Source organism: Phyllostomus discolor, chromosome 7 (genome assembly GCF_004126475.2).
Source record: "Phyllostomus discolor isolate MPI-MPIP mPhyDis1 chromosome 7, mPhyDis1.pri.v3, whole genome shotgun sequence".
Taxonomy (NCBI): Eukaryota; Metazoa; Chordata; class Mammalia; order Chiroptera; family Phyllostomidae; genus Phyllostomus; species Phyllostomus discolor.
This window is the reverse complement of record NC_040909.2, coordinates 66147418-66219506: the sequence shown is the minus strand read 5'-3', so window position 1 is coordinate 66219506 and position 72089 is coordinate 66147418. Positions and strand designations below refer to the sequence as shown.

The window sequence follows — 72089 nt, the reverse complement described above, 5'->3', positions numbered from 1 at the left end:
CCATTTTTCCATTGTTCCTTGATGTGGACCCTGGCTGGTGGGGTCCACCACATTGTGGATGAGACACAAGACATTCACACAGACTACCAAGTCCTGTGGAAGAAAAGGGACAGCATGGCTTTTCTCTCAAGAGGAGCAAAAGCCACGGCCTCCACCATGACAGGCCTTTATTTCTTTTTTTCCGCACATTACATGATGGTCCTCATTTACTATGCATAGGTTCACTTTAGGTGGTTACCTTTTACTGAAAACAAAGGAGCTGATGCAGCTAACCACATCACAGAAGAAGGATATTTGCAAATGAAAAGGGAAAAGTAGTTGAACCTGGTTACACTAGTCTTTGGAAGGTTTAGCATGGATTTTAGGAAGTTACAGTAAGCACTTGCTGTCTCAATTCAGGGTGAGGGAGTTTTAGCAAAAGCAAGTCTCAAAGTGGCCTAGGTACACTGCAGGCCTGATTCCCCACAGGAGAACCTATCTGTGGGCGTGGGTCCTGTGCATCTCCAAGTGGGAGCTGGGCCCACACCACGCAGAACGGTCTCCTACAGTTCCTCTCCTTCTGCCATGACAGAAGCAATGTCTTAGGAAGGTTTTTCTGTAGCTTAGGTCACACAGTGATGAGCTAGAATCAAATGTGATCATTGCTGTCTTTTGATGAAAGAGTTTATCCTCATATTCATTATAATTATCTATAGCCATTACAGGTATAGTTAATATTTATTGTAATTATCAATATGATTTCATTTAGGTTACATCAAGAGCACAGTGCTTTTCTGCTGTTGGGCTTTCTCTCATTTCATTTTTTTTCTGTTTTCCCCTCTGCCTTTCCCTCCCCTATTTCCCCTTTCCTGCTTTCTTTCTGTTTAAGTTGTAGAAAGCTTTGACTCTGTTATATTCTTACAAAGAATGTGAATAGATTTGTTTTAGCAGGCAACAAACTTAGACATACTCACAGAGTGAACCGCACTGTTCAGGAACCAGAAACCTAGGCAAAGTTTATGCACAGAATTGGAAACTCTTCTGCTCTGGCTCTATCTTTTCTTGGATTCCCTCCTCACTTTCCAGGAGCAGTGGCTGCCCCAGTGCCTTTGGTTATTCAGATCAGAAAGACAGCAGACTTTTCTGGTGGAACTTTAACTCATCCATGCTCTTACTGCTACCTGGTCACGGACTGAAACCATAAAAATGGGAAATTCATGGCCCTGACTGGTGTGGCTCAGTTGGTTGGGTATCATCCCACGGGGCGAAAGGTCTCTGGTTAGATTCTGGGTCAGGGCACATCCCTGGGTTATACATTCAGTACCCAGTTGGGGTGCATGTGGAAGGCAACCAACTGATGTTTCTCTCACATCGGTGTTTCTCCCCCTCTCTCCTTCCTTTCCTCACTCTCTAAAAATAAAAATAAATAAATAAATAAATAAATAAATAAATAAATAAATAAATAAAATTTTAAAAATTTAAAAAATTAAAAATGAGAAATGCATACTTGGATGATCCCTCTTCCATTTTGACTCCCTTCCAAAACCTGTTTGTTTTTCCTAATTCTTCAGAGCCTTTGGTTTTTTAAATGTATTTTGTTCAGGGTTCAGAGTTGCAATTTGTAGGAAAAGCAGTCAATTAGGAACCTTCTCTGCTATACCAGAGGCAGAACTTTCTACAGCCAGTTCTGAGATATGTGTAAAATGAGAATTAGAAATAAGCTTTTCTGATAGAAAGTCATGGAGATTTGAGGGTATATTCATTTCTGTAGCCTCACTTATCCCAAACTGACTAATTAGCCAGCTAGGACCAACTCAAATATTAACCATTTCACACCCATACTTGTAAAATCTATTCAAGGGAAAATGAATTTCTCAATATAATTCTTATTTTATGAGTTTTCCTCTCTGCACACACTGTTAAGATACTTGAAGTAGTACTCTTCTTTCTTAATTTCCATTGCATACATGAAGAATAATGTTGCTTAAATTTGAAAGACATTCTTTACTTCACATCTCCACATGTAACCCATCCAACTGAAATCACAATGTTTGGAGATCAGGATTTGTAGAGCTGAATTGAAGGCACATCCTTCATACTGAGTTACTGACAGAATTGTGACTGGTAAAATTATGGGACATTTTTTAAAAAAACATATAGTTAATGGATTTCTGCTAAAACATGCTGACATAAAGAAGCTACATACAGTAGAGATAAAAGCAGATTAGGAAAATGAGTATTTTTCTTGGGATTTCAGTGTTGTCTTCCCTAAAAATCACTCAGTAAAAAATGTCTTTTTTCCTATGATATAGCCAAAAGATCTTTGACATAGTGTTGTATGTTATGTATGACATTGTCTTTAATGAAAATGTAAGATTCTAAATATGCAAGCTTCAGTATTAGAGTGCATACTCTCTCTTAGTGGATTCAAATCATGATTTAAATCAGGAAATATATACACACACACATATCTACACACACACACACACATACATAGTGGGGGCTCTGCCCACAGGCCCCCACCCCCCCGACCACCACTAATGAGAATAAGTCTACCAAGTCATGATCTGCTTGGGGAGGAAAGGTGGCCAATCTCTCAAAGGAGAAGGGCCAGAAGTCTTTCCTCAATGGGCTTTTATTGGGCTTATTTGCATAGGAATACAGGGCATATACATAAAGCTCATCAATCATTGTCAGGCAGTAATGGTCAAACAACAGATAATATTCAAAGAGGGCTTATTTTGAGTCAGAGTCAGATAGTTAAAGGTCCATAAAACTTTGGGGAAATAAACTCACTTCCTCCTTGGACCCTTATCATTTAAATTGAGGGTATTAGAAAAATAGGTTCCACAGGATTTTATGCATTCTTTCTTAGGCCTCATTGCCCTGGGGAACCTGCCCTTTCCAGTTCAGGGCCGCACCCACCTCTGGCATTGTTTCAGGCTTAAGTCAGGCAGGGGAAGTTAGGCAGCCAAAAGATTAGGAGACTTCTTGCAGACAGAATGAAGACTCAGGCTATGTCAAAGCTGAGGGGTGAGGCCCCTTTCTTCATAGCCCCCCAAGTTCTTCCCTGAGGGCCCCTTCTCGACCACGCCTGTCTTAAGTTGTCCCTCACTTGAGGAATCTTACCCATCATTGGCTAACCAATCAGGCACTGGGGTCCAGGTAGGGTGAAGTAAAGTGGACAGAGGTGGTGCTCCTGCCAGAAGATAAGCTTTGTCTCCTTAGTGGCTTAGTCTCCTTAGTGGCTCTGAGGTCTCTCACTCGGCCTTAGCCATGAGGGGTTACAGTTTTGGAAACCAGGCATGGCAGTCCCCAACACACACGAACACACATATATTTATATTTTTCCCCTAAGCTGATTCCTTTGTAGTTTAGGATCTAACTGGTAACAAAATTTCTTCATTAAAATCTATAGGATAGTTGTGGTTTAGAAAAGTCTTTTAAAAATGCATCACAGTCTTTAAGTATTGCTGATTTCCACTTAAATGACAAATAAGGTTGGGAGGCTAACCACAAGAGATGTCTTATAGTCATTCTCACAACTTGCTCTTTCTTATTTGAACACTCATCTATAATTATTTTGTAAATATCCGGTACATATGTTTATATAGTTCACTTATTGTTTCTATTTTATTTTTTCTTTTCTTTACATATTTTATTAGATTTTTCCAATCCTTTATTCAACAAATGTTTATTGAATGACAACTTTGTGCCAAGCACTGAGGATGAAGGAGTGAACAAGGCAAAATTGCAGCCTCTGTGGTGCTTAAATGCTAGAGGGGAGACAGACAACACACAGCACATAAATCACATCATTTAAAGTTGTAGAAGATGCCAGAAGAAATACAAAGCAGCATAAGAGGGCAAAACCTACTGGAACTCTCTTTTGCTGTATAATTTCTCTACCTTTGTGTGATCAATAGTTATAGAGACTATAATGAAATGTAAATGCTGCACAAGAAATCAATGGTTTATCTATAATTTGTTTCTACACACCTGATAACATAAAAATAAAAGGCCAAAGTGAGAGGCGACAAATATTTATTTGAGATTAAAAACAAAGAATAGCTACTTGGGAAGCACTGATTGAGGCAGAAACCCAAATAATGCTCCCATTAAGAGACAAAGGCAAGAGGGATTTTTGAGAAAGGGAAGGGAGTAATTACATCATTATTTGCTTTCTTGTTTTCCTTGCAAACAGTTCTTTGAGACTCAATGTTGCTTTAGACAGTCCAGTGGTTATTTAGCCCTGTTTTAATATTTCAAAGGTTTGAGGCACAAGACATGCAAGACAGTTCTTCTGGGTGGTGTTTATATTATTTTTTACACACCCCAAATCCAACCCATTCCACTGATGCTGCTTTCAACGAGGAAACCAACAACATTGATTTTAAATCCATTGCACATTTCTTACTCTTTTTCTGAGTTGACTCCTCTGTATCATCTAAAATTGCTCCTTTTATTTCCTTGGAAAGTTCTCCTGTGCTGGGATACATCTCTACTCATGCTTTCTCAGCTTTCTCTGGAGTTCCTCTTCACTTGGCTGTCCAGTTGCCATGTCCAGTCATTAGACATTTGCCCTGTGGGCCTGCAAGGGCTGGGTCCTCAACTTTCTTTTATTGTTCTCTTCCGTGTTCTCCTGGATCTATCTCTTGCACCCCACAACTGTTTCATTGTTCACATACTCACCAATGGCTCAAAAATCTGTGTCTCTAGCTGAGATATTGCTCCTAAACTCCAGGCTAGTGTCGTCAACTGCCTTAGGACATTTCTATACATGTCAGGCTTCTCAAATTCAGTATTTTCAAAACTGAATTCACCATCTCTGCTCCCTCCCCACTCAAATCTACCTCCAACCTGCTCCTATCTATCTATTCCCCATCTCAGGAAATGATATCACCATCTCATCCTCAGCTGCCCAAACCAGAAAGGTGGGTTCCATCTTCTTTCTCACCTGACTCTTCACATCTACTTAATTACAAAGTACCATCAAATTGACTGCTTTGTATTACTCAAACTCATGCACCTGGCTTCCTGCTCACTCCCACCTACCAGGCTGCAGTGTGGTCTGCACATTCTCAGACTCACCCTTTCCAGACCACTTGTCACTTTGCACCTGGATGGACTTTCTAAATTCTAATCTGATTGTGGCTGTCCTAGACTTGAAGTTCTTTGTACCTTCTCTCAGGAGAAAACTGTATTAGACACAAACCTATGCAACTTCATGGAGCTGAGTTTGTTACCAGACTGAAGGGGTTCACTTGCTCTCATGCATCAAAGCCCAATAAGACACAAATAGGGTTCACAGCCAAGAATGTAAGGATTTATTAAGGTGATGGCACCATGCCCAGACTCACAGCTAGCTCATGCTCAAAGACCTCCCTCTCCAATGGCTTCCAGGGGATGAATATATGGGGAAAAAATCATTAATCACAGTGACTAATAGAGTTAGGGCTGTGGTCTTTGATAATTGGTTGAGTAGTTGATCATTGCATCTGGTCTTAATGTCAACTATGGAGTTGCTCTGTCCATTCTCACAAGAATTTGTTCTGTGGGATCACTCTGCTTTCTTCAGTCTGCAGCTAAAACACAACTGAGACAAAGACTTTTAAAGATTAGTTTTATTGAAAACTCTGGTTTCTGTAGTCAACAGACTCAGGCCCTTGTTCCTAAAACTATGGAATACTGACCAGAATCTCATTGTCCTGAGTGCTTAATGATTAAGCAAGGGAGATGGAAGTGCATGAGTCAAGGTGCTAGGTGTGGCTAGGTTGAATCAAGGGGAAAAAATCAAAACAAAAGGCCAGATTAAAGAAAATAAAATTCCTATGCAATTACCAGTTCTGCTGTCTAGGGGCCAGGTTGAAATGTTGGGACTACATGGCCTTCAAGTCTCACCATCAACCTCTGTTTTGAGCCATTTTTTACTTCCAGAATTGCATGAAATGACACATGATGGGCATGAGGTCTAGCTTCCTGGAGACCATGAGGGCCAGATGGTGCAACCAGGAACGTGGAGAAGTTAACTCCCAAGGGATGTTCTTCAAATAATGAGAAACAGGAGATGGAAGGGAGCTGCACAGCTCAATTTCCCCTTTTTTATATCTTTGTGGACAACTGAAAGAAAGGGTTTCTAACTATAGCCTTTCTGTATAAGTCCCTGTCCCAAGCAGTTTTGTCAGCTGATGTCGCGACCACCGACTGGCAGTGACTGTGGAACACTGCGGATGGCTTGTCAAAACATGAGAAAAACATACACAGACACGACCAAGTCCTGTGGGGAAGTAGGGACAGAATGGCCACTCTCTCTAGTGGGGAGTGCCATGGCCACCCTCCCTAGGGGAAAGCGCCCCTAAGGGAGAGCACCTTGTTCTCCCACCCGAGCAGGCTTTTATTGGGTTCGTTTATATAAGAATTCAGGTAAAGCTCATTACTCATTGCCAAGAAGTAAGGATCAAACAATAGATAACAAGGAAGCCTGAGGGCCTATTTTGAATCAGGGTCAAAGAGCTATAAAACTTTAAGGAACAAACTCATTTCTTTCCTGGACCCTTATCATTCAACTGAGAGCATTCTAAACAAAGCAGGTTTCACAGGATTTTATATATTCTTTCTTAGGCCTGATCACCTGGGGAACCTGCCCTTTCCAGCACAGGGCAGCACCACCCTGTCATTGTTTCAGGCTTAGGTGGAGCAAGGGAAGTAAGGCAGCCAAGAGATAAGGAGATTTTCTCCCAGACAATGAGGACTCAGGCTATGTCAAAGCTGAGGGGCGAGGCTCCATCACGCCCTTTTGCTGTAGCCCCCAAAGTCCTTCCTTGGGGGCTTCCCATGTGATCGTGCCTGTCTTAGATCATTCTCCCCTTGGGGAATCTTACCAGTGATTGGCTAACCGACCAAGCATTGGGGGCCAGTTATGGATGAAGTAGCAGAAGCAGCGCTCCTGCCAGGGAGATAAGCTTGTCTCCTTGGTGGTTTATGGTTCCAAGGTCATTCCCTCAGCCTTAGCGGGGGTTACAGCTTCTGATACCAGGCAGGGCAGTTCCCAACAAGCTGAATCACTCAAGGTATCTCTTTCTAGCTTATTGTAACATGGGGGTCACCAAGGCGATGTGCTATGGTTTCCTCACACTACTTTCTCTCTTTATTTGCTTCACTTCCCTTTTGAACTCTCCCACACTACTCTGGAATTGCATCTCCCAAACTAAGTGTCAACACTTCAGAACTTGCCTGAGACAACCTGGGCTTAAACAGAGACCAAACTTTCTGGCCATGGCCTCCCTCCAGAACTTCATCTTGTTCCTCATCTATCTGAACATTTTCTAGGTATCGCACACTTTGCAGTTCCATGAACACGCATGTTCTCTCTCTGGCTGGTAGCCTTTTTAGGCCCTCTCATCTCCCTGAGAAGGCTTAGGTCCCATCTTGGAAGCATTTTTTTGTCACCACACTTGTACCAAACTGCTTTATGTCCCACATTTAGAGGTTTCCATGGCACAAGCACCGTTTTGCCCTATGAGTGGGCTTCTCATTTCGCATGAGGATTGCCATTTGCTTGTCTGTCTTTCCCACCAGATGGGAAGTTACTCACTATTTTACCTCTAGCACCTGACACAATGGCTGATGTAAAGTTCCAATCTGTTGAATGACTGAATAAATGAATACTTTTTTTTTCCAAAGGAGACAAATTCCATGAAAAAGAGTATACCAGCAATAAAATTGTGCTAGTGTTGGTATAACAGTAGAAAAAATAGTAAAATCAACCACCAATACTTCTCACCCAGCTAACAGTGATCAATCATGGCTAATTTTGTCTCACCCATATTCTTATTTACTTCTTTTTCATATTTTGAAGAAAATTTTATAAATCATATCACTTTATCTGTAAATATTTCGGTGTCAATTATTTCCTTAAAAAGATTTAGTATACTCAAAAATTTCTGGGGTTTTTTTCCCATTGTGGAACTTCATAGCAATAAATATCATATAGTTTAATAGTTAGGTTTTATGGCTAGGTGTTAATTGTGGCTCCAGAGCCAGACTGCCTATGTTTAAATCCCAGCTTTTCCACTGACATGTTTTTGGGTGTGTGAGTGTATACACACACCCCAAACCCTGGCATACACCTGGACATAAATTTCCTCATCTGAAAAATGAGTTTAATAAAAGTCTCTACCTTATCAGATTGTTTAGAAAAGTAAATGTAAAAAGTAGCTACATTTCACATTTGACGCCTAGTGATGATTAAGTGTTAGATATATTTACTATTATTATTTGAAGAAGACACTTTTAGAATTACATCCGAAATAATTTTTAAGCCTATTAGGTTGGATATTTCTGTCTGAAAGGTACTGAAAATTCCGTCTTATATGACTTAAAAGGAAATGGATTATCTGACATCACTGGAGGAAGTGGGTCCATCAATAGCTCAAAGAGGCCATCAAACACCTGGTTCCATCCATCTTTTGGCTGCATCTTTCTCATAATGTTTTAAGACACTCTGGAGAATCTCATGATTGCAAGAGGGGCTTCAATTACAGCTGTATGTTTCACTGTTCTCAAGTACCTGTAGAGAGAGGGGAAAACCACACCCTCAAGCAAGGAATGTAAATCTTTCCTTCATTCTCTTTAGACCATTTTTGTGAGCAATTGAAACCTTGGGGTAGAGTGAAGAGGAGGAATGGCATGTGATTGGCTCAGACTACTCAGGTCCACTCCTAACACCTAGTGTTGGGTTACATGCCCCTGAGTTGTGGGCTATGTGAAACAGTGACGACTTCAACAGAATTTGGGTTGTGTTAGGAAAAAAACAGGAATGAATGGAGGCTTACTAGACAAGCTGCAGTGTTCATCACATGTACTGTTATTGTCAGAAAATGTTGAGATGTCTCTATTCATAAAAAGGAGGAATTCTAACATGTTTCATTATGTTAAACTATGTTACCAGAAGTAAAATATAAAATGAAATTTTATATGTATATGATTACTTTATGTTTTTATAGCTAATATTCACTTAGAGATTGCTTTGTGCCAGACACTATGTTAAGTCCTCTACATTCACTATTTCCTTCAACCTTCATACCCACCCTCATTCACCTGATCAGCAAATACTTATTGAGCAGCTACCATATTTCAGACACTATTTCCTCCCTAGGAATACAGTAATAGCCGAAAAAAATACTAAAACCTTGCATTTTCATGGGTCTTATATTTTATAAATAGGATGCTGAGGCCAAGAGTGATTAAATGCCTGAGGTCACAGAACTTCAATGTCACAGAGTTGGGAGTTAAACTCAGGGAGTTCATCCCCAAGAGTAGGATGTGACAGGAAATGTTTATTTGGCTCTAAAGGAAATAATGTAGGTGTGAGGTAAGACATTAATTGAAATTCAGTCACAGTACTCAGCTAATTTCAAGTTCCCTTCTTACAAGCTTCTATTTTTTCCAGGTAAGGCTCTTTGTGGCTTTGAGGATGTACTGATACAGGAGTCCAGAACCATCACCTGCAGTGGAGAGCTACTTGGGAGCGCTCAGGAAGATGAAAGGCAGACAGCAGGCCAGGAGTGTCTACTTGAACCAGGGGTGTCATAAGAAAACTCTATGAGCCCTGAGGTCCCAGAAGAACCCTGCATAAGGCACAGAGGCTCCTGGTAGGAATGCGTCCTCCCTGTGTACCTCCAGCTCTCATTTGTAGTAATTTCAGGTAACACTACCCGTATCATTGCTTCTAAGACACCAGTGTAGTCACCTACTTGCAAAAAGAGGATTTTATAGTGTTTAGTGGGGAGACTCCCAGACTTCTGAGTGGAAACCTAAGCTAACTGAAGAATGATACACATTTTTAAAATCTAGTCCCTCCCATACAGAGTGTGGCAAAAGTAGGTGTACAGTTGTGATTACATAAAGCAGTTCAGTCTTACATTATTATTTATTAATTACTATATTATTTTTCATATGAACAACTGTAAACCCACTTTCACCACACCCTGTTTTGATACATAACCTCAAATTTTAGTAAAAATTTAATATCCAACTTTGGCCAGCTGATTTTGAAATTGGGTTTCACGAGACTGAATCAGACTTATAAGGAGAATTAGTTACTGAAGTTTTAGTAAATTTCAAGTAACTAATAAACTTCAAGTTTAGTAAACTTCAAGTTTATATAAACTTGACTAAATTTACCGTATTTTACCATGTATAATGTGCATCCACATTTTTGGCCCAACTCTCAGGAAAAAAAAATCTTTTGTTGTAATTTTTAAATTCAATTTTGTATTTATTTATATTTAGATACTTGTTTTGTTGTATTATAAAGGAATTTCAGCATTTAGTTTTGAACATATTATGGTATAAAAATTTTCTGTAACAAATAATTACAAAGCACAAGAAAAGATACAAGGTATTTCAGGTACTACCCATGTATAATGCACACCTTTATTTTTCCCTCAAAAATCTGGGTAAAAAATGTGCATTATGCACAACAAAATATAGCAAATCTCTCTTTTCATTAAAACTGGTTATTTAGCCCTGGCTGGTATGGCTAAGTTGGTTTGGACATCGTCCTTGAAACCAAAAATTTGTGGGTTCAATTCCTGGTCAGGGTTCATACTTAGGTTGTGGGTTCTGTCACAGGTCTGGACATGTATGATCCCTGGTCTAGGTGCATATGGGAGGCAGCACATCAATGCTTCTTGCTCCCATTGATGTTTCTCTCTCTCCATTCTTCTCTACCATCCTCTTTCCTTGTCTCTCTCTCTAAAAGTGACAGGGAAACTCAAGAGTTGAAAAATTTTAGTTTTAGGTGATAGTTAATAAGCTTAGTAATGAATGCATGTAAAAAGCTATTGGTTCAGGAACTGAAGGTGCAGCCCACCCTGGCTCCAGGAGACCACAAGCAATTCTACAATCGTACCCCACGGGGACTGCAAGCAATCAAGATGGTATGTGAGCCATTGTGTTTCAGGGAGAAACATTCCACTGTCCCAGACACAGATAAAGAATAGCCCAGGACACAGATAAAGAATCACTGGTTAATGTTCAAAAGGATGAAAGGATAATAGGGAAATCACCAGATTGTAGCTTTTATCTGATTAACCTTTTTCCTGAGCTACAAAATAACCTTTATGCCATGTTCCAAATCTCTTCCCTACACTTTTTTTTCTGAATTCCAAACCACTTACTTATACTTTTTCCTCCTTATAAAAAAGGCTGGCTTAGAATGAAATGTAAGATGGTCTTTTAGGGTACATAACCCACCATCTTCTCAGATCTCCAGCCATCTGAATAAAGCACTAAGAAGGATTCAATCCCTGTCTCTATTTATTGGTTCTGGTGCTGACAGGCAAAATGAATGCCAGCTTTTCCGTTTTCAAAAGAAGTGATGAAAAAATGTCCCTGGGTAAAGATTAAAAAAAATTTTAAACCTGGTTATTTGATCAAGTTTAACATTGTATTTTTTAAACCAATTTTGCAGAGGTTTTCAAGCCCCACTGTGTGTCAGGCAGACACTATACTAAGCCCTGAGTGAATAAAAACAACATAGTTTGTATGAACTATGAAACAGACTGTGAAACAAAAATTCTCATGCAAATAATTTCTTAATGCAGGTTTGCAGGAGACTCTGGTATGTAGGTGGGGGTTTCAGGTAAATGAGGGAAGAAGGCAAGCCAGGTGGTGCTCTCAGGAAATGCCCTGGCCTTAGCCTTCCTCTTCAGGGAAATTTGAGTTATAAACTACACCTGTGGGTGTTTTCCTGACTCAAGATAAGGATGATGGGCTTTCCTACTTCTGGGTTAGCAGGTTGCTGGCCACAGGCCATGCCATGGGGATGGAAACTCATGCATGCCTCATCCCCTAAACAAACAAAGCAAAGACCCTGTAGAGGCCTGTGAGCAGTCCCACCACAGGTTCCACTGTTGGCAGTGACAGAGCAGGCAGCTACAGGAGGAGAGCACAGAGGCAGTGAGAAGGTGCCAGTGCAGGTGGGCAGAGCACCCACAGATCTTCCAACTCCTCTTAACAAACTTTACAATCTAGAGCGTAGTGGAGAGGGACTATTAGCAGACCAGTTCCCAGCCAGAGGCTGGCCCTGCCAGGCACAGTCTTAGACCTGCAGGCTCTTAACTCACTCTGGAAAGGATTCAAGAGCAAGTCAGAGTGAGGACAAAAGCAAGTTTTCCTCAGGTAGAGAGAAGAAAGAGGCCAGGACATTGGTTCCAAGAGACAGGATCAGAAGTTGAGCTGCAGGTCTCATAGGCACTGCTGTTGAAGAAGTAAAAGCGCACATCCAAGTGGACCCAGTAAACTCACCAGGAACTCATTGGTGTTGACTTCTGTGACCTCTACAGGGATTTCCTGCCATTAACTGTTTCACTTCGATCATTGGTGGAGGTAGGGGCTCTGGTAAGAGCCTATCAGCCTATGATATCCACTTCTTCCTCATCCCATTTGTTGGGATTTTGCCCTAATGTATTTTTACCCTGCCTAAAGTGCAGTAGCCAGGAAACAGATGATTATGTCATTATGAACTATGATAAGTGAACACAGGCAAAGAACGGAGTGTGATTTTAGAGACTAACAGGCGAATATCTAGTGGGAATGGTCACCAGAAGCAGGCATTCTCAGCCTGCCTCCCCCCGCCTTAACTCCACACTGCCAATGGAGCAACCATCATGCCACCAGGAGGCAACATACATGAGGGTGAAAGTTTAAGGATGACTGGATTGAAAGGTGAAAGAAGTCCCCATCTCTGATGGCATCATTGAGCCAGTGCACCAGCCCTGGTCAGCCACTTCTGGACTCCCTCTACACAAGGAAAACAAAATCCTGGTTGGTAAAGTCAGAGGAAGTTGGGTTTTTTGTTACATGCAACTGAATTTCGTCCTAAGTAGCTCCCAAGCCTTAGAAGAGAGTTGAACTTAGAAGAGAAGTTCAGGTTGATAGGAAAGAGGGAGCAGAGGGTAAGTGCAAAAGTAAATAGGAAAGCTTCTCAAACTAGCTTCTTAATAGAGGTACAGGGTTATCACGACACTTTAATATAGCAGTACTCAACAGAATACCTAAAAGAACAGGATGTCTTATCTTTTTGAGAGTCTTCACCAGAGTAACAGGTTCATTTAACCCAGGGTTCCTCAATGTTGGCACTACTGCCATATGCATTTTGATGGTTCTTTTGTTGGGCACTGTAGGATGTTTACCCCAACAGGAACCCCCTGCCCCTAACTATGACATTCAAAAATATCTTCAGACATTGCCAAATGTCCTAGGGACATGGGGCAAAATCTGCCCCAGTTGCAAACCACTGGTTTAACCTGTGACCTTTGTCTTTCAGAAGACTATTTTAAACTTGTAAGTTTCATTTTATCTAAAAACTTTACAATTAATGATAAATCACATTCAAACTGCAAGAGAGCTGTGAAGAAAGTAATCTTCTTTTGGTTCTATAGGCCTGACTTCTTTGAAGTAAACATTAAAAACACAATCTGCAATTTTTTGGAAAAAGGTATTAATACAAACCATAAAAGAAACTCACTGGAAGTGTACTTAGGGTGAATTATTTCTCACTATGATTTCAGTCCCCATATCTATAAATGGTGAAACTTACATAAGATAGCTCCAAAGTATTTTTCTCCTTTAAAATTATTTTATGATTCACTGAAAAAATGTTTTAGTTACCTTGGACTTTAAATGATGGTTCAGTTTACAAAAAGAATAGGTCTGTAGAATGAGGCATACTGTTTTTCCTTCCAAAACTCTTGTTGAGAAATATAATTATTTTAAGGTAGAACAATTGTCATCACTATATATGAAGTCTGTCTGGAAAGTATACAGCCATGTAATATGAAAAAGAGGCATTTATTGAAGAAAATACAAAATACAAGAAATATTGTACATAGGACAATGATGCCTCAGTCCCCTTCAAAGTAGACACCTTGGGACCTCACACATTTCTCCCAACCAGCATCAGCTGCCCCATTGTATTTTCCAGAATCTCATCAACAGTTTGAAATCTTTTTCCTTTCAAAGGTGATTTTAGTTTTGGGAAAAGGCAGAAGTTGCAGGGCACCAAATCTGGGCTGTAGTATAGCTGAATCACCTGGGTGATTTGATGTTTCACCGAAACAAAAACTGCACGAGACATGATGCATGAGCAGGCACCTTGTCATGATGATCTGCCAATCACCAGTTGCCCATAGCAGCAGCCTTCTGAATCATCTGAATGGTTTCTGTGGAGGAGTGTTCAAGCTTAACACAAAGTTTGATGGAGATTTGTTGGTCTGCCTGCTCAGTCATTTTGAATGTCACAGCCATACAGTACACATGCTCGCTCAACAGCATCTACTGCCCCCACTGACTAGTACAGTGAAGTCATCATTGTTCATACATGCAAATTCTAGTCCATTCTCTTTGGCTGCCAGGCTACATAGATACTGCACAAATTGTTCTTGTTATATTAACAGTGGCTGGACTCTTTCCGGACAGGCTATATTGCGTGTGTGTGTGTGTGTGTGTGTGTGTGTGCGCATGTGTGTGTATTCTACAAAGTAATTGTAACATTGATTAAAGGTCAGATTTTCACATTGTTATCTTCAGAAAGCATTCATTATTGGGTTCTTTGCATTCTTTTACAACTCACATGGCTACAGTCAAAAGGAATATGCCATAAAAACATCAATAAATGCTGAGGTAAATCAATTTGCACAGGAAAAAGGGGAGGAAGCTGTTTCCATGGCTGCTGATAGAAGCAAGGAGAGAAATGTGAAGAATGGAAACTAGTTGGCAGAAAAAAACAAAATGAACTGGTCTATAAATACTTCATAATTTTAGCTCCATAAAGCCTCATTGTTTGGTGGTTATCTTTAATATGAGTAATCATAGGTTGCTTTTTTGTTTGTTTCTGACTTTTTATGCTTATCTCTGTGCTACACATGTCTGAAATAGAACCCACTAATTTCTTTTTCATTTACCTCATTCTGGTTTAGAGAAAAATATATGTAGTCATCGAGTAGGAAATTCGAGCCATAATGATCCAATTTAAACATATAAAGTACATTTTTAGAATCAAAGAGTATGGTGTATGAAGATAAAAACCCAAAGGTAAAGTCCTCAGTAGTGTTTTCCTTGTGAAGTAAAATAGATAATTTTTGAAATGTCCTCTGTTTTCCTAAGAGATTAGAAAGGTCCTCGTAGGTGTTCTGTTCCTCTTTGCATGCAGGGAGCATGTATGCTGCTCATCATGGCTGAGATGTGATCAGTGTCAGAGGGGAACACACCTCTTGCCTCTGTGCTATCCTTCCCCTCTTCCTTTCTTAAAAGATCCTCAGTTCTCTTAAGAGAATCATCCCCTTCATCCTCAGTTCCAGTGGCCTGGGTAGGATGACCCCCATATGTATCTCCTTGTCACAGCCCCAAATCACAAGCCTGTCCAACAACACAGTCCATCCCCGTGGCCATAGGGACTGGTTCAGAGATGAACACCTACCCCACAATGGTTCACTAAGATTAGTCCTGCAGTATCTGCTGGAATTATGGAGGAGATGAAAGGAAGCTCCCTTTAGTGAATGAGAAGTAGAATGTGAACCTGGAGCTCCTGAAGCCACCTCACTCAGAGGGCCTAGCAGAAGGAGGCCAGCCAACCCAAAATGCAATTGAGACCACCCTGCACTTAATGCCAGCCTCTCAGTTTCTAGAGACAAGAATTCTTTCTTTGTTTAAGTCAATTTCAATTAGATTTCACCACTTGGCAACTCAAAGATTCCTGAGGACTTTGGCTCAGATTTCTGCTTGTGGAATGGAGTAGAAGTTTGTGTGGGAATGTTTGCGTAGAATCTATGCATAGCTGCTAAAACTACAAAACACAGTTGGAAAATGCTTAACCAACGAAACAATCAGGATATCACTTGGGAAGGGACAGTCAGAGTTTCAAAACTACTGGATGTTTAGAAGCTGCATTGGCCACACAGGCACTTATTTTATTATTTTTTAAGTTTACACATATATATTTTTAAAGATATTATTTATTTATTTTTAGAGAGAGAGGGGGAGAGAAATATCAATGTGTGGTTGCCTCTCATGAGCCTCCTGCTGGGGATCTGGCCTGCAACCCAGGCATGTGCCCTGACTAGGAATTGAACCAGCGACCCTTTGGTTTGCAGCCTATGCTCAATTCACTGAGCTACACCAGCTAGGCCCGTTGTGAAATATTCTATCACACACTTGATGCCTATTGCTGTTACTCATATTACATTTTTCTTATTTAAGAATACTTCATTCGGTATAAAGGCATTCAGTGTTTTTGTTATCCTCACCTCCTCACAAAGCATTATCATTACAGACTTCAAAAAGTAATTGTTTTTCTAAATATTTTGTATTGCTGTTCAAATACAGTGGTCTCCATCTTCTCACCACCATTACCCCCACCACAGCCATCCCCACTCCCCACCCTTGGTCCTACCCCTCTTTGTTTTGCCCACGTGTCCTTTATACACGTTCCTGAAAATCCTTCCCTTTTTTCCCCCAATATACCCCTCCCAACCTCTGCTCTGGTTACTGTCAGTTTGTTCTTTATTTCAATGTCCCTAGTTATATTTTGCTTGCTTGTTTGTTTTATTGATTAGGTTCCACTTATAAGTAAAATCATATGGTATTTGTCTCTCACCACCTGGCTTATTTCACTTAGCATAATGCTCTCCAGATCCATCCATGCTGTCACAAAGGGTAGGAGCTCCTTCTTTCTGCTACATAGAATTTCATCGTGTAAATGTACCATAGTTTTTTGATCATTCATTTAATGATGGGCACTTAGGTTTTTTAAAAGATTGTATTTCAATATTTCTGTCTAAACACACAAAATCTGAATATTACACATTACCATAGAAAGCTTTACAAAATGCCTATTTTAATCAAGTTGGATTATTCATAAACATTCTGTTATTTTAAGGGTGAAAAGTGGGAGATGATTTTAATATCCAACAAATGGGGCTTGGTTATTTTAAATCATAATAATTTTATATGACAGAATGCCATGCATTAAGTACCATTATTGGCTAGCTATAAACAGTGTAGATCTATATTTGTTGACATAGAGATAAGTTATACGATATTCCTAAGGGGAAAAAGAAGCAGATTATTAAAACTATATGTATAGTATAACTCAAACTTTATAATAACAAAGCCAAATATATTATGTAGACATGCACATAAGAAAAAATAAAATTTAACACAGTGGAATATTAGACATATTTAGAGTATTTCTGGGTAATGAAATAAAAAAAGAAATTGATGGTACTTTTTATTCTTTATTCTTTCCTGTATTTTTCAAAGTGTCACATACAGTATGTATAGCTTTTATAACCTGAATAAAATTATAAACGTCATATGAATGATGAGTTTTTTAAAGAAAGCTGCTAAAGGCCTTGAAGACAAAACATTAAGAAAGGCAATACTTTGGGATCTTGGGAGCCTGTATCATTCTTTGCCAAACTTGCCTCTGTTCTTAGTTGTAATAAATTTTTGATAACGTAGGAAAGAAAGGAAAAGAAAAGAAACTGTTGCTGTGAAAATAACCACTTGGTAGCCACCTGCAGTGTAGACAGCACTTTTCAACTAGTACCTACAGGCATACAGAGCACTCTAGAGTACCTAGAGTCTCTGGTGTTCTTTCTTCATAGCATTCCCTGTCCTACCTTTATATTAAAGAATCGGGGGTGGGGGTGCGGGGAAGAAAAGAAAATCAGGCAAAATTTTATCTGATAAGATTATCAAACTTGGGTAATCCACTGGGGGGAAAAACCATTTGAAATCTATTGGTTTACACAAACTGAATGTATGAGATATCAACTTATACATTAAACTGGCAATTATTTAATTTTAAAATAACTGAATGCTGAAATCATTTGGATAGGATTTGAGGGGTTTTATCAACTTTAGGGAAGACCATGAGCTCCTTAGTCAAGATAGGATTCTGGAGTCCCATCCACTAAGTAAGGAAAACACTTGTGCTCTAAGCACCCCAGTAAACTCATGTCCTGACCCTCCTCGCTTTCCTTAACTCTCCATCTCTAGCTATTGGGATGGAGATTGATTATTAAACAGACAACCATAAGAGAAAATGGAGGAGAGAATGCTATAAAAGATTAAAAAAAAACACAATTACTATGGATTGCATCATTGGCTAGGGCTTAGAAATATTTGCTTACATTTGAATTACATTTATCAGCTTGAAAATATTTTAGAAGTAACAAACCAATTGTTAGCAATTACCAATTAGTCTCAAAAGTGAGAGTTTATCCCACCAAAAGTAATTTTCCAACCCCTTCCCCTCAAGCCTATGCTATCCTTTTTGCTACTCTATGGGCCAAAGTTTGATAATACTCCTATATACATTTAACAAACCCAAATTCTGCCAAACTACGTGAAGGGCAAATGACACCATAGTACTTTAACATCAAAAGCACAAGTTGGTGGCCATCTCTCACCACAGTAGCAGCAGAACCAGCAATTGCAATGACTCAACCTATAGGGCAGGATCCCCATGAACTACTCTCCTGTTTTTGGAAAATGTATTTATAACTGTTTTGTAAATAGTAACTATACCTGAAAGAGGTACACATATGGGGGGTAAAAAAACCTTAACCTAGGCGGCAAAGAGACCCATGACTTTCTCCCAGCTCTGTCTCCTACTACCTATTGAAATAAAATCTTTTGAATTCTCAATTTCCTCATCTGTAAAGCAAGTTTGATAAATTAGAATGTCTCAGTGTTCCCTGTATTAATTGATGAGCTCATCCAAGTCTGCCTACTACATATTCAAATATAATCTAAATTTAGTGGAATTTTTGTTCAGGCTTGCATGCAGTCTAGACAAGGGATTTTGATTTGCCTAAAATTTTATCCCTGACACATGCAAAAAGAGCTCTGTGACCAAATATTTCAGAAAATCTCAGTTGCACCAAGTTGGCTGGTTTCTTCTTGCAGCACTTCTCAGGGCCTTCACTGTGTTGATACAAATTATGATTCCTTAAATGGTCTTCAAAATTATTTGGTCATAAATTCAATATTTTCTAAGGAGAAACACTCTTTAGCAGCTGTTGTGCTGGAGTCATCAACCTCCTGCTGACCCTTCTGCCTAAATGGGCAAGCGGGGTGCCTTTGAGAGGCTACTTATCAGTCAGTCTTCTCTTAGAACTCTGACAAACTAACCTGCAGAACAGTAATGTTCATTGCCTATTTCCTTTACAAAAAATATAATAGCCCCTCTGAACCTGTTATTCAGGGAATCTCTCTAGAAAAAAAATATCTTCCCAAACAAAAAGGCACATGGGTAGAATTGTACATATTTGCCATTTTAAGTCTTGATCTCTGCATTAGTAAGATGGAGATAGGTAGATATATGAGAGAGAAAGAGAGAGAGGAGGTTTTAAGATGAGTTTGAGGAAAATCTGCATCATAGTCATTGTTTTTTGCTTCTGGTTATTGACTACCTAAATTTCTTATAGCAATATTTAAGTAAAGCATATAAATAAGAAAGAAATTGTACACTTAAGTATTTGGCATCAGACTGACCCAGGGTGAAACCCAGCTCTGCTACATAGAAGTTATTATGATCCATAGTTACATAATTCATATTGTGTAACATAGTTAATCTCTCAAAATATCATTTTCCTCATCTGTAAAATGAGGATTGTGATAGTCGCTACCCTCTAGGGTAACTGGGGGTATTATACAAGAAATATTGAGTTCCAGCCAAGATGGAGGCATAGGTAGAAACCCTTCACTTCCTTGCACAACCAAAAAGAGGATAATGACCAATCTAAAATCAATAAACAACCAAAGTGCCAAAAAATCAAACTGCATGGAATTCTGACAACCAAGGAATTAAAATAAAAATCAACCAGAACAACCAGATCGGTAAGGCTGCAGACTGTGTAAGCCGACTCAGAAAAACCCTGGGGCGGTGGCAGACCAGGCAAGCAGGGCCTGGTGCTGCGAGGCAGCAGGCTGCACAGGCAGGGTTGACTGAAGGCAAAACTGAGACTCAGAGGTGGCTGTGGACTATGACAGTTGCTACAGTGAGAGAAACACCCAATCTCACAGGAGTCCCTTGGAAAGTGTGCTAGAGATGAGCAGGCAGGCTGTACTGTTCCTCTCTGATCCCTCCCCCAAGAGGCGGTGCCACAGTGCAGCAAAGAGGGTTGCCCTGGCCAGGTGAATACCTAAGGCCCCACCCCCTTACAACTTATCATCTGTGCCAAGACAAAGGAATATTCGCCAAAATGGAAGAACAGAGCAAAACCGCAGAAATAGAACTAAGGGAGGAGGAGATTGCTAACATATCTGATGAAGAATTTAAAGCCCTGGTAATCAAAATGCTCACAGATCCAATTGAGCTTGGTCAAAAAATGAAAAAAATGAATGAAGGATACGCAAAGTGAAATAAAGCAAAATATCAGGGAACTAACAAGAACAGGAAGGAAACCAGGATTCAAATAAACAATTTGGAACAAAAGGAAAAAAATAAACATCTATCCAGAACAAAATGAAGAAACAAGATTTCAAAAAAGTGAAGAGAATCTTACAAATCTCTGGGACAACCAGAAACATTCCAATATCCAAATTATAGGGGTGCCAGAAGGAGTAGAACAACAGCAAGAAATTGAAAACTTCTTTGAACAAATAATGAAGGAAAATTTCCCCAATCTGGCAAAGGAAATAGACTTCCGTGAAGTCCAGGAAGCCCAGAGAGTCCCAAAGAAGTTGGACCCAAAGAGAAACACACCAAGGCACATCATCTTTAAGTTACCCAAGATTAAATATAAGGAGATAACCCTGAAAGAAGTCAGAGAAAGGGAGACAGTTACCTAAAAGGAGTTCCCATAAGCTATCAGCTGATTTCTCAAAAGAAATCTTGCAGGCAAGAAGGGGCTGGAAAGAAGTATTCCAAGTCATGAAAGGCAAGAACCTACATCCAAGATTACTCTATTCAACAAAGCTTTCATTTAGAATGGAAGGGCAGATAAAGTGCTTCCCAGATAAGGTCAAGTTAAAGAAGTTTGTCATCACCAAGCCCTTATTATGTGAAATGTTAAAGGGACTTATCTAAGAAAAATATAAAAAATACAAACAGTAAAATGACAACAAACTCACAGCTATCAACAATGAACCTAAAAGAAAAGAAAAACAATGAAAACAAAAACTAAGCAAACAACCAGAACAGAATCAGAGAGATGGACATCACATGGAGGGATTCGGTGGGGAGGGGGAAGGGAGGAATAGGGGGAAAAAGATACAGGGAAAAAGAAGCATAATTAGTAGGCATAAAACAGGCAGGGAGAGATAAAAATGGTATAGGAAACAGGACTCAAAGCACTTATATGTACAACCTATGGCCATGAACTAAGGGAGGAGGGAATGCTGGAGGGTTGAGGGTGCAGGTTGGAGGGGGGACAAAGGGGGGAAAATTAGAAAAACTGTAATAGCGTAATCAATAAAAATACTTAAAAAGGATTCAGTGTCTCTAAGGGATACCAGAGTTGTAAACATATACTAATAATCACTCTATAGCTATAAACAAGTTTGTACACTCTACTGGGTATGTTATAATTTAATAAATAACTATGAACCTCTCAAAAAAGAAAGAAAAGAAAAACAAAAACTAAGCCAACAACTAGAAAAGGAACAGAATCAGAAGAATGGACATCACATGAAGGGATTTCAGTGGGCGGGGGGAGGAATGTGGGGGAAGGTACAGGGAAGAAGAAGCATACGTAGCAGGCATAAAATAAACAGGGAGAGATAAAAAAATTGTATAGGAAAGAGAAGGCTCAAAGAACTTATATGCACAACCCATGGACGTGAACTAAGGGGGTTGGAATGCTGGAGGGTTGTGGGGGCAGGGTGGAGGGGGGATAAAGGAGGAAAATTGGAAAAACTGCATAATCAATAAAAAATACTTAAAAAGAATATTTAAAAATGAAACATTGAGATTTATTCAGCACTTCCCATGTACAAGGCACACACAGAACCAGCCTTTCCATTTAGAAATTGAGGCTCTGTTAAGTGATTTGTGCCTATAAATTCTATGCCCAGATGCCTTATTATTTCAAGTCCTTTCCCTTTGTAGAAAAACAAATATGACCCAAATTTAGGAGCTAAAAACAAATTGCTAAATGAAATTTACTTGTAGGGGATAGCTAATAAATGTTGACCTAAAAGAATAAAACAACATACCCCTGGTTTTTAGTTTAAGAAAATTCTTTATTAGACTTTCTCTCTAGAAAGTTACCAAATATCCTACAGATTTGCATAAAGTTTTTTTCTTTTTGTGAAGTACACGATATACTAAGCCTTAGCTGTAAGGCCCATTTGCAATGCCAAAAATAAATATAAATACATTCAGCATTACAATCAATAAAACCTAAATCTTTTAGAACCCAGTGTTCATCCCAACCCCTCATATTATTTCAAATGCATTTTATACTGTTTTAAGAAATTCTTTTTCCTGGATTAATGTTTCAACTATTAAAAATAGGTAAACTTTATTGTGCATTATCACTTGAATAGACCAAATAATTTTAGTGCTTTTATAGATAATTGGCTTTCAAATTGAAGCATGATGATTTATTTTTAAAAAGAAAGAGAAATCATCAGCATTGAAATAGATTAAAATAGATGTCTTATTTAGAGTTACAAAAGCAATTTCACTTTTTATATGTCACATTTAAAGCATGATTATTTTAAAAATGTATTTCAAACTGATATTATGGGTTCGGTAAGAAGAAAAGCCACCATGTAATAGTACAGTGATAAAAATGAAAGGTAAAAAAAATCAAAGAGTATCTATTTTACTTTTTTTGAACCCATCTAAATGAAAATCATTTACACAAAGACAAATGGGACCCAGGTATAAGATTACCAGGCCCAGCTATTATGCAATAATAGTTAGAAGTCCTATGAAGATACACACATAAAAAAAGTAATCCCAAGCAAGGTAGAATCACTTTTAAAACTAGACAAGAACAATACAACATTAATATAAGACAAGACAATACAAGAACAATACAATACTAATACAAGAAAAATAAAAGTTCTCTTCATTTATATAGTTTATAGAGAAAATGTTTTAGGCTTCCAGCAAAGGTGACAGATCAAACATGCAGGTATTGCCCTTCTTCCTCAAATTCCACTGACATATATTTGTTGAGCCATTACTATGTAACAAGCAATTGAAAAGAAAGCAGGTATAACAAAGTGAACATGCTAGGGGTCCATCAGATAGCAGGTGAGTTACATTGGTAAACAAGAGAGGACATCAAAAGTACATCCCATAATATATTTGGTGGTAACAAATTTGACCTGAAGAGCAGTAGAGAAACTCTAGACTCCTCTTCTTTATCAGAAGTCCTATAATTATATAATTGTATGATTAATTGACTCATGCCCACTTCCAGGAGACTGGCTTCATGTCTGTTTGCTCACCATTGTACCCCCCTCCAGTACCTCCTACATTTGGTCATAGGAAGTACTTAGTTAAATGAATGAATGAATGAATGAATGATGGTTTACTACTCACCTAAAAAATATATATCAGTTTAAACATTTACTGTATTTCAGAGTCTTTGGATAATGCTAATAGAAGGAATACTAAACTAAAAAAAAACACAAAGGAAATACTACATTATTATTTATAATAATTACTAATATCATACAAAGTTCATTATGCTCATTAGGGAGTCTAATCCATGGCTGATCACTTTCCTATAAAATGTGGCACTGTTCACGTCTCTTGTTCTCAGAAATCAGAGTGTACTGCAGACTTGCAAAGTCCATCCCCTTAAAGATAGATTAGCCATGTGCTTCTTTGGCCACTACAGTGTGAGCAGGAGTGATGTGCATCAGTTCCAGGCAGAGGCCTTTGAAGGCTGGTGTGCAACCCTCCAGCTCCACCCTGTGTTATTGTCCTGTGGCTGCCATAAAAAATTACCACAATGTAATTTTGTGGTTTAAAACAACAGACATGCACTCTCCCATGGTTCTAGAGGGTAGAAGTTTGAGATCAAGGTGTCAACAAGGCTGTGTTTCCATTGAAGGCTCTAGAGAAGGATCTTCCTTGCCTCTTCCAACTCTGGTGGTTGCTGGCAGTCCTTGGCATTCCTTGGCTCATAGACACATTACTCTAATCTCTGCCTCCATCTGCACGTGGTGCTCTCCTGTGTGTGTATCTCCTTTGTGTCTCTGTGTCCAAATCTCCCTCTCCTTTCTTTTATAACTATGCCAGTCATTATAATTAGGGCCCATCCTAATCTGGTACGCATCATCTAAAACTGATTATATCTTCAAAGATGCTTCTACCAAATAAGGTCACATTTACATGTACTTGGGGTTGGGACTTAAAAATAACTTTTGGGGGGATACAATTTAATCCACTACACCACCCTATGCAGGCAACCACAAAGCACATGTTGAGATGGATCCTTCACCAACCTGGGTCCCAGCATGTCTCATTGCAGTGGCAATAAGACAGGTTTGTGTCTCCCAATTCATGTTATTTCAGTCCCATGTCCATTGAGTACAATGACAGGCTAAATCACCTGCACCAGATAAAGAATCTATCCCTCTAGCTTTTTGATGACTACATTTAATCAATTCACATAAATTAAATGTGTCTACGTGGTATGTCATTTGCTTGTGACCTGTCCCTTGACTGTCCTCTAAAGGATATCTTCCTGCTGATCATCGTTTACTGAGTGCCTGCTAATATGCCTATCATTGTGCTATGTGCCAAGAGGGATGTGTGGGAAGCTAAACACAGAGATTCTAAGGAGTATATCATCAGATTAAGTGGGGAAGACAAAAATAACTATATCAGTATTGGCTGAACTTATAGAGGACACCAAATAATTAGGCTGGATAAGAGGTCACCCTATTAGGTCTCCCAGTCTGTCCTAGGCACTATACTGACTATTTTACAGGTATTGCACTCTTTAAAGCCCATGGAAGTTGTAACCCATGAGGTTGGACTTTATGTTCATGTTATAGGTGAGAAAACAGAGGCTTAACAAGGTTAAGTAATTAGTCCAATGGCCACTCAGAATTCCAATTCAGGTTAGTCAGATTCACAAATGTGGGATCCTATGGACTTTTCTTGTCCTGCCCCTTCCATTCAGCTGAACCCTGATGGTCTGCTAGGAAATAGGTGTCTGGTCTGAACTAAATAAAGAAAGATGGGTTCTCCTCACACAGTCATCCTGGGCTGAATTGATCATGTGGCCATATGAACAGGCTGCAGTAAGGAATAGAACAGGACAGGAAAGTTACTCTTTAATTTTTTGTCAATGTTGGTAGGCTGATCTTCAGACATCACTTATTTTTGTGAACTAATCCAAATTCAACCCTTCATGTTTCCTTTATAAAATGGAACTAACTTTTAGACTTCATTTTCTAACTTGGCCATGGATGCAAAGATTTGTCATATCAGGGGCCTTCATTTCTCCTCTAGAGCATTAAAACAATTAAAAGAAACAATATGATCAAAAAGAAACATGAAACCAAACCAACCCTGTTTTTAAGTGTTTCCAACCTTGTTTCAAAACAGCCTTCAGAGGATTATTTTACAAGCTGCTACGTATGAAGCCATCCACTTATGAAATCTGATTTTCCTATGTAGACATATCCTGTTTTCTATGCTTAGAGAAGCAAGGAATACCCAGGATGGCATTCCATAGTAGCAAATATGAAATAGACCAATTTTTTAAAAAGTTGTAGGAATGTTAAAATCCATATTGACTGGTTTCCACATTTACCCAGCAGCATTCCCATGCTAGCGTTGGCATGGAGATTGGAAAAGAAAATTTTCCACCAATCTGTCACTTGCTACTGTTTCCACTTATTTTACTGACTCCAATTCTAACCATTTTTTAAACTTAAGTTTGATTCTTTTGTTTCAGATTCTTGTGTTTCATTCAGAATGAGCACATTCTGAAACATAAAAACAGGGGTGAAAAGGTTTTAAAAATCAGTCAAAGATTTAGTTTTCCAAATAGCCATTTAACATTCAGATAATTGCCTGCTTCCCCCCACACACGCACCACCCCCCTCCCCACACACACACATTTAGTCTAAATGCTTTGGCATAAGAGAGCCCCACAGTCTGAAAGTAACTGCCCTGACTCTCCTCACTGTATTTATTAAAGAGGCTGAAAGACACATCTGCTTTTCAATAGTTTGTGGTCCTTAAGGGACCAGGGAAAGCCTGTGGTTCTGAAGATTTAGGAAGAAAATTGGGTTTCCCAAAATTTCGGCGCAAGCAAGTTTGGTGTGGTCACACATTCTTAAAGTCATATTCCTTGAGGGAAAACAGACTGGGATTCTTAGCTGGGCTTGGGTCGAAGATGGAGGGCAAATTTGTCACTCTTCCTGCAATGGGTGGCCTAAAGCCCAGGAAGCCCGAATGAAGGAATGACAGACAGCAACGCTGGGTGGCATCTTGTAAGGCTGTAGGATGGTTTTCCTGGGCTGGAAAGTAACAGAAGACAGAGCTGCCTCACTGGGCTCCAGGGGCTGGCACACCAAGCCAGGAGCACTCATTTCCTTTTGGCAGTATCCAGAACTGCTCTGCCCGACTCTGGAAAGATCTAAAGAGAGAGGAAATGCCCGTGAGAAAAGTCGGAGAGAGAAGGTCTGAACAGATGTGAACATAAAGGGAAAGCATTTGAAATGAAAGAAATACACTGGACTCGCACAGCTGGAAGGACAAACCCCTAATGGCATCAAGGCTGTGGTATTAGGGGTGATTTTGCTCTCCCTTTGTTCTTTCCCGGTCTCCCAAGTTTCCCGTTTTGTTTTTGTTTGTTTGTTTGTTTGTTTGATGTTGGCCTTTTCTGTAGTTGGACCACGAGGAAAGACCCGGGTAGTACCTGGCACACAATGTGAGCTATATACAGACCTGCTGAAGCAAATTTAGAGGTTCCTGTCCCCTTACACCCAACTCCATCCCCTAATTTGTCCACAGCGCCTGGCACGTAGCAGGCGCTCCGTAAACATCTGTAGAACAAACGAGCTGCAAGAAGTTGGTGCTGAGCAGTGTCACTTTAGAAACGAGGACTCCAGAGAGTCTCAGCCCACAACAGCGATTCGGGTGCGTGCGAAAGACCACGGCAGGGAGTCTCACGCGGAGACAGCCGCCCAGCCTAGGGGCACCACAGTGGGAGGGGGGGCCTGCCTGCGTGGCGTCCTAGGCGGGGCGCAGGGCGCCTGCACGTGTCGTCGCGGGCACATGCTGGTGGGTGCGTGTGTGAGCTGGGGCGGGGTGGGCCCCAGGAGCGCCCGCGGGCTGCCGGGCGGGCGCAGGCTGAGTCACGGCCGCGCTAGCCTTTTATAAACGCTGGGCGACTCACGGAAACCGCTGGGCAGCCCGCTAGCCCGCAGCTCCACGCTCCAACAAGAGCCGCCGGCCCCTCGCTCCCAAAGGCCGCCAAACGCCTCCAGTCCCGAGGGCGCCATGAGGAACGGATGCTGCGTCCCGCTGCTGCTCCTGCTGCTGCTGTCGCCGCTGCTGTTCACGCCCCCTGCGGGGGATGCCGCCGTCATCACCGGGGTAAGCAGCCCAGTGCACCTGTCTGCCGGGGGCGCCCAAGGGGGCTGGGGAAGGGGACAGATAAGAGGAGGCGAGGGGCACAGGGAAGGTCTCCCGAGACTGAACACCTGCCCCGGACGCCCCGTGGCGCACTTAGAAAAGTGCCCAGCTCAGGAAGCAGCTGACGGCGCGGGACATTGGGTGCGCCCTGGAAAAAAAAGTCACCAAAGTACCACTCTCCCACCTTTATCACCACTTTTTTTCGCGCCTGCTTCTTCTTTATCCCCACAACCTCTCTCCTCCAGTTCGGTCTGTTTTTCTGTTCAGGTGAAAGATATTTTTCAAAGTCTTCTCAAGCACTTTTTCAAGATGTTCCAACCTGTAATCTTGAAATTTGAAGGGCCCTTCCTGAAATGTAAAGGGGCAGGGTGAACATCCCACATACCGAGTCTTAATCCTATTGTAGTCGAGGACTTTGCTCCCCATGCGTCCTCCACAGAAACCCTTTGAAATAACTGGGTCCCAGGCCATATGTGCTTTTTGAAAAAGCAGCGTGGACACTTTCTTCTGGGTCCCAAGGCTTTTTTTTTTTTTTCACCGTATTGAGGTTCTCCGTATAAAGTTTCCATTTCCAATTCCTGATAAAGCATCTCCAGTGCTCGGGAATAATTATGGAGTAGGTGGTCATGTGAATGATTTAGCTTAGAGAAGACGTCTTCATTTGGAAGTAGGAGCTAATTCACTTTTTTTCCCACTCCCACCAGTTTTTTTGTATGGATCCGAAGGGTGCATTTACAGTACAGAATTAAAAAGTCTAATCTACTTTACATCAATAACACAAAACTGCTATCATTTCCTGGTTCAACTGCTTTACTCCCTTTTCTCAAGTGTAAAATTATTTTACATCTCCATTAAATTTCTTCGAATATCTAAGTGCACATTATAGGATTTAAATATAACCTCTGTGTTTAAAATGATGATACATAGATAATGAAATACAATTTAAATTTAAGGGAAATGTCAATATCTTGAGAACATAAAGCTCTATTGTACCTGTGTTAATTAGTAGGCTTAGAGCATATGTTAAGCCCAACAGTATTTGGTTCTATCCAGGAGATACGTAGTTATCAGCATTGTGATATTTATTAGAGTAGTTTAGAGTTTGGGATTTGTTTTTGTTTTTGTTTTTTTACAAAATGTGTTTGAATAGTTTTGTCAGTAGCCAGCTGATGTGGTTGGAAAAAAGTTTTTATGGGTCTTTCTAATACATGAGGATTGAAACATGATGGTTTTCTTCCCCTTTTCTCCTGCTGGCTCATTTTAAATTTCTCCTAATCCTCTGAGCCCAAAATTCTTTTGCAATGTAAGTATCTTTTTGTTCCATTCACAGGACAACAGAGTTTGAATAGATGTGCAATGGGTTAAGGATGAAGGGCATTAGGAAACAGTTGTCTAATTAAAAATATATAAACCTATGCAATCCTTTGTAAATATTTCCAAGAACTGACGCTTCTTGTTACAAAATGAAATTTTTATCACATTGGATGTTTATCTATAGAGATTTAAGCTTGTTTTATAGTTACAGGGGCTGTTTTGTTGCTGTCATTTTAACTCAGTGTTACAAAAGGAATTCCTTTAAAAGTCTCTGAAGCTACATGGTAACAAAGAAACACACTTATGTCTCCATGACAGGAAGCATCTGGAGTCAAATGAAAATCTAAGTAACTTATCTAGATATATTGTCTATAGTATGTTAAAATCCAAGTGATTGATTGAATTTTAAAAGATTTTTGGCTGGATTTTGACTGTCTTATAAAAAGAGTTGGTGGAGTTTCAGAATTCAAGGTCTTGAGCATCTGTTGAAATAAATTACTGCCTGAAACCTCCACTTTAAATATTGGTAATATGTGTAGTTTATTAAAAATGATTCATATGTTACATCAACTCATTAAAAGGTATTTGAAAAGATCATGTACTGAACATTTCATTTATGGAATGGACTGGCCATGTATATATGATACCTGGCATACAGATAAAAGTTGGAAAATGAGAATACTAAATATTTTCCTATAAATGTCCAAACACCCCAATGTGGAAATTATAGGTTTTTGTCCATCCAAATACTTATTTTAAGTAGGCTGAGAGAAAATTCTAGTGGAGGAAATAAATCAACTGTAAAGCAAGATCACTTTTAGTGAAAAGTAATGAATAAGAGTGTGCCCATATACGTATATTTATATTTTAAGAAGTTATGGCTGTCCTCAAAACTACGAACTTTGAAGGCATGTTTTAGTTGTTCCCAATAATTGTACATTTAAACTTGTGCTTAAATGATAAACTTTTTAGTCTCTTACATACTGTGTAATTCATAATATCTTTATCTTATTGTTAGCAAAACAAATTACTGCACACTGTTCAAACAAACCCTCCTAATTTTTATTGATTCTAAGAAAGAACAATAGTTCTTCAGGTCTATTTTCATGCATATAAATTTAGACTTTATTATTTATTTCTATTTAGTAGAGTATAGAAGTTCCTCCATAGCTGATTCTTTAATTATATGTATTTCACAATTTTTATATTGGGAACAGGTGTCTTGAGTAATCACTGCAGTAGATAATTGTATTTCCTCATCTGATGGCTCTGACAGTATAGTTCAGTTGATTTTGTATGTACACATATGTATATCCTAAGCCAATAATTTTCTTTTTTCAGGTTACTCACTGGGGATATGTGTGAAAAAAGAGTAGCATAAGGGAAAGTCTTGGTCTGTCCATTCTCAACCTATGAGATTTCTTTCTTTGAAAGGAAAATGGTAACAATGAAGTCAGTGGTATGAGAAATATCAAGTCTCATGAACTAGGATGCAAATATTTGAAAGGGAAAATGAGCACTTGTAAAATTTACATCAGTGCCTTTCTGGGTCTGGAGCAGTTCATGGCAGATTTAGAGGCCATTTAAACCCCTTTTGGAAATGGGGCCCAATGTATTCTGCAGTTAATAGTCATAAAGTCTTACGACTTGATTTATGTGTTTCCTAATGGACATGTATGCTATAAGACTAATATATATTCATTTTGTTCAAGTTCAAAGCAAATTCAATAAAACACTAGAAAAAAGAGAGCTTTTTTAAAAAAATTGTTTTTAAGATTTTCATAATGTCTGAGCCATTTTTAGGCTATTTTCTAAAAACTGGGAAAATCTCTTCTGATAATATTTTATGGTAAATCTGTACAAACATGAATATTACAGTTTTTGTATATGTGATTATTAATAGAGTAGCAGTTAGATATTTACAGTGAATTTTTATTGCTAATTTTAGATTTTCTTAGCTTGAGTCTTTTCTGCTATCTGTATTTATCTATTTGCTTATTTCATTTCAGGCTTGTGACAAGGACCCCCAGTGTGGTGGAGGCATGTGCTGTGCTGTTAGTATCTGGGTTAAGAGCATAAGGATTTGCACACCTATGGGCAAAGTGGGAGACAGCTGCCATCCACTGACTCGTAAAGTTAGTATATATGTTTGCATTCACGGTCGTTCTCTTATGTTGCAGTACCCTAAACTTTGAGCAAAGTCTGTGTGACAAGGTAAAGTACTTGAAACTGGAAGTTAGAGATGATGATAATGGAAAACCACCTGCTCTTCCCCCTCCTCTTCTATTTGAAAGAATTGTGTCTACTAACATTCTTATTCTAGTGATCATTTGCATATCATTATTCTTATGACATTAGAGACATTTTATCTGTTCAAACACATGAATTTGCTTAAAATCATTTAGGAATACATACAGGTTATTACATATACATATATATTACATATATGTATACATTATACCATTGTATGCTTCTTTGCAGAAATCAGAGTATGGAAGTTCTTGAAAAGACTTTTAATATCAGGCCTACTGATAAGGCAGAAGTAAAGAAGTTGTGTGTTGTGGTGGAGGCATGCACTGTGTTGTTAGTTTCTGGGTGAATAACTTAAGGATTTGGATTACAATGAGCAAAGGCGGGAGACAGCTTTGTTTTTCAGAAAATTATCAATAATACAACTAGTTTTGTATCTTAATTCAAGATACAAAAGTAATTGACTCTATCTACAGAATAAATTGTTCACAATCCTAGAGGTGAATGATAGTTAATTTTCTAATGTATCTTATCTAATAGTTTAATATCAGAGTGACCTAAAACACACTTTCAAAGAGTTATTGGCAGTAAGTGGTATGATCATACGAGAGCAGGGTTGGATAGGACTCTGGAGGTTGTGTTGCAGATTCTTACATCTACAGGTGCCAAACAGGTTTACACTGCTTCTGGAAGGGGTAGATGGGAGGCAAGAGGGAACTGTGAAGGTGAGAGCTTGGAAAGTTTTTGCACTTCAGATTAAAAACTTTTGAAGCACAGTATGATCTCAGCAAAATCCTCCAGGGATGCCAGGTTGCAGTGACTTGCTCTCCTAGTCCCATGTCCTCTTCTTACCCAGAGCAAGGTGAAGTCCAAAGGCACAACAAGACATGCCCCAGGCCAGGTAGTTTATTGGAGGCAGAGTTCAGTCTCGGCAGTATTCTCTCTATACTTTATTGAAGCAAACTGAATTCCTCCTCTACTTTTTATCACATGTGCATGGAGTTTGAAACTAGTAAAATCAAACATCTTCCCTGTACTCCACAGTTGAGGGTTAACTTAATATTTTGCCTTCCTTGGACTAAATGTAATGGGATAAATTGGCTTAGGTTTATTTCTGTGAGCTGTATGTAACAGGGACTCTGGTTGTTTGGACCTATCTGAAGACTGAGTGTGGCTTTCCTGTGGTTTCCTTGAGAAATACTTCCTGTTACATTTAGACCGTTCCTCCCAAGGGGTTTGATCACTTGAGTCTGTACTGTCATTTTAAAACATATTATGCACATTTTACTCTTGGCTATTTTAGAACAGGAAAAGTTTTAAACTGTTAGTCATCTGTCTTGATGCCAAACTCCCCATGAGGAGGTGAAGTTGGCCCAGCCACCTTTGGCATTGATCTCAGTTTGGTCCCGTTCCTCAATGAATGTTAGTCATCTTTTGTACACTTGAGCTGCTGTCACTGAAAAGCTTACTCCTAACTCAGTCTTCACCTTTAAGAACTATGTTGTTTTTATACAGTCTTAGCATTACCTCACATTCCCTAGGTAAGGGTCACTGTTTGCTGAAACAAGTGAATAGTGACATATACTGTGGAATCATTTTTGTATTAACAGCAATAATAGTTGCCACTTGCTGAATGCTATGATGTGCCAGATATCCTATAGTAAATGTTGCATACATGTTTCTTAATTAATACTCACAAGTCTATTGAGGGTTGTTTTGTCAGTCTCCACACAGCAACGTTAAACCTCTGATGGCTTCAGTCACTAGTAGGTGTCACAAGGTAATAGGTCAGAGGTCAGACACCAGATTTCATTTCTTGTCTGTGGTCTTGACCACTGTACTCTTCTTTCTCTGTGAAAGCTGCTGTTGTGTTTAATTTCAACATTTTTAGTCCAATTAACCCAAACTGGTTTGTGTGGGTCAGAGGTTCACTGGGATGAGGGTTAACAGTCCAAAGTGGGAATTTGTCTCATACTATAGTTCTGATGCATTTTCCAAATCTGAGATAGTTTAAAAAGAGAACCTAATTGTTTGTCTGGTTCCCATATAGCTTCTGGTTCAAGTTTCATATAAGGTCAATTCTGAAAGTAAACAAAATTATTCTCCCATAAACCTGGGTCTATCTCTATGCCTTTGTTTTTATCACATTTTTAACAATGAAGTCTTTAATAATAGATTATGGCTTTCATAGTAGAATTAAGGGACAAGAAACAAAGTATTTTTAAAAATAAGATTTTATGTCACATCTGAACATTTGTCCCATTCAGATGCCCACTTGAAATTTGTTTCTAGAACTCAATGTTACACTTTTTCATATTGGTTATTTTTCTGTCTTAAAAATACATTTTTGGTCACTTCAATAACCTATTTTTAGTCCCACAGTTGTTACTTCTTCTGGTTGAAATTAACCTAATTATCTTACTAAAAGTCAAGATTTTTCCAGAATATCTCTCAATTATATCCTATTCAAAACAACTCAGAAAAATTAATAAATATATTCTGGTGAAACTCTACTCTGAAGTTTAGTGGCTCATTAGTAGATGGTAAAGAATGGAGACACAGTATAGAAAATTCTTTTTTAATGTGATGTGCTCATTATGTCCCCTATTTTTTAAAAAAAAATGGGTTAACTGGTTGTGGTCACTGGAATTGGTGATCTAAAAACACAATGCTCTGAATAGGTGAAGACTACCTCTGTTTAAATTTTAAAGTTCCCATTCTGGTTTGGTCTAGTCATTAGCCACAAATGTCTGTTCATTTTGATAAAGTGAACAATAGTTGATGAATGAAATTGAGAACTGTAGATAGGAACTGATAGCGCCTGAATTCATTTTACTATTTTATTTCACATGCATCACCTAACTGGTAGAGTTTGCAGTCACTAATTGCTAGTCTATACTTTTATAATTATATAAATTTTAACTTTACATTTGATAATTCAAAGGTAGGGTAAAATACAACTCCATCTAAGGAGAACATATTTTCTAACCACATTTTTGGCAAGTAAATAATAGTTTTAACATGACTTCATTTTTAACAGTAAATTTTTTAACAATTAAGAATAAGTTACTGAATCATATGACTACAGGGAATACTTTGCTATTTTTAAAAGGTCCTTATTTTAATGCCTGCTAATACCTATACTTTTCAGAGTTTACAAAGGGAAGTGAATTCTATTCCATTCTGTTTACCTGTTAGCTTTGGAGTTTATAATTATATGATTAATACTTTGTATTTCTTATTATTTTATGAAATTTTCAAGTTAACCATATTTTCTCTCAAAATTTAATCTTTTTATATTTTGCTCCATTTTTTCCTGTCAACGTTTAAAAAATTTAAATGTTGCTTTTTTCTTTTTTAAAACTATTTTATTGTTGTTCAATTACAGTTGTCTACATTTTCCCCCCAGGATTGCCCCTGACCCTAGCCAAATGCACCTCCCTCCCTAGCTTCCATGACCTCTTGCTTTTGTCCATGCATCCTTTATATTTATTCCTAAAAACGCTTCCCCTCATTATCCCTTCCCACCTCCCCTCCAGTTACTGTAAAACTGTTCTTGATTTCAATGTCTCTGGTTATATTTTGCCTGCTTTGTTCTTTTGTTGATTATGTCCCAGCTAAAGGTGAGATCATATAGTATTTGTCCCTCAACACCTGGTTTATTTCACTTAGCATAATGCTCTCCAGTTCCATCTATGCTGTCGCAAAGGATAGGAGCTCCTTCTTTCTCTCAGTTTCATAGTATTCCATTGTGTAAATATACCATAGTTTTTTGATCCACTCATATACTGATGGGCACTTAAGGTTGCTTCCAGCACTTGGCTATTATAAATTGTGCTGCTATGAACATTGGGGTACCTGCATTCATTTGGATTGGTGTTTCATAGTTCTTAGGATATAATCCCAGCAGTGGAAACACCAGGTCAAAAGGCAGTTCCATTTTTAGTTTTCTGAGGAAATTCTATACTGTTTTCCACAGTGGCTGCACCAGTCTGCATTCCAACAAACAGTGTACTAGGGTTCCCTTTTCTCCACAGTCTTTCCAACACTTTGTTTATGATGGCCATTCTGACTACTGTGAAGTGGTATCCCATTGGGGTTTTAATTTGCATCTCCCTGATGGCTAGTGATGCTGAGTATATTTTCATATGTCTATGGGCCCTCTGTATGTCCTCCTTGGAGGAGTGCCTGTTCAAGTCCTTTGCTCATTTTTTAATTGGATTGTTTGTCTTCCTGGAGTGGAGTTGTTTGAGTTCTTATATATTTTGGACATCAAACCCTTGTCTGAGGTATCATTGGCAAATATGTTTTCCCATATAGTTGGTTCTCTTTTCATTTTAATGCTGTTTTCTTTAGCCATACAGAAGTTTTTAATTTGATGAGGTCCCATTTGTTTATTCTTTCCTTTATGGCCCTTGCTTTAAGGGATATATCAGTGAAGATGTTGCTGCATGGAGTATCTGAGATTTTCTTTCTGATGTTTTCCTCCAGGACTTTTATGGTGTCACAACTTATATTTAAGTCTTTTATCCATCTCAAATTTATTTTTGTGTATGGTGTAAGTTGGTGATCAAGTTTAAATTTTTTGCATGTAGCTGTCCAGATCTCCCAACACCATTTGTTGAAGAGGCTATTTATGCTTCTGCCCCCTTTGTCAAATATTAATTGACCATAGACATTTAAGTTTATTTCTGGGTTCTCTGTTCTGTTCCATTGGTCCATGTTTCTGTTCTTGTGCCTGTACCAGGCTGTTTAGATAACAATGGCCTTGTAATACAGTTTGATATCAGGTATTGTGATCCCTCCTACTTTGGTCTTCTTTCTCAAACTTGCTGCAGCTACACAGGGCCACTTATGGTTCCATATAAATTTCTGAAATGTTTTGTTCTATTTCTGTGAAATATATCATTGGTATTTTAATGGGGATTTCCTTAAATCTGTGCATCGCTTTGGGTAGTATGGACATTTTGATGATGTTAATTTTTCCAATCCATAAGCATGGTATATGCTTGAATTTGTTTGTGTCTTCCCTAATTTCTTTCTTCAGTGTTGTGTAGTTTTCTGAGTACAGGTCTTTTACCTCCTTGGTTAGGTTTATTCCTAGGTGCTTTATCTTTCTTGTTGCTAGATCAAATGGGATCTTTTCCCTGATTTCTGTTTCTGATATTTTATTGTTTGTGTACAAAAATGCCTTTGATTTCTGAATATTGACTTTGTATCCTGCTGTTTTGCCAAATTCTCTTATTAGGTCTAGTAGTTTTTTGGTGGAGCCTATAGGATTTCCTGTGTACACTATCATGTCATCTGCAAACAATGACAGTTTTACTTCCTCCTTTCCAATTTTGTTGCCTTTTATTTCCTTTTCTTGTCTAATTGCTGTGCCTAGGACTTCCAATACTATATTGAGCAGGAGTGGTGAAACCTGGCATCCTTGTCTTGTTCCTGAACTTAGTGGGAAAGCTCTAAATTTTTGCCCATTGAGTATGATGTTGGCTGTAGTGCTCTGATATATGGCCTTTATTATGTTGATGAATGCTCCCTCTATTCCCATTCTGCTAATTTTTTTATCATAAATAGGTGTTGTACCTTACTACATGCTTTTTCTGCATCTATTGATATGATCGTGTGATTTCTTTTGTTTGTTTATTTGATATATTACATTTATTGATTTGCAAATATTGTACTATCCTTGCATCCCTTGCATGAATCCCACTTGAACGTGTTGTATATGATCTTTTAACGCATTGCTGGATGCGATTTGCCATATTTTGTTGAGGATTTTAGCATGTATGTTCATCAGAGATATTGGCATGAAGTCTTCTTTCTTTGCTATGTCTTTATCTGCTTTTCAGACTAGGATAATGTTGGCTTCATAAAAACAGTAGTGCCTTCCATCTTCTTGAATTTTTTGGAATAGTCTGTGAAGGATAGATGTTAGTTCATCCTTAGATGCTTTGTAAAATTCTCCTGTGAAATCTTCTGGTCCAGGGCTTTTGTGTGTAAGGAGCTTTTTAATTACTCCTTCAGTTTTGTCAGCTATTACTGGTCTGTTCAGGCTTTCTGCTTCTTCTTCATTGAATTTTGGAAAATTATATTTTTCTAGAAATTTGTCCATTTCCCCTAGATTTTCAAATTTCTTGGCATATTGTTCTTTGTAGTAATTTTTTACAAGCCTTTGTATTTCTGTGGTATTGGTTGTAATCTGTACTATTTCATTTCTGATTGTGTTTATTTGAGTCCTTTCTCTTTTTTTCTTGATGAGTCTGCTTAGATGCTTGTTGATTTTGTTTATCTTCTCAAACAACCAGCTCCTGTATTTATTGATCCTCAGAATTATGCTTTTAGTCTCTATGCCATTTAATTCTGCTGTGACCTTGGCTATTTCCTTTTTTCTACTTCCTCTGGGTTGCCTTTGTTGTTGTTCCTTGAGTTCTTGTAGGTATAGGGTTAGGTCATTTATTTGAAATGTTTCTGTCTTTTTTAGGTAGGTCTGTATCACTATGAACTTCCCTCTCATAACTGCCTTTGCTGTGTCCCATAAGTTTGGGGTTATTATGAGTTCATTTTAATTTGTATCCAGAAACTTTTTGATTTCCTCTTTAGTCTCATTCTTGACCCATTCATTGTTTAATAGCATGCTATTCTATCTCCGTGAGTTTGAGCATTTGGGTTTTTTTTCCCTTGAAGTTTGTTTCTAGTTACAGCCCCTTGTGGTCTGAGAAAATGCTTGATATGATTTCAATTTTCTTGAATTTGTTGAGGCTTGTTTTGTGTCCTGTCATGTGGTGTATCTTTGAAAATGTTCCATGTGCATTTGAAAAGAATGTGTATTTAGCTTCTTTGGGATGAATGACTCTCTCTATATATATCAGTTAAGCCCATTTGATCTAGGGCATTGTTAAATGGCACAATATCTATGTTGTCCATTTTTGGCAGTGGGCTGTTAAAATCTACTACTATAATTGTATTACTGTCAATATCTTTCTTGAAGTCCTCCAATATTTTCTTTATGTATTCGAGTGATACTGTGTTGGGTGCATATATATTTACAATGTTTATGTCTTCTTGATGGATTCTTCCCTTGAGTATTATGAAATGACCTTTTGGGTCTCTTTTTATGGCTCTTGTTTTGAAGTTTATTTTACCTAATATGCATATTGCTACCCTAGCTTTTTTTCCCCCTGTCTGTTTGCTTGGAATACTTTTCCAGTCCTTCACTTTCAGTCCATGTACATCTTTTTTTCTGAGGTGGATCTCTGGTAGGTGGCATATGTGTGGGTTGTGACTTCTTATCCAGTCAGCTATTCTATGTCTTTTGATTGGAGCATTTAATCCATTTACATTTATGGATATTATTGACAAGTACTTATTCATTGCCATTTTTTTGTACATGTGTTCTTCTCTCTCTCACTTCTTCCTGTTTTAAAGCAGACCCTTTAGTATCTCTTGCAGAGCTTGTTCGGAGGAGTTATATTCTTTCAAGCTTATTTTGTCTGGGAAAATCCTTATTTGGCCTTCCATTTTAATTGAAAGCCTTGCTGGATAAAGTAGCCTTGGTTACAGGCTTTTGGTTTTCATTACTTGGAATATTTCTTGCCATCCTCGTCTGGCTTAGAGCGTTCCCATTGAGAAGTCAGCTGCTACTCTTATTGGTGCTCCCTTGTATGTTACTTCCTGTTTCTCCCTTGCTGGCTGGAAGATTCTCTCTTTGTCTTGGAATGTTGCCAGTTTAATTATGATGTGTCTTGAAGTGGACCTCTTTGGGTTTCTCTTGATTGAGACTCTTTGTTTCCTGGATTTGTGTGACTTTTTCTCTCATCAAATTAGGGAAGTTTTCCATCATTGCTTTTTCAAACAGGTGTTCTATCCCTTGCTCTTCTTCTCATTCTAGTATCCCTATTATACAGACATTACTATGTTTCATGTTGTCGTGCATCTCTTTTACTATCTCTTCATTCTTTCTGAGTCTGTTTTCCCTTTCTTGCTCTTTCTGGGTGCTTATTTCTACCTTTCCTCCAGCTAGCTGATCCAATCCTCTGCTTCATCTAGCCTACTTTTGATTCCTTCTACTGTGTTCTTCAATTCAGAAATTGTATTCTTCATTTTCTCTTGGCCCTTGTTGATAGGTTCTATTTCCTTTTTCATGTTGATATAGTTTGCAGTAAGTCATCATAGTTTCCCTGTAGTTTTTGGTAGTTCTCAGTGAGCTCATTGAGCTTCCTTATAACCATTGCTTTGAACTCAATATCTGCTAGTTGACTTGCCTGTATTTCATTTAGCATTCTTTCTGAGGCTTCCTCCTTTCCTTTTATCTGGGGATTATTTCTTTGCCTTCCCATTGTTTGTGAGACTCTTCTTGTTAGCCTCTGCTTCTCAAATTGACCTGTTCTGACTCCCTGGGTTTACGGTGTGAACTTCTGTGGTAGAAGGCCTGTGAGATTCAGTAGTACAGTCTCCTTGATCTCCTGAGCTCAGTTTTCTTGGGCTGTCATTTATGTTGGCTCTCTCTATGTCTTTGGGTTTTGATTGTTTTGGGGTCTTTCTTTGGTGGGTCCTTCCCTCCAGCTGGTTAACTGAGGGTCACTCTATCCACCACGTCTTGTATTCTGATTTGCTTGTGTAGGCAGGTTGTGTTGAAGCTGGTTCTTCTGTATGTATTAGGTTTTGAATCTTCTCTCTCTCTCTTGTTCAGTTGTTTGTTCTGGGTAATTTCTTCACCATTTAGTTGTATTTCCAGATTGGTCCTGGGTGGAGGTTAGTGTGGTTTCCACTCCCTCCTTCACCTTCTTCCATTGTTATCTGTTGGTGGTTCCTTTGTTGTTGGGTTTCCTCTTCCAGCAGGTATCCTGGTGTTCACAGCTTCCACCTACTCTTTTTTGTGATCAGTTGGAGGGGGGAAGCAAAATGGATTAAGACAGTGGGAGTAGTATTCCATGGGATTTATAGTACCAACCCAAAGACAAGAGATAGGAATTTCTTTGGATATCTATAATGTTAACCGTGATATTTCACCCAACCAGCCACTTTTTGGAAAGGGTGGAAAAAAAATAAGACTTCTGTTGGGGAGGGAGGGATTTTGAGTTGGATCTAGAAATCAGTGACCTTGTTGGAGGTCACATTATGAGGTAAATTGAGAGTAAAAGATAGAAAATAGGTGTAGATGTGAGAGAATAAAGATAACCACAACAGTAATAAAGTTCCAGAAACAGTGAAGTGAACCAAGATCTGGGAGGGGTGCTGTGTAGTATTTACAATTGTATGGAACAACAATTATTTACAATAGTAATGGAGCAACAATCATATGATAGAATCTGTGTGATCTGAATAACAAGAATAGTAAGTACACAACCCAGAGTAGTATGCTATTGAGACACCAGTGAAGTGAAAGATGGAAAATTAAAAATACACTATGAAGGAGGGAACAAGAAAAACCAGTCAAACAATGCAATTTAACAAACAAAGCAAAGAAGACTAAACAGAAAGAAGAGAGGTAAAAACACACTAATACAATAAAAGATGTAAAAAAAATGAAAATAACAATAATATAAATATACAATAACTTGCAAGTTCTGTGGAATAACAAAGTAAAATTTGTCTCACTGTCTCAGTTATTGGGATGACCCCTCTTTGGGTCTAACTCTGGTCCTCTCACAGCTTCAGGTTTTATTGTCTCACTTGCAGAAATTTAAAAAAAAGAAAGAAGGAATGCTAAAAAGAAGAATTTTTTTAAAGCCTCCTGCTGGCTTTAAACTGGCCAAGCCAGTTCTGCTGGTCTTCCTGACAGCAGCAGGCTGACAGAGATTGGTTTGGCTTTTCTTGCTTCCTGTGGTTTTGTGGGGATGGGGGCCAGGTCTGAGCTACCTTCTTTGCAGCTGGCCAGTTCCTCAGTTTGCTGCCAGGCCTCCAGTGCCCTTCTGCTCCTGGCTTATGCCTTCAGTCCACCAGCTGTGCTGACCCTTGAGGTGCAGCAATTAGGGCCACTCACACACCACCTTCTCATTCTTTGCTGTCCTAGATGCTAGGGACTCTCAGAGTCTCTTCAGGGTAGTTCAGCTCCCCCACTGAGTTAAGTATTTCTGGGGATTGCTGACTTCCTGAGCCTTGCTGCTCTCTTCTGTGTGGGAGTCTCCACCTTCTTCTTAGCAGCAGTCACCCTGTTGGGTGGGCACGCCCCCATGGCTGCAGTGGCTGATGCGGGTGAGCGCCTCCTCTGCTGCTGCAGCTAGGGCAGTGGGGTTGGGTGTGCGCTGGCCTTCACTGTTGTGGTGGCAGCCACGGAGGGTGGGGGGAGGCAGCTGGATCAGTACTGCACCACTGTGGTTGTGGGCTCGGTTGGGCACCCTGTGCTGCTGAAGCTAGGGGTAGGGTAGGGGTGCAGCCATGGTCCCGGCAGCAGAGGCTGGCCCAGGACAAGGCTGCAGGTACCCAGCCAGGGGAGGTGGGGGTGCTGCTGCAGGAGAATTCTCTCAACAGCCACTGAGTGACTCTTTTTTTTTCCTTTTTGAAAAAGTTCCTCCTGTTCAAGCCTGCTGCTCCAAATAAGCACCTGGCCTCTCTCTCACACACAGCCCAACCGTTCAACCAGACCAGAAACTCCCAGGTCAGGGTCCATCACTGCCCAGCTCTCCCCAGCTGTCCATATTCTCAGCAGGTGCACACTGCCCCTGTTGTTTGCCTTTGTCCTTATTCCCTCCAGTGACTTTAAGCATCCAGGTCTGTTCTGGTGCTGCTCAAACCTCCCAGTTTAGCAGGGGAGAAAGTCGTTGACCTGGCTCTCTCCCAAGAATCCTGTGGCAGACCTAGCTGGTGCTGGGCCTGGGGCTGCAGCGACCCTGGTCCCCACACTGGTCTCAGGGACCTTATTATCCCAAAGTAGTCTCCTTACCATCTGATTTTTCAATGTCCCTACAATTTTTGGCCTCCAACCTTCATATATGGGCAGATACCATTGGCTGTTCACTCTGTTCCTCCAAAGATTGGCTAGGTGTTCCATCTGTGCACAGGGGGAAGTGGACTCCACTCCTACCTATCTTACCACCATCTTCCTCATTCCTAAAGGTTTGCTTTTTGTGTTTAGCTGTACTGTAAAACTTGACAAATACATTTTTCATTTCTGAAGGAAAAATTCAAATTAAATCATGAGCCTTTTGTTTATGTAAAAAGAAAATGGAAGATTTAAAAAATTATTAACTGTTTCTGTTATAGACTCAACCTGTGACAAAACATTGTAAGCATGGTTGTAATTTCAGGGTGGAGTATAAAATTTTTGAATTGGCAACTAAAATGTAACTTACATCACTAAATGTAGTGAAAGACATGTGGAAGAAAGTATAATAGGCTAATTGTCTCATCTTTCATATCATGGATATCAAGGACTCCTGTCTACTTTTGATTCTTGGGGGAGGATTGTAGCTGTGATTACAGGTTCATTGGCCATTGGAAGAGAGATGCTCAAAAAATAAATGTTTTGGTCTAATACAGAGTTTTTCAACCTGGACACTACCAATATCTGGGTCAGATAATTACATTTTGTAGAGAGCTGTCATGTGCATTGTGAGATATTTAATAGCATCCCTGGCCACTATCCACTATCTAGTTGTGACAACTAAAATGTCTCCTGACTATGACAATAGTCCCCTGGCAGGTTTGGGGCCATTTGGAAGGTGGGGTTGGGTATTGGAATCACCCTCGTTGAGCACCACTTTTCTAATAATCCATCTAGCTACAGGACACAGTATAGAAGATGAAGCACCCTCATTTCATTGGGAGCTTCAACAGCTACCCAAGCACACAGCTTCTTTTGACCTCTCACCCACATTGAGTGCCTGTGGCTGCCAAAGATGAGAGCTAAGCTATGTGGAGGATCCCCTTGATCCACAGAAACTACTATCCTTCTTTTTTTTGCAAATCTTTTGTGACCCCATAGCCTAAGAGGCCCAAAGCCCTCATATCAACAGCTCCCCTAACCCAAGTTCCACACCACCAGTGAGGCCAATGCACCATTTCTGTTTTTAGTCACACTTTCTGAGGGGACAGTGCAGTGGAAGGCCAAGGTCAGGGCAGCCTCCAGTGTCCCAGGCCCATGTTAACTCTTTACTCATGAGAGAGAGAGAGAGAGAGAGGAGAGAGAGAGAGAGAGAGAGAGAGATGATTGCATTATCTAGTCTTATATGAATGCATACATATTCAAAAGAATTGAAGAAACAATGTAAAACTTTACAAAATTAAGATACATAGTGATCTTCATAATTATTAGAAGCAGAAATTGTGGGAGCTGAGACTTTCAATTTTCATTTTATACACTATTCTGCCATTTGATTTTTTAAAGCTATGTACCTTTATTAAAATATTGTAACACAAATGGTTTTATTTTAAATAAAATTACAATAGGACCAGATTTTTAAATGTTACATGACTAGACTTTTCTTTCTATGTTCCATTATACTTTCTTCTGTAACAAAATTGTCTCTGTTTTGAGAAATCACACAAAAAAACTTTGTTTTGTCTCAGTGCTACTTCATTTTTTAAAAGGTGCTGCAAATGAATAAAGATCATGCCTTCACCAATGAGCTGCATGTTCTCCCTTGGTGTCTTCTAAAATTTGCTGTTTAGAGTCCCATTAGAAATGTTAGATTGAGTACATAGTTGATTATAAAGTATACCATCAAGTGTGGGCTGAATGATTAGCCCTTGACTATATTTGTGCATCTGAATATGAATCTTTTGTAAGCACTTGCTTATATATTGGTGACCATCAGACACCTATTAGATTTGTCACGCAATGTACACATATATAGATCTAGAAGCGAAGGGGCCAATCAAGAAATTGGCAAGGATCTCTGAGTGTGTCAAGTTGGAAATTGTGGTCTTTGTTGCATTAGGCCTGTTCCATTCATGAGTTGGTGTGTGGGGAGAGGATAGGTCATAGGACCTGAGATAATTGTCCCTTTGCTTTCAGGGAAGTCACAGACTATGATGGTGGCTGGGGTGCAGGAGGGAGACAGGCATTTAACAAATATTTTCTTAAGTGTCTTCTATGTACCAGACTAAGTGCTATGTGCTCATAAATAATATAGACTTGTCCCTTCTTCAAAGAGCCTAAGCCCAGGTATGGTGGTATTTGAGGAGAGAGCAAAATCTGGAAGAAAGTGGGACTGGATTTGACTATGACACTTTCCTTTTCTAGCTGGGTGTGACCTCAGTCAGGGACATTACTTCACCTCAAGAGGAAGCCTTTTAGCTCATGTCAAAATGAAGACTGGCATGTGGGCCTTATTTGACATACACAATGCCTTACAAGGCCTGGCCCATGTCAGGCTGACACTGTTATTTTTCTTTTCTGTTTGCTATTGGCACTGACAGCCCATGTTGCAAGCCAAAGAGTGATCATAGTGTTGTAATGCACAGGACCATAAGCACTGTGAGGGTACTTATTAGTAGCCTAAACTATCTTACTTATCTTTCATTATTAAAATGTGATCTCTGTGATGAGCAGGGACTTTCCTGGTTTTGTTCATTGCTGTATCTGCAGCACCTGAAGTAGAACCTGACATGTTGGTGACACCAAGTAAATGTCTATTGAATGAATGAATGAATGAATGAACGAATAAAAGAAATATGCTTAGTATTTTCTAGGTACAAGAGTTTGACTTGCTCACTATAACTTTATTTCACTTATTTCAGGCTGCTTTTCCTTGCAGATTGCTGCCTATGTTAATTTTTCTCATCCTCAGCACTATTGACATTTTGGACTGGATAATTCTTTGCTGTGAGGACTGTCCAGTGGACTGTACGATGTTTGTCAACATCCTTGGCCTCTACCCACTAAATGTCAATAGTACTGCCCTCTCGATTTGTAACAAACAAAAATGTTCCGTGGACCTTGCCTACATCCTCCAGGGTGGGGAGCATTGGGGGAAGCATCACCCTCAACAGAGAACCACTAGTCTAAGCAGTAGCTTTAGTCTTGACAAAAAAGAAGCTCTCAAAGTCTCAGAAGGGATCATAAAGTTCATGGAGTATAACTCATACTATCCAGTAATTGTCCACACTAATCTATCTGTGCCCACCTTTTCTCTGACATAATCTCAGTGGCAACAGATGAGCTAACCATCTGTGTATCTTTTTACACACAGTGACAGAACCATTCTGAGCATAAATCTGCATGGTGTTGATGGCCATGGTACCCATGTGTATACAGTGCCATTAGAGCCTTGAAAGCAATGCCCTTTCAAAAAGACAGAGGCATGTGAATGTCTCTGCCTGTCCATCACATTCATACCCTGCCCTCTTCCTGATTCCCTTTGTATATATTGATCTCAGTCATCTCCCTGGCCCTTCCAGAACCATTTTGGAAATGGGAGGCAGGAAAGAAGAAACAAGAAGAGGAGAAAAAGGAAAACAGAGATAAGAAGACCAGGAGCATAGTACAACTCAGAGTTAACACTCAGAATAATTAGTGTTGACCCTTGTTGGATCTGTTCTATCAGTTCAACCCAAAAATAAAGTTAGAATGGTTCTGCCACTGTCTACAGACAGTTGTTCTTTCTTTTCTTTTTACGTATAAAATTATTTAGAAGGCATCGGGAAGATGCATCTCAGATTTCTCATAAGGACGTATAATTGGTGTGAGATGGCACCAATTCTATTTTCGTGAAATAGAATAAAAAATACACTAGCATTACACCAAATAAAGCATTTGAGTTGGAAAACAGGAAGGATGCATTTTCCTGCCATGTGTAAACTATAGAACAACCTGAGGCATGAGTCTCTACTAGCTTGCCTCTCTCACTTTAGCCTGAATCTGAGTAATTTGCTATCCCAATTCATTGATTCACCTGTTCTAAGCCTGGTGTTAAGTTTTCTTTAGCTTGCAAAGCAGGCAGATTCCCATGAGGCACCATTCCTAGGGGAGTAAGGATAATTTTTGCACTCTGCCTCTAGAAAGCATACATATTTGGAGTGTACTCCACTTGTTCCTAGCACAGAAAACCATCACACCAGTTGCTGGTTGACCCTTCTCAACCAGCTTCACTGGTGACATGGACAGGGCTCTTAGAACATTAGTTGAATGACTCTTGGGTTGAACCTGGCCTTTCACAGCAGGCTCTCCCTAGGCAGGGTTTAGTTAGTTCCATTTCAGCAAATAGAGCTTGCCTCCCTCTCTAACTTTCCTCTTGTTCCTCCTCCTTTCCCCCACCCCCAGAATTTTGATTCCTCTGACATCTGTGTGCAAACATGTGAAGCACGTTTATATATTGCTCATTGTCAGTGAATTTATATTTGCTTATTATATAGATGTAGTCATGCTATAGTGTAATGTCTTCTGAAGGAGCTTCAGTAACAGAACACTATAAAAAGAATTAAAATGAGAAAAAGTAAAAGGCAGTATAGCTTGGTGGTTAAAAGCTTAGCCTCTGGTCCAGCTGCCAGCAAAGCTTCAAGTTCTGGATATATGACCTTAGGCAAGTTACTAATGTCTCCGTGTCTCAGTCTCTCATCTATAAATGGGTATAATTAGTTGCCATCTTCAGAGTGGTTGTAAGGATGGAAAAGGATAATACATAAAAGTGCTAAGCATATGACCTGATGAATCATTAGCACTCAATAAATGCTAGCTATTAGTAAAAGAGATTTATCAAGAATAGTTTGGTATGTTTTTTAATGTTTTCTGCTCTGACTCGGTTTTCTTTTTTATTTTAGGTTCCATATTTTGGGCGAAGAATGCATCACATGTGCCCATGTATGCCTGGCTTAGCCTGTTTACCGGCTTCACTCAACCGATTTGTCTGTTTAGCCCAAAAGTAATCACTTTAGAGTAGAAACTTTAAATGTGAACAGCCACATGATTTCTGTAAAGTCTATTTTTTTTGTGATTGTACCAAAAAATAGTATACCAGAAAGAAATGCTATTACTTCCTCGACTTTTCAAGTAACCTCTCTAGCTTTGATTTAAATGACCTCTTTTTATTGAAAGGATTTTAACTTTGGATAGAAATGTAACATGCAAGGTGTTATAGAATTAGTTCTCATTTCCCTGTTTGTTTTGATTTGGTTTTGCTTTTTAAAATGCCAGTAACCTATTTTCACAGAAATGAGGAGAATAAGAATTCGATATCTTATCACAGAAACATTTTGTAAAAAACTCTCCTTCTCCCATCCCTGCCCCTCCACACATACACACATCCTTGTTCACCCTTTGGTCTTTTGTCTCTCAATCATCAAAGAATTTTAAGGACCTCAGTTTATTCTTTGCCATTTCTCTCTCTGCCCCTCTGGCATTTAAAAATGTATACATGCCCTGGCTGGCGTAGCTCAGTGGATTGAGCACGGGCTGCGAACCAAAGTGTTGCAGGTTCAATTCCCAGTCAGGGCACATGCCTGGGTTGCAGGCCACAGCCCCCAGCAAACTGCACACTGATGTTTCTCTCTCTCTCTCTCTCCCTCTCTCTCTCTCTCTCTCTCTCTCTTTCTCCCTCCCTTACCTCTCTAAGAATAAATAAATAAAATCTTAAAAAAACATTAAAAAAATGTATACATGAGAAGGGGTGAGGGTGTTGTCCATATCCTTTAACTTGCTGGCAGAATCACTGATGAGAATCAAGTTTTTTTACTGACACTTAAACAGTGAAGAATGTATAGTTGAACTAGACACTCCAAAATTACATGGGGTGGAAGTTGGGGTGCTGCTAGACTTCCACTGAACCTGTCTATGCAAAGGGGACCTCAGGTCTGCTGTATGACTATATGAGGACAGAAGGAATGGAAAGTCAAATTAATTTAGTCCAGATTTGTAGACTTGGTTTCTCTTTTAAAAGTTTCCAGTACAGTAGCAATTTTCAACCAGTGTGCTGTAAGAATTTTAAAAATATGCAATACCTAACTATTGAGTCAGGGACACTGACCTCTTTTCCCTTAGATTGTCAAATAAAAATATGACAACAGCCAATACAACAATAGCCATCTTGTGTGAATGAATCAAAATTATATCTATTTTTGTCAGATCAGCAAAAAATAATATATTTTTGGCATGCTGCAGAATTTTAGTAATTAGCTTATGTGTGCCATGAGATAAAAAATGTTGAAAATCTCCACAATACAGTTCTACATTTATTTCTTTTTATGAAATTAATTTTGTTAGAAAAATCTCAGAGATGTTCCCTAAAATGTCACTTGGAGAGGAAGTATTGATTTTAACCTGGCATAACACTAGTTATCACTTTTAAATTGGTATTAAGTTGAATTTAAACTTCATTTGTAACCAAACATTCTATTATAATGGATTGCCTAACATCCTGTCATTTGTACCTATGTAAAAATTCTGTATCAGAATAATGACAGTATTGTATACCATTTGATTTTAATATTATATTTTTATTTTTGCCAATGTTGTCTTCAGTTTTTATTACAAGCATATTTTTATATAGCCCACAATTGGCAGAGACTCTTCAGTTGGTAAAATAGCACTAGTAGTATGGTGCATTTTTATTTTACATATAGGAAAGTTCTGTTTGCATGAATTTTAAGGTAGTACAAAAAAACTATATAAATCAGTAGTTTTGGAACATGAAGGGAAATTATGACATGCAAAACTGATTACAATCAGAAATGGACTCATGAGATTTCACTGTTTGATTCAGCCAACAGTGATGGAGTGTTCATCATGTGTGCGTAGGCAAGGTGCTGGGCGTGAGCCGTACAGTGATGCCAATGTAGCCTAACCTTGAATAACCCACCAAGTATAGTAAATGGAGTCAGCATCACAAATAAACAACTTACGAACTCTGTTTCACTAACTATGACCATGCCAATCTATAAACTGTTTTTAAAAAGTGTTCATGTTGTATTTATTTACTTAGCCAGGGCTTACAATTGTACATTGTGTGTAACTTCACCCCTGAAGCTAACATGCTCATAAATGTATGGGATTTTGGTGTACTAATTGCCAGACTTGGTCATAGAAGTATTATTTTTGGTTCAGTTTAGTCTGTGTTCAAGAAGCATTCCTTAGCAGGGGTGTCCAACTCACAGCCCATGGGCTGCATGCGGCACAGAATGGCTATGAATGTGGCCCAATGCAAAATCATAAATTTGCTTAAAACCTTTAAATATTTTTCTTGCTCATCAGTTTTCATTAATGTGTGTGTATTTAAAATGTGGCCCAAGACAACTCTTCTTCTTCCAGTGTGGCCCTGAGGCACTAAAAGTCTGGACACCCCTGCTATGCTGTTAGAAAAATTATTAGAATTCAGCAGGTGGAATTATCTGTAAAGAATCAGGTACGTCAGCAATTTTGCTAAATGTTGTTTTCACATAATGTTTAATACATCCTTTTTAATAAGTGGTCAAAACTTAATTAGATCAATCATCCTTTTTCATCTAACTAAAAAAACATGTATTCACCTTTTTTAAAAACTTTACTTTCACAAATACCAACTCAATTTTTTAAAGTGGTAGACAGAATGTACACAGTTAAAAGAATGAGGTGAAGTTTGTGTAGGAAATTTAGCATTGGTACCTACTGACTCACTACCATTCAAAGAAAAACAAAACTTTGTCATTTGTTACCTCTCCTCTTGGTTATTATTTTTACTAAAGAATAATGTTCCTTTTCTATTGTATAGTTCTGTTTGGCTATTATTTTAACCTGTCACCAGAGTTAGCACCTTTCAAATGTTTCCAAAAATACTTGTATTCAGCCCTTACCAGTGTGTCTCAGTAGGTTGGGTGTCATCCCAGAAACAGAAAAGTCACTTGTTCAATTTCTGGTCAGGGCACACGCCTAGGTTGTGGGTTCTGCCCCCAGTCTGGGCACATATAAGAGGCAACTGATCCATGTTTCTCTCTCACATTGATGTTTCTCCCCCTGCCTTTCCTCCCTCCCTCTTCTTCTCTCTAAAAATAAATAAAATCTTTTTTAAAATTATAATTGTGCTTCATGGAGATTCTTTAAAATAATTCTATGCCAAGCTCTTTCTCCTAGACCCTAGGATGGTCTCTCACTGAAGCTGGGACTTCATAGGCCAGAATTTCTACAAGATAAGGCAAAATGAGAATTTACACAAGAAAAACTAAGGCAACAATGTTCTTTGATATGGTATTATGAAAGGATAGAATCCATTTTAATATAAAAATGAATCTTATGCCAGAAGCTACTGACCAAACTCAAGTCCACATTTAGATTTCATTGCAAACATTGACTTTCATGAAAACTGTAATTTCTGACTTCAACTTTATGTTTTTTTTATTTTAATCATTGTTCAAGTACAGTTTTCTTCCTTTTATTCCCAATCAACTTTCTTTAAAAATTAAAAAAAAACATTTAAGCCATAGAAAAGTTTTTGCCTCTCTATGTAACTAAAGACCTTCAGCCTTCCCAAAATTTCAATATAGTTGTCTTATTGGAACATGACAAAGTCCAGTGATAGCTCAAACACATAAACCAGTTTTCTTCATTGGTTTTAATATCAGAAATCTCATCCACTTGTTTCTAACTTTATTTCTTAGAAAATTGAAGTTGGGGACAATTTTGATTTTAAAAAGGACATTTTTGGTATTCAGTGACATAACCAAAAGCAAGTCCATCTGCCTGCTTCTACAAAAGCCAATATTCAAGAGACAGGTGCTGGACTAAAGGAAAGTTGTTTATTCATATGTCAACATCTGGAAGATGGTAGGGGGTTCATGTCTCAAAGCCCATCTTCTATGAAGGTGGGAGGGACTCACATCTCAAAGCCCCATCTCCTGGGAAGAGGGGGTACTCTTGTCACAAAGTCCAACTCCACCTCTCAGTGGAGGCAGAGGTTTTTATAAGGAGGGAGAGGGTAAAAGAACAAGGAAGAGAGAGAGCAAGGAAGGGGGTTGAAAAGTTCTCGATGTACAGACGAGTACAGTCTATTCCAATAAGGCAAATGATGTGTATCATCATCCAGTGTGCATCATCCTGGTTTAGTCATCTTGGATTCATGTCATCCTTGTTTTATGTCATCCTGACTCCACCATTGAAGGTCAGCAAATCTCCTGGAGTTGGGATGCCTGATGGTCAGACTTTGTATCTTTTCGAAGTTAGTTCCTAGGATTCTTATACAAATTTGTTTACCTACAAGCTATATATTAGAGTCAGCACTTATCTGAATTTAAAAAAAAATAAAGAAACTGTCAAAAGAATGGTGGAGTGGGTTACAATTTCCCATGGTTACAATTTTCCACTGTTATAATGAGGGTCACTGTCTAAAATTCCCTGGCAATATTTTATGATCTTTCTGTTTCAACATGATACTATATATTTTAGGTAATATCCTCAGAATAAATGTTTCTTTTACATTCTCACATCTTCTCCCTAATTTGTTAATCCTCAGTACTCCCTACATTAAAGAGAACTGTATTCTAGTATTTTTAACATAACCCAGAGATGACAATCCTTAACAACATAATCCTTAAATAAAGTTTTGTATCTCATACTGCCCACCCCCAAAGAAAGTCAGGGTACTTTCAGTGTACACACTTCCCAAATTTAGAGATACCATGAATACACTGTTCTTAAATCTTGTTGCCATTTCTCCACCATCTCCTGCCCTCAGAGATTCTGACATGACATGCCTGTGATGAAGCCTGGGTGTTGGGGCTTTTTAAAGTCACAAGGTGCACCCACAGCTGAGAGCCACTGACAGGCTATGGTTTTCTTGTGCAATTATAAAACACCTTTCTGATTTAATTAGAAGTCAAGAGAGCAGTTAAATGTCTTTCTTTTCTTGCCGATCTCAAAAGTTCCTATGACCCTCAAGCATAAATGAATGCTTTCTCTTTGTCCCACCACTATTCCTAGGTGGAAGCTCACAGAAGGGTCCTGCTTGAGAATTTTAGTGGCAGTTACATGCTCACGTGAGGAGCCTATTCAAGGATGAGTGGGTCCTTGTTCCATGACCTCTCACATCTTCTAGGTGCCTCTAGCCAGGTGACTCATCTTCCAAACATCCAGGTAAATGCTCCCCTCTCCCAATCCCTCTTTCTCCTACACCTCAGAATTGCATTCTGCTTTACTGGGCTCACAAATCATCAGAATACTTCAGAAAACCCAATACTACAGCAGATTGTAACTGAATAACTCAGAGTGGCAAGCATTTCAATAAAACATGTATATGTCACAAAAGATGGAAAGCAAGAAAGAAGAATATCATGGTGGAGCATGATTTCTGTCAGTAAAATGCACAGGCTAACTTCTATTATGTACATCCTGAGTGGACATCCTGGTGTCCATGTGAGCTTTCCTCACTAGTGTGGCTGTGCAGGCTAAGCAAGAAAATGGATGGCCTGCTCCATGGAGTGGTAACTGTGGCGATTACCTCCAGGCAGTCTCTCACTTTGGTCCAGGCTTTCTTAATCTCAACACTGCTGGTTTTCTGGATAATTTTGTTGGGAGTGGGGTACTGCATTATACATTGGAGGATGTTTACCAAAATAGCTGCTGACCTTATCCAGTAGATGCAAGAATTTCCCCCAAGTTGTGACAACTAGAAATGTCTCTAGAAACTGCCAAATGTCCCTTGGGGGTACAAATGAGGGTAAATTATACCCCTGTGAGAACCATTGGTTTATTCTAAAGATACTTTGTGCCCGCTTGACATTATTTTTTATTATTATTTTTTTAAATATTTTTATTTATTTATTTTTAGGGAGGGAAAGGAGGGGGGTGGAGAGAGAGAGAGAGAGAGAGAGAGAGAGAGAGAGAGAGAGAGAGAGAGAGAGAGAGAGAGAGAAACAGAAGCATCAATGTGCGGTTGCTGGGGGTTATGGCTTGCAACCCAGGAATGTACCCTGGCTGGGAATCGAAGACATTATTTAATGATATATTTTTTTCAGTATGAAACAAAATTTGAAATGACAGGATTTAAAAAAGAATCCACCCTGGCTGGTGTAGCTCAGTGGATTGAGCTCGGGCTGCAAACCAAAGTGTCACAGGTTTGATTCCCAGTCAGGGTACATGCCTGGGTTGCAGGCCATGACCCCCAGCAACCGCACATTGATGTTTCTCTCTCTCTCTCTTTCTTTCTCCCTCCCTTCCCTCTCTAAAAATAAATAAATAAAATCTTAAAAAAAAAAGAATCCAAAGGAGATTTTGCAAAATCAGTATCCTAAAAATGAAAAAAAAAACAACTATCATTTTGCATCTGAAGTACTTGCCAGGTAAACATTTGATGGTAAACCTTGCATGGTCAATCAAAGAAATATGAGCTATATGTAAGCTCTGTAGTTTACTGTCTTTCAAGGAAAAAAAAACTGTATTAAGTCACTCTTTAAAACTTGAGATAAAAAGGCTCATATAAAATAACTTCAATCATACAATGAAAGATTCAAACATTTTTAGAGTGTATTTCTGGGCAAATTTTTACATTATTTAAATCCAAATTTTCATCATGTTGATTAAAATATGATAAATGAAAAATAATTTTTGTTGCAGTAAGTCAAATGCTTTAAAGGAAAAGTTGGAGATAATGTGTTTCATTAAGTTGGATTTTAATAACTGTTGAGAAGTTTCACAAATTGAGTTTTGTCAGTGTGTCTGAGAATAGACCTATTCCCTATAGACAAGCTTGATGCTAGCATGAGCCTATTTGGTTCATTCTTCTATAAAGCAAAACAATAAAACTTTTATAATGGAAATTTTTAAACATAAAAGTGAAGTAGTATAAGAAACCTCATATACTCATAATCCAGTATCTTATCAACAGTTATTGACTCAGTGCCAGTCTTACTGTACTTCTACCAAACTACAATCCCACCCCATCCTCCCCTCTCCTTATTGTCTTTTTAAATTTTATTTAATTTATTGGGACGGCATTGGTTAATAAAATTTTCTAGTTTCAGGTGTACAATTCTATGATACATCATTGGTATATTTTGTTATTGTCTTGAAGCAAATCAGTTTGGTCTCTTCTAGATAGGCTCCACTAATCACTATCCACTCTGAGAAAGACAACTACATTCTTGTTTGTGAGCAATGATGTTAACCCCCTTTTTCTTTCAATGATGGCTCCCTGCTTAGATGTTACCATGGTCCTTTCACTGATCAACCTGAATCCTTAAACATTTATTCTTAAGATATATTTTTGAAATCTCAAGTTGGATTTGAATGGAGAAGCAAAGTATTACAGGCCCTGAATGTTCATATGACTGAATGTTTGCTCCTGTACAAATTTTTAAAAAAATTATTTGCTACTCAAAATAAAATACTTACAGAAAAATGTATTTAACTATGATATTATGATTGGTTTCTGGGAGCTGAATGTTGTCTGCAACCACCAGATCTTTGGGCAACAAATATTAATATTCTCTATTGATTTTGCTGGATTCAGTTAGGAGAGAGAAAATCATTGAAGGGAAGACATGGCTAGTGGACTTCAATTGTTTTTCATAATTCATTCACTCACATTCTCATATTCTATCCCCCACCATTCTTCTTTCTCCACCTCTCTCAGTAGTTTAGCAGGGCATATGGCCACCCATGTAGATATCTAGACACTGCATTTGCCAGAAGCTCTTGGCTATGTATGGCCAAGCAACTAACTTTTTAGCAATGGAATGTGATCAGAAGCCATCTGCCCCACTTGCTGAAAAGAAAATTGCACTCCAAGGAACAACTATAAAGGACACATGGACAAAACCAAGGAGGGTAGAAGCAAGGGAGGGAGATGGGTTTGGCTGGGGTTGGCAGGGGGATTGGTGGGAGGTAAATGCAGACAACTGTAACTGACAACAATAAAATAATTTATATAAAAAAAGAAAATTGCATTCCACTTCCTCTCCAATGGGGATATGCAACAACGAATCTGACTACTTTACACCCATAGCATAAAGGCATTTGGAGAAGATTATGGAGCTGATTCACCAGCTAAGCTGCTCTCGAAGACCCCCTGAAGCAGTACCTAAACCCTAGAGAAACAAGCTGCTCTCATTTTGGGTCTCTGTTAAAGCACTTCCAATTCTATCCTAACCAATGAAAATGAAATCCTTATTTTCAAAAGTACATCATTTTGTTATACCTTGTACTTCATTCTTACATCTTTAAAATGTCCTGCATTCTTGTCCTGCAAAGGGTGTTCTTGTCCTGCAAAGGGTGTTCTTGTCCTGCAAAGGGTGAGATCAAATCCCCACCTGAAATTTGTTTGGATATTGGGACTGACGATACCACACACACCAAGAGGATATGACAAAAATGATGAGTCACATCGTGGGATTTTTCTTGCAAGAACAGAGCAGATACAAATAAGTCTAAGTGGCAATAGTAAGACATTTTGATTGGTTTTAGCTTTTTTGTGGCCAGGAGGCAGGGCCTTGGTTGGGAATTCCTAGCTGCTGGGGCTGGCTAGCCCAGATGTGCCACAAAAAGGAAAGGGGAAGTGAGGCTTGAGAGCTATCAGTGTTCCAACATCCAAAGTGCAGTTTTCCTTTTTGTCACAGTCCTGAAGTAAGATCTTAATGAGAAACTGATAACAAAATGGAGGAAAATATAATCTTGAAAAAAATGGTTCAACTTTGATCACGAGAGCATTAGTGTTCCAAACACTGAGAAAATATGTAAATCCATTTCTTGCTGCCAGTGTTTCAAAATCTGAAATATGTCACCTACCCATTGATTAAGAAGTTTTGGAGACAGAAAGGTCACTGAGACCCATTACAATGGTAAATTTTTCTTATGATGTTTATGATGATTCAATGAATTTTTAATTTATTTTTAAGTATATTTTATTGATTATGCTATTACAGTTTTCACAATCCCCCCCCCCCTTTATCCTCCCTCTGCCCTGAACCACTCAACCCTCCAGTATTCCCTCCCTTAGTTCCTGTCCATGGGTTGTACATATAAGTTCTATGAATTCTCTGTTTCCTATACCATTCTCAATCTCTCCCTGTCTATTTTATGCCTGTCAATTATGCTTCTTATTCCCTGTAGCTTTCCCCTCCCATTCTTCCTCTTCCCCTCCCCACTGAAAAACCTGCATGTGATGTCCACTTTTCTGATTCTGTTCCTGTTCTAGTTGTTTGCTTAGTTTCTGGGGTTTTTTGGGGGTTCAGTTGTTGATAGCTGTGAGTTTGTTGTCATTTTACTGTTCCTAGTTTTTTATCTTCATCTATTCCTTAGATAAGTCCCTTTAACATTTCATATAATAAAGGCTTGGTTATGATGAACTGCTTTAACTTGACCTTATCTGGGAAGCACTTTATCTGCCTGTTCATTCTAAATGACAGCTTTGCTGGATAGAGTAATCTTGGATACAGGTCCTTCCTTACCTTTCATGACTTCGAATACTTCTTTCCAGAACCTTCTTGCCTGCAAGAATTCTTCTGAAAAATCAGATGATTGTCTTATGGGCACTCCTTTGTAGGTAAATCTCTTCTTTCCTCTTTCTGCTTTTAAGATTATCTCTTTATCTTTAATCTTGGGTAATTTAGTGATGATATGCCTTGGTATGTTCCTCTTTGGGTCCCACTTCTTTGGGACTCTCTGGGCCTCCTGGACTTCTAGAAATCTATTTCCATGGCCAGATTGGGGAATTTTTCCTTCATTGTTTGTTCAAATAAGTTTTCAATTTCTTGCTCTTCTTCTCCTTCTGGCACCCTTATAATTTTTGATGTTAGAGCATTTAAAATTGTCCCAGAGTTTCCTAAGCCTCTCCTTATTTTTGAAAATTCTTGTTTCTTCATTCTTTTCTGGTTAGATATTTATTTCTTCCTTTTGCTCCAAATCATTGATTTGAGTCCCAGTTTCTTTTCCTTCACTGTTGGTTCCCTGTATATTTTTCTTTATTTCACTTTGGGTAGACTTCATTTGTTCCTTCATTTTGGGACTGAGCTCAATCACTTCTGTAAGCATCATGATTACCAGTGTTTGAACTCTGCATCAGATGGGTTGGCTAGCTCCTTGTCACTTAGCTCTTTTTCTGGAGTTTTGACCTGTTCTTTTATTTGGGCCATATTTCTTTGTCTCAGCACACCCATTATGTTGTAGGGGTGCAAGGCCTTAGGTATTAACCCAGAGGAGGCAACCCTATTTGCTTCACTGTGGCACTGTCTATGGAGGAGGGTTCAGAGAGGGAAAAATATGGCTTGCTTGCTCCTTTCTAGCCTCACTTTCCAACGAACTCTCTTGTGTGAGACTGGGAGTTTCTCCCACTGTGGCAACCTCCACAGCAGTTTACAGCTAGCTTGAGTCTTTAGTTTCCTGTTCAGCCAGCCCCCGCCTACCCTCTCCCCCAAAGTCTGCAGCCTTTCCGTGTGTCCTTTGCACTTGGCTGCTCACCTCCAACCCCCCACCCTCCTACGAGTCTGGATGAATGTTTCTTTAATGCCTTGGTTGTCAGAGCTCCATGCAGTTTGGTTTTTTGGCACTTCTGGTTGTTTATTGTTTTTAGATTAGTTGTATCCTTCTTTTGGTTGTTCAAGGAAGTGGAGTGTTTCTACCTACACCCCCATCTTGGCCAGAACCTAATTAAATGAATTTTAATCTCACCAAGAGAAACTAGAAAAAAAAACTTTCAATGACAAACTTTCAGTGAACAAAGGTGCTTTTCAAACTAGCAAAAAGTAAAGTATTATGCCATTACCAGAAGACAAATCATGCCTTTGTATAATTGTGTTCCTTTCAATAGAGACAAGTTTTAAGTATATTTCCAAAGGTGTTTAATTCTAACATTCTTATAAAACTTACAAGGTAACTTACAAATTTAAAAAAATCTTTTGTTAGACCACCTGTCACCATATTCATAAAGGATTAGAATAGTTATGCAAATCAAATTCTAGAAATAGCTCAGTATATCCCATAATTCCTTAAGACAAATATGCAAAGTAAATTGATCACGAGTATGGGTTAAAAGAATTACACACTGTACAGTTATACTCTTTATGTCACTCTGCAGAATGAATACCTATGACAAAGGTTCTCCCCTCTCTCTTCTCCATCTTGTTCTATCAAGCACATTGACACACAAATTGACCAATACTCTAGAAATATATCAAGAAAATATATGAAGAAATAAAAGGAAAAATGTGTTAAATGAAAAAGGCAAGGAAAATTTTCATCTTGTGCATTTTAAATTTTGTGATCTCTAAAGAATATTTTGATAAGGCATGTATTAAGTCAGCATTTGAACGTTAATAAATTTTCAAAGCCTTTTGAAATTACAGCACAAAATGAAACTATTTATTATACTCTCCTGGTTCCAATATAAGTTCTAACCAAAAACAATGAATGCTTCTCAGATATCACATCCTGGGAGAAAAGATTTCCATCTTAGAAACCTACTCAGATTGGCATAATTCAGATAACATAAATGCATTGGGGAAGCTTTTAAATATATATAACAATTTACATGGGCTCCATGCAGAGAAGGCTGACCACTTAAAACTTAATTCAGAAGTGACTAAATTATTCCTCCTAGAAGCCAATTATTGTAGTAATAACTTTAATTTACCTGTTATTTTAATGCTACTGAAAAATAAGTGTATTGCTCTTATGCCTTGACATTGTAATTTAAAACATTTTTTCATGTTCTCTCTGTGTAATTGGAAGTAACTTGAAGACTTTAGGCTTTCAGATATAAATTTCAAGCTGTTTATTTATCTTAAATGCCTACAATCAAGGATACAGGGTGGGTTGAGTACCTATTAAGACTTTCCTTCCTCTTTTCCCTTCACCTAAAGCACAAAATACCATTTTCTGCAGTGTCAGAAAATGACACTGTCTTCCTTTGGGAGGGTAAAGGAGGGGAGTGCTTTTCTTGAGGGCTACCTGTTTGATTTCTATGAAGTTCTGACATTTCTAATCAATAGCATCTTTGCTGGCTCTCCTTGAACAAGATTTTGTGTAACAAATTTCCTCCATTAAAATGAACACATTCATTGCTAACACTTGAACATTCAAACAGAACTGGAACAGAAAACTTTGGATAGAAAAATATGAGCTTTTATTGCACTTAGAGCAATTCATTTGAAAAACAGACTCTAGACTGAGGAGAACAGGGGAGTCAGAAAGAGAAATGAGAAGCAGGAGAGAGACTGGGCTTAGTCGTCTGGTTTCTCCTGCTTCTCTCAAGTCAGGTGGGCCAGCAGAGCAAATATGCGGCACTTTTCAGACAATCTTTTGTGATGTCTGATCTCACTGTTCCCAGCTGTTCATGTAGCTCCTTCTCCTATCACTTGCCATGCCTGCCTCTCTTTATAGTTTGGGGCACATTTGCCAAGTTTCTCCAAGTTAGCTTGCTAACTTATTAGCAAGATAACTGGATCTTCCTTATTGCGGTGTCTCCCTGCACTGCTCAATAGAGACACTGGCTGCTCCTTTGCTTATAATACCTATTGATTGGATGGATTCATTCAAGTAATTTTCCAGATTACTATAACTAGATTTATGATATCAGAAGTTTTATAAAGTGTAATTAATTAAACAGTACTGGCCTAGTAATGGGTATCTTTTTAATCTTCTAGATTTAGTTCAGTCTAAGAAATCAAGTCATATCTATCCTATATTTCTAGAGGTAGGTTAATGTAATGGTTAATAGCAGGCTGAATGATCTGACAGCTGGAAAAAGTAAATTAAGTCTAATTTTTAAAAATCTGTGACTACAGTTCTGGAATATCAAACATACCTATCAAAGGAGTTGAGGGAATAGAATAGTTTTAAGTAGCGTTGTGGTTAATTGTTGCTTCAAATGACAGGTTCCCTGAATATTAGTTCCTGAAGCAATAGTTTTTATTTTAAAACCAGAAGTCTAAAGATATGGGTTTGCCTGCTTGATTAAACAGTTGAATAATGTTAATTAAAATAGATGTCTGTTCTTTCATCTTTCTGGTCTGTTGTCTTTACTCGATTGACAGTATCTCTTCTCATAGTTGCAAGACAGCTGCTGTGGTTCCAAGTACCACATCCTCACCAAAAACATCCCCAAAGGAAGAAAGAGGTAAGACAAAAGGGCTTTCTTTATGGACTGGGTTAGACCCCAAAAATCTTGTCCAGGTTGGGGAAAAAGCATAAAGAACCCATTGGACTCAGAACAAGTTTGCTTTTACTTTTGTTTACTCTAGAAGCAGCTAATTAACCATGCAAAGGATGTTGATATGGATCTAAAAGGTGGGTAGGTTACCTACTTTGCCCCTCACAGAGGGAGTCCTGAAGGCCACTGGTCTTGAGGCAGGTAACATATAGTAACTTGTCTTCATGGTGAATAAAGAACACTATTTTGGATCCACTGCATGATAACCCCAGACACATCAGTGCACAGACCACTTAAAAAACCACTAAAACAGCAAATCTGCTACTCAGTCCACCATGGCACTCAAACTTAAGGACTAAATTTGAAGCCTTAAAAATTTTGCAGGGACTAGCCCTGGAAAAATCTTCATCTGTAGGGGCTAGTTCACCCTTTTTGTCTAGGAGTTCACTCTCTGAAAGCTTAACTCAAGTTGAGCTGGGAAAAAAGGAGTGAAGACTTGGGGCACATGAAACAATAAATGCAAAGGTATGTTTGGGTTCCACAGTATAACCTGTTCAGGGGACTTCCAGTGACTGGGAGTAGCTAGAGTACAGGGTTAAGAAGGGAGTGGGAGAAAGTAAGATTAGAGAGGGGGCCAGGAGCCCATGGCATGCACCAAGATTCATCACTTTTACTTCTTTTTTTTTAAGAGAAAAAAAGGGAGTGGGGGAGAAATGAAGAAAGGACAATGAAGAAGGGAGAGAATAGGAGAGGGAGCTAAGAAAAAAAAGGAAAGGAAAAATTAGAAAGGGCAAAAGTATAAACCAATATGGCAAAGTGACAAGATTTGGCAGGACTGAATAGTGGGTACAGAGATCTTATTTATCACTATGGTTACTGATTTGTTATATGCTTCCCCACTTAGCTTGAGCTATTTCATTTTCTAAAAAATAAACATGGTCAGGTGGAAGTGTATACAGATATGATCTTTTTGAAAGGATATTTAATGTAAGGTATCAAAAGACCCCAAGATGCTCATTTTAGACCCAATAGTTTCATTGCAGGACATGCATGGATTGATATTCAAGACATCTATTTTAATTGCCTCAGGTATAGTGACTTTTTTCACCCTGGTTAGAGGTGGAGGAATGTGAATTAACTCCTTTAATAAACAAAAAACTCTTTTAATGGAAATCTTCCCCATGAAAATTATATTTGTCCTGGTACAATGGATAGAGTATTCTGAAACACAACTAACCTTTTCTTGATGGTTTTTTATCAATATAATTAACAATCAAAGTACATGTTAATAGATTCATTGATCCAATGAATCTATTGTGAGGGTTGTTTTCCCCCTGGATAGCTTGTTTCCTCTGCCTCTTGTGGTTCTTCTCTCTTTTTCTTTCACAGTTGACTGTCATTTCTCATTACTCTTCAACTCAACCCTCTAATCACAATAAAACAAAACAAAACAAAACCAGATAACCAAGAGTATTCACATGTTGTCTGAAGTAAATTATGTGTGAACAAAGGCCTGGAGGTACACCTCCAACCATCTAGGGAGCCTGTTAAAAATGCTCTTTCCTGGGTTCCACCATAATCCTTCCTAATAAGAATCTCTCAACCTCATGAGCACGTAAGGTAATACTTACTGTTAAAATGGGAGACTCACTGGCTTATGGAGTCCCCTCTAAAAATATACCCATGAACTTAAGGCCATATACAGCCAACAGGCTGTCTCTGGGCTACCAAGCTGCTGCTTAAGGCTGGAGTTGTCAGAACTAGGCCCTGGTGGCTTGTTTCCTGTACCATGCCAGGTACTAAATATCCTGCATACCACATGGGCTGACTGACTTCTAGTTTTTGAACTTGGTTCACTTGAGTAGAGGTATGTATGTGGGGGGGTGGGTGTTAGATGATGAGAGATTTACTTCCTGGGCCTCTCTGTGTCTAGATTAGCTGAGACTTCTGATGAATGACTCTTGAATAATTAACATCTACCTGTCCTATAACCTTGGGAGAAATAGGGTGATTAATAGTTATTCGTATTTTCCAAAAATGAGACTATCTGAACGGACTGATTGACTTTTAAAAAATAAAATAATGCTGACCATTTACCAGAGATAAATTAAGTTGGCTAAGAGAGGCAAGATAGGAGAGGAGTAAATGGAAGTCACATTAACCTCCGCCCAGGACCAATCTGGAATTATAACTAAATTGTGGAGGGATCACCTGGAACAAACAACTGAACAATAGCAAAAGAGAGCCCTATAACCTCGGACAGACAGAAGAATCATCTCCAGTACTAACTGACTGATGAATAGTGCAGTGGAGACTCAAGAGGGCTGGCTGAGTGCCTATCAGTGGCAGTGCCAGAGGGATAATTAAGCGACTGGTTGGATCCCCCTGAGAAGTGTGGTGTCTAAATTCTATCCCCAGCCTAGAACACCAGACTCCAAACAGTACACTGACAACAGGCAGCAAAAAGTGGCAGGGTTTCTTTCTGCCAAAGACAGCTGCAGATGCAAAGAGCCATTTAAAGGGCCAACACACAGATTTTCATTTGCAGCTGTTTACCCAGGGCACCAGCAAAGGCAGGGGCAGAGTGGGCTGGAGAAGGAAGCTTTGGGGAAAGAGCTGAGATAGTAGCAGCTGGGATACAGGTGCTGAATCTTCCCCCATACAGCAGCAGCTATCCAGCTCAGGCAGACCACTCCCCTACAAGAAGCATCAGCCTGAAGAGAAACAATAGCCCCAACCCCGGGAGTGATTCTGCCCCACCCTATCTGCTAAGCCTATTAAGCCTGACTGCTGAGTGAAGAGTGCCTAGATTAATAACTGAAGATGATAGCCATAGAGAGCAGATCCCTGGCAGTCAGGGTGCAGGCGGCCTAAGGTCAGATGAGGTCAACGTCTGACATCAATCAGAGACAAATCCAGAAAGGAAAAACAGTGGTAAATACTAGAGGCTACTGAGGCGAAATCCACTGTGGTCTTCTCCATGATTAGTGATTATTTTCTTTCCTGCATAGTTTTTTAACATTCATTTCTTGTCCATCAAGTTTGTGCATATTAAGTTACTAGAATTTACACTATAGTTTATTTCCCTCCTTTCTTAAAATAGTTTTAATCTCTTTACACCCTTACTAATATTGGTTAATTTGATGATGATAGCGGGATTACGGGGGTAGAGATATTTTTATGGATGTGGGCTTGTTTTTTGGACTTTGTGGTTTTGTTCTTGCAGCACCTGCACAACAGCATACAAGACACGATGGGTGGAGTGACCCTCAGTCAACCAGTTGGATGGAAGGACCCACCAAAGAAGGACCCAACAACAATCAAAACCCAAAGACATCCAGAGAGCCAATATAAATGACAGCCCAAGAGCAACAAGTTCAGGAGATTAAGGAGACTGCACCACTGAATCTCACAGGTCTCCTACCATAGTAGTTCACACCATAAAACCAGAGAGTCAGAACATATCAATTTAAGAAGCAGAGGAGGAATCCTCAGAAACAATGGTAAATGAAACAGAGGCAAGTTAACTATCAGATATTGAGTTCAAAGCAATGGTTATAAGGAAGCTCAATGAGCTTACTGAGAATACCAAAAACTACAGGGACGCTACAAGAACTTACTGCGAATTACACCAGCATGAAAAATGACAGAAACAAACAAGAAGAGACAAGAGGAAATAAAAAATACAATTTCTGAGTTGAAGAACACAGTAGAAGGAATCAAAAGCAGGCTAGATGAAGCAGAGGATTGGATCAGCTAGCTGGAGGGCAAGGTAGAAAAAAAAAAACCCTCCGAGAAAGAGCAAGAAAAGAAAAAGAGACTCAGAAAGAACAAAGAGGTGTTAAGGGAACTACAGGACAACATGAAACATAATAGTATCCATATAATAGGGGTACCAGAAGTAGAAGAAGAGCAAGGGATAGAAAACCTGCTTGAAAAAGTAATGATAGAATACTTCCCTAATTTTATGAGAGACAAAGTCACACTAATCCAGGAAACACAGAGAGTCCCAATCAAGAGGAACCCAAAGAGGCCCACTTCAAGACACATCATAATTAAAATGGCAAAATTCCAAGAAAAAGAGAGAATAAAAGGCAGCAAGGGAGAAACAGGAAGTAACATACAAGGGGACCCCAATAAGACTAGCAGCTGACTTCTCAATGGAAACACTACAAGCCAGAAGGGAATGGCAAAGGATATTGCAAATAATGAAAATCAAAGGCCTGCAAACAGGACTACTCTACCAGCAAGGCTCTCAATTAAAATGGAAGGCAAATTAAGGGGCTTCCTAGAAAAAAGAAGCCTCGAAGAACATACCTCCTCCAAACCAGCGGTACAAGAGATGCTAAAGGCTCTGCCTTAAGAAAAGGAAGAAAAAGAGTGAGAGAGAAAAACACAGGTATGAAGAAAGTAATACAGCAATGAATAAGTACCTATCAATAATAACCTTAAATATAAGTAGATTAATTGTTCCAATCAAAAGACATAGCATAGGCAAATGGATAAGGAATCATGACCCATACACGTGTTGCCTATGAGAGACCCACTTCAGAACAAAAGACCTACACCGACTGAAAGTGAAGGGCTAGAAACAAATATTCCAAGTGAAAGGACAGGGGGGAAAAAAAGCCAGGGTAGCAATACGTATATCACACAAAACAGATTTCAAAACAAAGGCCATAAAAAGAGACCCAGAAGGACACTTCATAATACTCAAGGGAAGAATCCATCATGAAAACATAAACATTATAAACATATATGCACACAACATAGGAGCACCCAAATATATAACTAAAATCTTGGAGGACTTCAAGAAAGATATAGACATCAACATACTTAAGCTAGAGGATTTTAACACCCCACTGTCACAAATGGATAGATCTTGCAAACAGAATATCAACAAGGATATTGCAGCATTGAACAATATCCTAGATCAAATGGACTTAACTGATACATATATAGAGCCTTTCATCCCAAAGAATCAAAATACACATTCTTTTCAAAAGCACATGGAACACTTTCAAAGATAGACCACATGACAAGATACAAAACAAACCTCAACAAATTCAAGAAAATTGAAATCTAATTAAGCATTTTCTTGGACCACAAGGGCCTGAAGCTAGAAACCAACCTCAACCCCAAGGGAAAAACTCAAAAATGCTCAAATTCATGGAAACTGAATAGCATGCTATTAAATATTGAATGAGTTAAAAATGAGATCAAGGAAGAAATCAAAGAGTTTCTGGAAACAAATGAAGATGAACTTATAAAAGTCCCAAACTTATGGGACACAGTGAAGGCAGGTACTGGGATAGAAGTTATAGTGATACAGGTCTACTTAAAAAAGACAAATATTTCAAATAAACAACCTTATCCTACATTTAGAAGAACTGGTGGAACAACAACAAACAAACCCCAGAGTGAGTAGATGGAAGGAGATAACCAATATCAGAGCAGAATTAAACTACATAGAAAGTAAAAGAACAATTCTAGTGATCAATAAATACAGGAGCTGGCTCTCTGAAAAGATAAACACAATCAGAAATGAAAGAGGAGAGATTACAACTGACACCACTGAAACACAAAGGATTGTAAGAAATTACTACAAACAACGATATGCTAAGAAATTTGAAAACCTGAGTGAAATCGAGAAATTTCTAGAAAAATATAATCTTCCAAGATGGAATGAAGCAGCAGAAAGCCTGAACAGATCAATAACAGCTGATGAAACTGAAGGAGTAATCAAAAAAACTCCCAGCACATAAAAGCCCTAGACTGGACAGTTTCACAGGAGAATTTTACAAAGCATTTAGAAGGAGCTAACTGCTACTCTTCACAGACTACTACAAAAAACCCAAGAAGATGGAAGACTCCCAAACTCCTGTTATGAAGCCAGTATCATCCTAACCCAAAAAACAGATAAAGACGCAACAAAGAAAGAAAACTGCAGGCTAATATCACTAATGAACATAGACACTAAAATTCTCAACAAAATATTGGCAAACCGCATCTAGCAATAGATTAAAAATCATACACCATGATCAAGTGGGATTCATTCCAAAGATGCAAGGATGGTACAATATTTGCAAATCAATAAACTTAATGCATCACATAAACAAAACGAAACAGAAAAAAATCACTTGATCATATCAATAGATGCAGAGAAATCTTTTGATAACGTACAGCACCAATTTATGATAAAAACACGCAGCAAAGTGGGAATAGAGGGAGCATTCCCCAACATAATAAAGGTCACAGATAAGAAACTCACAGCCAACATAGACTCAGACAAAAACTAAAAACTTCCCGACTAAGATTAGGATCAAGACAAGGATATCCTCTTTCAACACTTCTATTCAACACAGTATTGGAAGTCCTAGCAACAGCAATCAGACAAAAAGAAATAAAAGGCAAACAAATTGGAAAAGAGGAAGCAAAACTGTCATTGTTTGCAGATGACATGATAGTATACAGAGAAAATCCTATAGACTCCATCAAAAACCTACTCGACTAAACAACTGATTTTGGCAAAACTGTGGGATACAAAATCAATATTCCGAAACTAAAGGTATTTTTGTACAGCAACAATGAAATATCAGAAACAGAAATCAGGAAAGAATCCCATTTGCTATAGCAACATGAAAAATAAAGTATCTAGAAATAAACCTAACCAAGGAGGCAAAGACCTGTACTCAGAAAACTATGCACTACTGAAGAAAGGAATTAAGGAATACACAAACAAATAGAAGCATATACTGTGTTCATGCATTGGAAGAATTAACATCATCAAAATGTCCATAATACCCCAAGCAATGTATAGATTCAAGCAATCCCTATTAAAGTACCCATGACATATTTCACAGATATAGAACAAATATTTCAAAAATTTATATGGAACCACAAAAGACCCCAAATAGCTGCTGCAATTTTGAGAAAGAACAAAGTAGGAAGGATCACAGTACCTGATATCAAACTATATTACAAGGCCACTGTAATCAAAACAGTGTGGTACTGGCATAAGAACAGACACATGGATCAATGGAACAGAGTAGAGCACCCAGAAATAAATACAAGTCTTTAGGGTCAATTATTATTCAACAAAGGGGGCAGAAACATAAAATGGGGTAAAAATAGCCTCTTCAACAAATGGTGTTGGGAGATCTGGACAGCTACATGCAAAAAAATGACACTCCACCACCAACTTACACCATACACAAAACTAAATTCAAAGTGGATAAAAGGCTTAAATATCTAAAGGATACCATAGGCAGGAAAACCTCAGATATTCCATACAGAAATATTTTCACCAATATACGTCCCCTAGAGCAAGGGACATAAAGGAAAGAGTAAACAAATGGGACTTCATCATAATAAAAAGCTTCTGAATGGCTAAAGAAAACAGCATTAAAATGAAAAGAGAATGGGTCATATGGGAAAATATATTTGCCAATGATACCTTGGACAAGGGTTTGATCTCCAAAATATATAAAGAACTCACACAACTCCACTCCAGGAAGACAAATAATCCAGTTAAAAAATGGGCAAAGAACCTGAACAGACACTTCTCCAAGGAGGACACACAGAAGGCCCAGAGACACACAAAAGGATGTTCAGCATCACTAGCCATCAGAGAGGTGTAAATTAAAATCACAATGACATACCACTTCACACCATTGAGAATGGCCATCATACACAAGTCAACAAACAACAAATGCTGGCAAGGTTGTAGAGAAAAAGGACCCCTAGTACACTCTTGGTGGAAATGCAGACTGGTGCAGCCACTGTGGAAAGCAGTATAGAATTTCCTTACAAAACTAAAAATGGAACTGCCTTTTGACCCAGCTATTCCACTGCTGATATTATACCCTAAGAGTCGTTAAACAGAAATTCAAAAGAGACTATGCATCCCAGTGTTCATAGCAGCACAATTTATAATAGCCAAGTGTTGGAAGCAACCTAAGTGCCCATCAATAACGAGTGGATCAAAAAGCTATGGTACATTTACATGATGGAATACTATGCAGCAGAAAAAAAGAAGGTTCTCCTACCCTTTGCAACAGCCTGGGTGAATCTGTAGAGCATTATGCTAAGTGAAATAAGCCATTGGTAAAAGACAAATACCATATGATCCTACCTATAAGTGGATCCTAATCAATAAAAGAAAAAAGCAAACAAAATATAACCAGGGACATTGAATAAAGAACGAACTGACTGTAACCAGAGGGTAGTTGGGGCAGAGATAACACGGGAGAATGGGGAAGGACAGTCAAGGAACATGTACAAAGGGAACGTGGACAAAGTCAAAGAGGGATAGGATCAAGGGTGGGAGGTGGGGATGGCTGGGGTGGGTGGGAGTGGTAGGGGAAAATGATGGCAATTGTACTTGAACAACAATAAAAAATAAAATTTAATTTAAAAAATTAAAAAAAATAAATTGGCTATACCCTCTTATAACATCCCTTTTAGACTGAACATTAAGTTTATATGATGCTCAAGTAAAATAAATTTCAACATACTTACTACACCTATTTTTAACTATTTTCAATAAAATGATTATGTTTATATGTTCACAAAAAACAGTTTTGATGCAGCCCTTCCCCTTAAAGTGATTTGAAGAGTTTTATCTTGCATTTTAAGTTGGCAAGCATGTGAATGTCTTAGATGTGCTGATGGTCAACTAAAGAACACACACTTAAAGGCTAACAGAACATGAGTACCATAGTTAGGTGCCTATTAGTACCAATTACTGCCTCACACAACAACAATAACAAAATACTCCAGCGTGAAAATACTGGTCTATTTGTATAATGCAAAGAGAAATACAGATATAAATCCTCAAAACAGAAGGTACATTAATAAAAATGTAGCATTATAAGCAAAAATTACACAGTACTTGCAGAATTTAGTCTTTCAATGTAAGATTACAGTGTATCTAACAAAGAAATATTATTTAAAATTATAGTTCTCATTAATTTAAAATAACCATCATAGAACAGCACAGCTTAAACTAGCAAACATTTTAAGGAAACACTGTCTCCTAGAAGTAGAGTATCATTATATGCCATTCACTAATACCATGAACAAAAGAACAATTTTCAAAGTGGAAGTTAGTTTCATGAGCCAGAATATAACTGGGCTCCTCAAAGCACAAGCTGTTTCCACAAAGTTATTTTAATTTTTATTGGCAAAAAACAGCTATACAATTTTGATTTAGTACTCTGATTTTCAGAGACCCCGAATCAGTGAACAGCAATCAGTACATACAAAAACATGCAATACTGTATTTCCTCCACACCATTAATAATCAAAACACCTTTTAACTTTTACGTTACAGTTTTATAGAAATGTTTCCGGTCAAGATTGGTATAATGCAGACAGCAGTTGTCACTGACCTGTATTTTGCAGTAGTATTAAAGTAACAAAGGAAACAAATCTTGTTGCTGTTTAAAAAAATCGATTGCCTCACTAGTCACTCCCATAGCTGCTCTTTAAATTCAATCTCAATACTAAACAAAGTGTTCAACACTTTCGAAGAATGAGAGCAGCACAACTGACCCCATGGCTGGCAATTCAGAGGGAAGTTAAGAAAATCCTCCCTCCCCTTTTCTCCTGCTTCCAACAGAGGACCTTCAAGAAATCAAACTTGTGAAGTCCCCCGGGGTTCCTCTATTTCACTGCAAAATTAATGCCACTTGAGGTTGTCAAAAATAGCTTCTGTAGAAAATTGGCCATAGTCTTTAGGAAAAGTTGCATGAAGAAAATTAGTTTAGTCTTTATTTTCAAAAGTAATAACATGGAATAAAAGACAGCAGTACCAATACAAAGACTCCAGGACCTATACTCAGGATGAAAATATATTTAAGAAAACAATGACTGGAGCTTGGGTGGGGATGGGACTGGAAAGCCCTCTCCCCTCCCTAAAGTAAGTCTGTACAATCCAAGTGGTAATCCACTTTGAGTCATTTTGAAGGCAGCTTAGACCATTAAAACAGGGGCGGAGGGGAAGAAACAACGTCAGTCTAAGCCAAAGGGAGAGGCTGGGTTGGGATGTACGTGGCGGGAAGAGCCCTTACAAACCAATGCCTTTCAAGTCGCAAGGGAGAGTGGCCTGGGTGGCCTGGGTGCTCTGGCAGCAGGGGAATTGGGCCCTGAAGCAGTCCCTTAGCTCCCTGTTGAAGAGGAAGCACACTACAGGATTGATGCCGGCCTGTGCGAAGGTCAGCCACACGGAAGCCGTCAGGTAGGCCTGGGGTACGGCGCCGGGCCGCACTAAGACCCGCAGGTAACTGGCCACGACGTAGGGCCCCCAGAGCAGCAGGAAGAGAAGCGTGATGGCGTAGAACATCTTGCACAGCCTCTTCTCTGTCTTGAACTCCTCGAGCACGAGTAGACGGCGCGCGCCGCGGCCCGGCCCCGCGGGCCGGATGCCCACGAGTGCAGGAGGCGTGGGGCCGCGGCCGAAACCAGCCGTCCAGTTGGCGGCCGCCTGGCCAGTGGCGCCGGGGCCGTGGAAAGTCCAGTCGTGGCTGACTGCCGGGACGAGGCGCGCGGGCCTCATCTTGCGGCGGTCGTGGATGAAGAAGAGCAGGCGGAGGTAGACAAGGTGCGTGGCACCAACGACCGCAGCGAGTAACAGCAGGAAGCCGAGCGCGCCGGGGGCGCCGTCGGGCCGCTGCTCCAGGGCGCACGGCGCGTCGTCCTCCTCCCCGCCACCGCCGTCCAGCACCGGCGGGAAGGCCGCAGCTAGCGCCAGCGCCCAGGCGGCGCACACTAGCATGGCGGCGCACGGCCAGCCGGCCAGGCGCTCGGCATAGAAGCGGTGGTGCGCGATGGCCAGGTAGCGGGTGACGCCCACGCCGAGCAGCAGGAAGGCGGCGTGGAAGCAGAATAGCGCGGCCAGGAAGGCTAGCAGCTTGCAGCCGAGCGCGCCCGGCGGGGTTCCGGCTGCAGCCGCCGCGCGCCGCACCGCTAGCATCACGGCCGGGAGACAGGCGAGTGCGCGCAGCCCGTCGGCCAGGCACAGGTCGAGCAGCAGGTAGTACGGGGCGCGGTGCAGGCTGCGCTCCCTCACTATGAGCAGCGCGAACAGCACGTTGCCCGCCAGGCTCACGCACAGCAGTAGGCTTAGCGTGGCCAGCTTAATGCCCAGGGCGGCCGCCTCTCCGCCACCGCCGCCTGGCTCGCTGGCGTTCGCCATCCTGGCCTCCCCAGCCCGACGCTCCGTTCAGGGGCCGCTCCCGGCCTCGCCGCTCTGCAGGCCGCCTGGCCTTGGCTCGGCGGCGGCGTGGGCCGTGCGCGAGCTCCTGGGCCGGCGCAGCTCAGCCTGCACCCGGTTGGCGCCTCTGGGGCTCCCCGTGCCAACGCACCGCAGCGGCCGCCGCCATCTCGGGAATGATGCGCGCAGGAGCCGAGGGCCACTCCCTGCACCTAGGGCGCCGCGGGCTTCACGAAACGCAGGGCCTCCCAGCAGCCCGGCTGCCCGCAGTCCTCAGCATCCTTTTCCTCCTCCTCCGCTGCAGCAGCGCGCCTCTTGGCTCTGCCCCCCTCCGCCGCCGCCGCCGCGGCGGTGGAGCCCCCTCCCCTCCGCCGGAGCGCGCCGCGTGGCCGCCACCCTGGCCGGGCTAGGCTGCGGAAGCCGCCGCGGAACCTGCGCGTTGGTTAGGGAGGCAGGGCTCGGGACGCGAGGTGATGATAAGCCACGTTTGGCCCCAGGTAACCGGGATCCTGCGGCGGCGTTCGCGCCAGCGCTGTGGGGTCACGCGGGGCGGGGGGCTGCTGCTTGGCATGGCGGGGTCCGGAGGGGAGGCCTCAGCGGGCAGGAATATCTGGGGTGAGCATTCTGCCCGAAAGTTAATAATAAATAACTATAGTACTAATCATAATCATTTAACCGCTAACGTTCAGGTGAGCATTGATGTGGGTGGCAG

The 72089-nt window shown here is 39.5% G+C and overlaps 2 protein-coding genes across 3 annotated transcripts; one reads left to right on the top strand and one right to left on the bottom strand.

Moving 5' to 3' along the window:
- Window positions 1-27261: 27261 nt before the first annotated feature.
- Window positions 27262-47307, top strand: PROK2 (prokineticin 2). 2 transcript variants are annotated; one of them, XM_036031005.1, is made up of 4 exons: window positions 27262-27574; window positions 30937-31062; window positions 45521-45583; window positions 46880-47307. In XM_036031005.1, the coding sequence occupies exons 1-4, from the start codon at window positions 27479-27481 to the stop codon at window positions 46982-46984; spliced, it is 390 nt and encodes a 129-aa protein (XP_035886898.1). In that variant the 5' UTR covers window positions 27262-27478; the 3' UTR covers window positions 46985-47307. The 2 variants fall into 2 exon arrangements, with proteins under 2 accessions (XP_035886898.1, XP_028374497.1); XM_028518696.2 differs by lacking the exon at window positions 45521-45583 and having other exon boundaries at window positions 27290-27574.
- A 21631-nt stretch (window positions 47308-68938) lies between these two features.
- Window positions 68939-71648, bottom strand: GPR27 (G protein-coupled receptor 27). Its single transcript, XM_028518056.2, has one exon. The coding sequence runs from the start codon at window positions 71357-71359 to the stop codon at window positions 70232-70234; it is 1128 nt and encodes a 375-aa protein (XP_028373857.1). The 5' UTR covers window positions 71360-71648; the 3' UTR covers window positions 68939-70231.
- Between the last annotated feature and the right edge of the window lie 441 nt (window positions 71649-72089).

Bases quoted from the DNA above. Each gene is read 5' to 3' on its own strand.
- GPR27 (XM_028518056.2), bottom strand. From the start codon at position 71,359: ATGGCGAACGCCAGCGAGCCAGGCGGCGGTGGCGGAGAGGCGGCCGCC.
- PROK2 (XM_036031005.1), top strand. From the start codon at position 27,479: ATGAGGAACGGATGCTGCGTCCCGCTGCTGCTCCTGCTGCTGCTGTCG. The intron at 27,575-30,936 runs GTAAGCAGCCCA...ATTTCATTTCAG, and splicing joins ATGCCGCCGTCATCACCGGG to GCTTGTGACAAGGACCCCCA. The intron at 31,063-45,520 runs GTTAGTATATAT...TGGCCCTTCCAG, and splicing joins GCCATCCACTGACTCGTAAA to AACCATTTTGGAAATGGGAG.